General features: G+C 35.1%; 3 protein-coding genes across 3 annotated transcripts in view; 1 reads left to right on the top strand and 2 right to left on the bottom strand.

Annotated features, from left to right (window-relative positions):
- Window positions 1–14,682: 14,682 nt before the first annotated feature.
- Window positions 14,683–47,389, bottom strand: LOC121378199 (fas-binding factor 1 homolog). Its single transcript, XM_041506278.1, has 31 exons — window positions 47,261–47,389; window positions 44,578–44,608; window positions 43,465–43,512; window positions 40,688–40,725; window positions 40,030–40,064; window positions 38,410–38,515; window positions 37,091–37,382; window positions 35,373–35,471; window positions 34,683–34,814; window positions 33,821–33,970; window positions 33,100–33,333; window positions 31,487–31,574; window positions 30,696–31,145; window positions 29,880–29,990; window positions 29,384–29,448; window positions 28,472–28,584; window positions 27,509–27,793; window positions 27,207–27,314; window positions 25,445–25,545; window positions 24,978–25,025; window positions 23,242–23,400; window positions 22,351–22,458; window positions 21,646–21,785; window positions 21,068–21,186; window positions 20,380–20,502; window positions 19,459–19,602; window positions 18,836–19,054; window positions 17,558–17,695; window positions 17,130–17,247; window positions 16,151–16,311; window positions 14,683–14,848 (listed from the first exon to the last, which is right to left on the bottom strand). Exons 1-31 carry the CDS (start codon window positions 47,267–47,269, stop codon window positions 14,768–14,770), a joined length of 4,053 nt encoding a protein of 1,350 aa, XP_041362212.1. The 5' UTR covers window positions 47,270–47,389; the 3' UTR covers window positions 14,683–14,767.
- A 3,010-nt stretch (window positions 47,390–50,399) lies between these two features.
- LOC121379149 (nucleoside diphosphate kinase homolog 5-like) lies at window positions 50,400–61,516 on the top strand. Its single transcript, XM_041507638.1, has 5 exons — window positions 50,400–50,596; window positions 51,543–51,748; window positions 55,580–55,680; window positions 56,043–56,161; window positions 60,057–61,516. Exons 1-5 carry the CDS (start codon window positions 50,450–50,452, stop codon window positions 60,135–60,137), a joined length of 654 nt encoding a protein of 217 aa, XP_041363572.1. The 5' UTR covers window positions 50,400–50,449; the 3' UTR covers window positions 60,138–61,516.
- Window positions 61,517–70,694: 9,178 nt separating this feature from the next.
- The window catches only part of LOC121379145 (vesicle transport through interaction with t-SNAREs homolog 1A-like), a 16,207-nt gene continuing 14,812 nt past the window's right edge, over window positions 70,695–72,089 (bottom strand). The window contains exon 8 of the mRNA XM_041507630.1: window positions 70,695–71,360. Within this exon, the coding sequence (XP_041363564.1) occupies window positions 71,264–71,360 (97 nt within the window). The 3' untranslated portion in view covers window positions 70,695–71,263. The remainder of the gene's footprint in view (window positions 71,361–72,089) is intronic.

The raw sequence follows: 72,089 nt of genomic DNA, 5'->3' as shown, positions 1-72,089 counted from the left end.
TTCCTGATAAAGTGGATGAGGATTCTCATTGCAGTCAATATCTACTGCTGTTGTACTATTTTACATGTTCCCATATTTCTTTCCGTCGGTGTATTATTATGCATAGTATTATACTTGTTGTGCCTTTCTTCACTTGGGGGAAAAACCCCAAATCTAATATGTGTGTATATATTAAAATGTTGTCATTGTCAAGAAATTAGTTATTTATGTTCTTAATAAATTAAAATTGGAGATTACCTGAAAAACAAATGTCATTTATTTAAATTATTATTACTTTGTCATCCTTTTACTAACTATACAAAAGGTGTTGGTTTTTTTCCTTTTTTTTTATCTTACAAATGTATCAAAAGATAGTAATAAAATATGTATGAAAATCAAATTTACATTTCATTTATTGTGAGGACTGGCAAGTTGTCTTGGAGATACTGCTGTATATATAATGTATATACTGCTGTATATATAATGTATATACTGCTGTATATATAATGTATATACTGCTGTATATATAATGTATATACTGTATAATTCTTGCCCATTTGTTGGACCACTCATCCATCCATCCATACATCTGTCCATCCATTCCAGTTTGTTTTCTGTTAATTTAACAGAACAACAGTTTATTGAATTTCATTTTCATGTTTTGTTGTTGTGATTTATTTAAATAGAGTTTCAAATATTTTCTTATTTAATTATGTCTAGTTAAATCAAAGTATGTAACATTGTGTTGTTAAATGTATATATACATGTATAAATATGTTTGGTCTTTTAAATGTTGTATGTACATTATGTACATGTTGGTATGTACATGTACAGATATTTTATTTGTTAATTGCATATTCTCTTAATGAATACATCATCTGTGTATTCGAAACTGAATTCGTGAACGGCTAAGAACCTGTTCTTATCACATGCTAGGTAGTATGGGATTTGAGAACGGGGACAGATTCACGAACACGTTCTCGCCTCTCTAAATATTTAAAATCACGTTCCCTGCACCAGAATACATGTAGTTTCGAATACACGACATGTGGAAGTGGTAGTGGTATTCATATTTTCTTAAAAAATACAGTATTACTTGTCTGTACTTAAGTAGAACTCATTTTTATTCACTTCATAAGCTAACTACCGATAGTGCTCCACAGCTGGTATATGACAGGCTGTGGAATCATCTACTAAACTGACAGCAGTAGCATATTATTTTATTAATTTTTCTTGAAGAGTCTTCAGTCTTGATCATCCTATTGAGTTATTTCCCAATCCAACTAGTGCTCAACAGCTGATATATAACAGGCTGTGGAATCATGTTCTGGATGGAGCAGTTGGCAGGAGTCGACACCTGCACCCATGACATGCTTGCACTACCACAGCTTGTTCTGAATGTGCATGTTGAACCCCTGACCTGACCTGACCTGACCTGACCTCATTATCTGCTAAATTGAGACTCAGAGGAGTGGCATGTTATGTGATTGTAGCTAGTTTCATCTTTAACACTTGGGAGTAGAGATGCCAGATGTAGCTCAGTGGTAGAGTATTCATCCCTGGGGTGCAAAGGGTTGTAGGACCGTTGGCCCAGCCCATGTGTCAGGTTTTCCCTGTCCCATCCAGTGTCCCATGGCTGGTAAACAAACAAAAGTGGTTCACCAAACTCTGTGGTGTGTACTCTTCTGTGTATAGGAAAGTACATATAAAAGATCAGGGGCCTAATTCACAAAGGTCTCTTAGGCTCTGCTAGACAACAAAGCATCCTGTTAGCAAGTCTTTTAGCATTGCACTGCGAGATCGCAAAGTTGCGAGAGTTTAGTGAAATAGGCCACTGGGACCTAATTCACAAAGTCTCTTGGACTTTGCTAGACAACAAAGCATCATCTTTGCAAGTCTTTTAGCATTGCACTGCGAGATCGCAAAGTTGTGAGAGTTTAGTGAATTAGGCCCCAGCTCTTACTTTTTGTTAGGAATAGCCTGTGTTGTGAGAGTGGTTTTCCTCCTGCTATTGGGGGGTAGTCGGTAGATTGCTTGCCTAAGGTGTTTGGATCATAGGACAAAAAAAGAGAGTTTGTTTTGTTTAATGACACCACTAGAGCACATTGATTTATTAATCATCGGCTATGGTCAAACATATGGTCATAATGACACAGTCATAGAGAGGAAACCCGCTACATTTTTCCATTAGTAGCATGGGATCTTTTATATGCACCATCCCACAGACAGGATAGCACATACCATGGCCTTTGATATACCAGTTGTAGTGTCATAGGACCAAACCACCTCAGTGGACCTATTTTATGATTGTTTGTTTTTTCCCCCCTGCCCCAACTAGTGCTCCATGATTGGTATATTAAAGGTTATGGTATATGCTGTCCTGTCTATAGGAAGCATACCGGTATATAAAAGATGACGTTTTGCTAATGGAAAATTGTAGCAGGTTTCCTCTAAGACTGTCAGAATTATCAAATGTTTGATATCCAGTAAGTAGCCAGTCATTGGTAAATCAATGTGTTCTTCTGTTTTAATCGAACTAAACACACCTTAACTTTAAGTACCATTTAGACAAAGTTATCAATAACCATGTTAGACATGAAACAGTTGTAGTTTAAAATATTGTATGGTGTTGTTAACAGTGGCATGGCGTGGATTGCCAGCGCCCAGGGCAAGGCAAGTATTGCATCCCCTAACCTGTAGACCATTAGCACTCCCAGAGTCCCTTCCACCAGTCCAGAATTTTGCACCCAGGGCGACTGCTTCGGTGGCCTCACCCACGCAACGCCACTGGTTGTTAAAGCATATTGTATATTTTGGCCTCTTGCTCTGTGCCAATGTTTTGTATTGTAGGAGAAAACTGTATAAGAAGCAATTGCTAGCAGCTGATTAACTAATGTGCTGGGGTGTAATTGTACATAATTCTCCTTTCACCTGCCTTTAGTGAAATTAGCAGGCTTTTCTATTGTCTTTTCTGAGTTTTTTAATTATCTGTGTCAACCAACATTTATTCATAAAGACCACTCTTCTCTGTCAACAGTCCAGCCAGTGCACCACGCCTGGTACATCAAAGGCCATGGTATGTGCTATTCTGTCTATGGGATGGTGCATATAAAAGATCCCTTGCTGTTAATCGAAAAGAGTAGCCCATGAAGTGGCGACAGCGGGTTTCCTCCCTCGGTATCTGTGTGGTCCTTAATCATATGTCTGACGCCATATAACTGTAAATAAAATATGTTGAATTCGTCGTTAAATAAACCATTTCCTTCCTTCCTCTGTCAACAGGTGTCCTATATATGTACAAGTTGGAATATATTCTTGCACAGAAGGGACATACCATTAGTATTTCTTTACACAGGTGGTGGTTATATAATAATAAGATTTATGTTTGTAGTGTGCGTATTGTAGCAGTTGTTTGACATATATTTTAGTATTGGTACTGTCCGTTTTATGTGGTGGTAACATGTGGAAGATGTTGACATACAAACATATCTCTGTTTTAGGTGATTTGGGGTTGTATTTCAAACCTTGTGATATTCAAAGTACGTGCAACGAATTGGTATATAATTACATATAATATTACCTGTATTGTCCATGTTTATCGGTAAATACATCAATATTGAATGCAAGTTTTGTTTTAGGGTCTTGTTACCATTCATATGTTACTGAATTGGATGTTAATGGTTTCCATTGTCATTCTGTGTGTCTTGTTTTTTTTGGGTTTTTTTGTTTTTTTGTTTTTTCTTCATATACCTGAAGCACAAACCACCCTAATCACAAAAACTGTATACCTGTTGTAATTTTGTTCAGTCAAATTGTGTTTTAGATAACAGGTTTGTCTGTTAGTTGTAATAAGAGTCATGTACACCAGATTATTTTGTAAACATACAAATTTATTTTGATTATTTCAAAATTTGAAAATCTACATTTGAATATTATTTTTGGTTCTAAACTTGATTTTTGATCAAATGGGGTGATAGTTACAGAAACTGTTCCTTTTCTACTACATCACTTAGAGGGACATTCCTGAGTTTGTTGCACTTTTTAAGATGTTATCGACTAACAAAGACTTTAACGATTGTAATTTCATATCAAATATATTTTTCTGCATAAAATATTAGTGCCTGTATATTAAACGTGTTTCTGATTGTTCTAATATTTGTATTAGGTTAAATTTCTTCGGGTTTTTTCATACATACAAAATTATTTGAAGACAGAATCTTACAAATATTAAGATGACCAGAAACACATTGAATATACAGACACTGATATTCTACACAAGAAAATATATTTAATATGCAAGTTTAATCCTAGAAATATTTTATTAGTTGGAAACATCTTACAATGCAGCAACCTCAGGAATGTCCCTTTAAAACACAGAAAATATAGTTTGGTATTTGTTTTTCATTTTTTGTTAGTTTTATTATAGTCTTATATTTTTAATATCATGGATTTCAAAATGTCATGACATAAAAAAAAATAACTGTATGCACATTGCAGTCTTATTGTGAATAGACTGGTTGAAATACATGATTGTGTGCTATAATGTAAACACTCTTGCATTGTATTTTTATAGGGACTTTCCTCAGTTTGTAATGTTTGTCTTTACAGACCCATTTTTTTCCCCTGTACCAGCTAGTATCCCACTAGTGGTATATCCCTTTGTATTAATGGAAAATTTCCCTTTGAAACCCAGTGGTAAAGCACTCGTCTTGATGTGTGGTTAGTCTGGGATTGATTTCCATCAATGGGCTATTTGTCATTCTAGCCAGTGCACCATGACTGGTATATCAAAGGCCATGGTATGTACTGTCCTGTGTCTGTGAGATGGTGCACATAAAAGATCCCTTGCTACTAATGGACAAATATGGCAGGTTTCTTTCTCTAAGACTACCGGTATATGTCAGAATCACTAAATGTGTGACATCCAATAGCCGATGATTAATAAATCAATGTGCTCTAGTGGTGTCATTAAACAAAACAAACTAACTTTTCTTTGAAGCCTACCAGTATGCATCAAAATTACCAAATGTTTGACATCCAATAGTCTATAATTAGTTAATCAGTGTGCTCTAGTGATGTTGTTAAACAATACAACCTTTTTGTTTAATGGATTTTTTTCATAGACTTCAAATTAGTTTTTGTAACTAGAATGTTTTACATGAGTAGATTAATCCAATATCAGTTTTTTTTGGTTACAAACTCATGATAGTCCTGTATTTTTAAATTGTGCAACTTGCTCTTGTATTGTGCCCCATACCAAAACCAAACATGCATATATTGCCATTCAGTCTGATCTGAGAAAGATCTTACTGTCACTGTCTTAAGAGTCTCCATCGTTTGATCTGGCAAGTGCCAATGCTATTCCATGTCCACGTGAACTACCATTGCAGATAGTTGTGAATACAGTCACATGTTTAAAAAGCATTTAAATAATCAATCTTAATATAAATGCCAATAGTGGGATCAATGATTGATTGAATGAAATGTCATCTGGACATGAGCTGGCATTGCCTGTTGTTAAATCATCCACAACAGACTCCCAGGAGTGTGAATAGGATCTAGTGTAATTAATTAGATTCCAGAATAACCCTGTGCTAGACACCACATAGCTTTAGTTTAAAAAATGTGTCCATGTGTCATTAAACAGTTGTTTCTTTCCTTCGTTAGATGGACTGTTGTCATGTTTTGAATAGAGTGAACATAACCAGAAGTACTTGTCTGTATGGGTCTTACATGGAATAACGTGGTAACTACATAACGACAACCAAGTCCCACTCTGTAATATAATCAGACTTGCCTGTATGGGTCTTACATGGAATAACGTGGTAACTACATAACGACAACCAAGTCCCACTCTGTAATATAATCAGACTTGCCTGTTTGGGTCTTACATGGCATAACGTGGTAACTACATAACGACAACCAAGTCCCACTCTGTAATATAATCAGACTTGCCTGTATGGGTCTTACATGGAATAACGTGGTAACTACATAACGACAACCAAGTCCCACTCTGTAATATAATCAGACTTGTCTGTATGGGTCTTACATGGAATAACGTGGTAACTACATAACGACAACCAAGTCCCACTCTGTAATATAATCAGACTTGCCTGTATGGGTCTTACATGGAATAACGTGGTAACTACATAACGACAACCAAGTCCCACTCTGTAATATAATCAGACTTGCCTGTATGGGTCTTACATGGAATAACGTGGTAACTACATAACGACAACCAAGTCCCACTCTGTAATATAATCAGACTTGCCTGTATGGGTCTTACATGGAATAACGTGGTAACTACATAACGACAACCAAGTCCCACTCTGTAATATAATCAGACTTGCCTGTATGGGTCTTAATGGAATAACGTGGTAACTACATAACGACAACCAAGTCCCACTCTGTAATATAATCAGACTTGCCTGTATGGGTCTTACATGGAATAACGTGGTAACTACATAACGACAACCAAGTCCCACTCTGTAATATAATCAGACTTGCCTGTATGGGTCTTACATGGAATAACGTGGTAACTACATAACGACAACCAAGTCCCACTCTGTAATATAATCAGACTTGCCTGTATGGGTCTTACATGGAATAACGTGGTAACTACATAACGACAACCAAGTCCCACTCTGTAATATAATCAGACTTGCCTGTATGGGTCTTACATGGAATAACGTGGTAACTACATAACGACAACCAAGTCCCACTCTGTAATATAATCAGACTTGCCTGTATGGGTCTTACATGGAATAACGTGGTAACTACATAACGACAACCAAGTCCCACTCTGTAATATAATCAGACTTGCCTGTATGGGTCTTACATGGAATAACGTGGTAACTACATAACGACAACCAAGTCCCACTCTGTAATATAATCAGACTTGCCTGTATGGGTCTTACATGGAATAACGTGGTAACTACATAACGACAACCAAGTCCCACTCTGTAATATAATCAGACTTGCCTGTATGGGTCTTACATGGAATAACGTGGTAACTACATAACGACAACCAAGTCCCACTCTGTAATATAATCAGACTTGCCTGTATGGGTCTTACATGGAATAACGTGGTAACTACATAACGACAACCAAGTCCCACTCTGTAATATAATCAGACTTGCCTGTATGGGTCTTACATGGCATAACGTGGTAACTACATAACGACAACCAAGTCCCACTCTGTAATATAATCAGACTTGTCTGTATGGGTCTTACATGGCATAACGTGGTAACTACATAACGACAACCAAGTCCCACTCTGTAATATAATCAGACTTGCCTGTATGGGTCTTACATGGAATAACGTGGTAACTACATAACGACAACCAAGTCCCACTCTGTAATATAATCAGACTTGTCTGTATGGGTCTTACATGGAATAACGTGGTAACTACATAACGACAACCAAGTCCCACTCTGTAATATAATCAGACTTGCCTGTATGGGTCTTACATGGCATAACGTGGTAACTACATAACGACAACCAAGTCCCACTCTGTAATATAATCAGACTTGTCTGTATGGGTCTTACATGGCATAACGTGGTAACTACATAACGACAACCAAGTCCCACTCTGTAATATAATCAGACTTGCCTGTATGGGTCTTACATGGAATAATGTGGTAACTACATAACGACAACCAAGTCCCACTCTGTAATATAATCAGACTTGCCTGTATGGGTCTTACATGGCATAACGTGGTAACTACATAACGACAACCAAGTCCCACTCTGTAATATAATCAGACTTGCCTGTATGGGTCTTACATGGAATAACGTGGTAACTACATAACGACAACCAAGTCCCACTCTGTAATATAATCAGACTTGCCTGTATGGGTCTTACATGGAATAACGTGGTAACTACATAACGACAACCAAGTCCCACTCTGTAATATAATCAGACTTGTCTGTATGGGTCTTATAACCAGAATTGCTTTTATTGGTTTTATATGGAACAACGTGGTATTCACTTAGTCCCATGCCAAAAAGAATAACCAGGTATACTTGTACCTATATTGGTTTTATTACCAATAACATGGTAATTAATTAATCTCGGGTTGTAATACATGTATAACCAGAATTACATTGTGTGTGTGTGTGTGTGTGTGTGTGTGTGTGTGTGTGTGTGTGTGTGTGTGTGTGTGTGTGTGTGTGTGTGTGTGAGTCTTGATCATGCTCATATACCACGGAGGTTTCGAGCATGTCTGTCCCGGGTTCGGTCTCTGAATAGCCAGGAGCCCAACCGGGGACAGAAATGACTTGGTTACATGTTACAACCAGACTTTTCTGTACTGTGGTCTTATTTTGAATAGTGGAATTGCTTAATTCCATACCATAACATAACTAGACATATCAATACTAGAATCCTGTTTTTTAATAAACCGTGCACTGGTCAGTAGGGAATATAAGCCACAGCATTTTGTCATGGTCACAACACTGCCATCACCCATCTGCTTTTTGCTTTTAGCAGCTTAATGTAGTAGTGTGTCTAGATAAATGTTCTAGATTGAATGCAGTTTTGGTGTACACTCAAGGTTACCGTTTGGTGTTTATTTCAGAAGTGTGGCCATGACCGTACTCTGTATTAAACACCTAGAAATATCCACCGAACACACCCAAATGTGAAAACATTGACTGCCAAATCTGCGAATCCAGTTTTTTCTTAAAACAGGTGTTTTAGCATTGAATTCGCATATGCAAGACAAAAACAGGCTTCGTAAATTTAGCCCTGAATATTTTAGGTGCTGGTTTAAAGGCACGGTAGCTCAGAATGTTTCGTGTTCAACCCATATTGAAATTTTGTATGTTATTAAAGGCACATATTCTGATTATTAATCAGTGTGAAATATTTTCAGCTATATTGCAGCTTTATTACTGTTAAATTAGACGTTGCTTACAATTTTTTGCATAAAATATTTTTTTTTAGCAAATTGCTCACTGAAAAGTATGTATGTTGTACCATATTTTGAACAGCAAAACTACATGTACTTATTTTTATAATTAATGTTAAAGGCAGTTATTTGTGGCTTATAACCATTTAATTTTTTATTGGACATTTCATAAACTAGTTCAAAGGGGCAATAATCAATGACATTTTTAAAGCATTTATAATGTTTTTAAAAGTCTATTAAAAAAATGTGTGACACGGGTATGGCAAGTGCCAAAGAAATACTTCATATAGTTCCTACTTGACCTAGCAACAGTAGCAGATGTGCCAAAATAATTAAGATTTTTGTATTCAAACCTATGACCTCGAAGCAATTGCTAGTCAGCAATATAAAAATATTCCTACTTGAACCTGTGCAAATGGCCCCCTGTATTAAGAGACCACGGGCCTAATTCACAAAGGTCTTTTAGGCTCTGCTAGACAACAAAGCATCCTCTTTGCAAGTCTTTTAGCATTGCACTGCGAGATCGCAAAGTTGCGAGAGTTTAGTGAATTAGGCCCCAGGTTACTAATGTAATAATCTCAAATGGTTGATTTAATTTGACCTGTATTAAAAAGCTTCTTTTTTTATTACTTTTAAAGGAACTGTCCTGAGTTTGCTATCATTGACAATTTTATTTTCCCCCATCCCTGCTTAGGAAGACCAGAAATATGTTGTATACACACACACTCATATTCTGAGGGGTCAGGACGTAACCCAGTGGTAAAGCTCTTGCCTGATGCACGGTCGGTCTAGGATCAATCTCCGTTGATGGGCCCCCATTGGGCTTTTTCACGTTCCATCCAGTGCACCACGACTGGTATATCAAAGGTATGTGGGATGGTGCATATAAAAGATCCCTTGCTACTAAGACTATATGTTGAAATTACAAAATATTTGACATCCAATAAATCAATGTGTTCCAGTGGTGTCGTTAAAGACAACAAACTTTAACTTTTATTTTCTGAATGATAACATGTATTTGGTATATAGTTTTTGTCACACATCTTACAATCTCAGCAAACTCGGGACAGTCCCTTTAAATATTCTAATTAGATTGACCTCTATTAAGCAGCTAGCTCTCAAGTAACCCAGTCGTAAAGTGCACACTTGATGCACTCTTGATGCCTGATCAGTCTAGGATCGATCCTAGTCTGTGGGCCAATTGGGATATTTTTCGTTCTATCCCAGTGTTCCACAACTGGTGTACCAAAGGTTGTGGCATGTATTATCCCCTCTTTGGGATGGAATATATAAAAGATCCCTAGTTGCTGCTAATTGAAAAGAGTAAGCCATGGAGTCACAGCAGTGGGTTTCCCCTCACATTATCTGTGTAGTCCATAACCATAAGTCTGATATCAAATAACTTTAAAATGTTGCATTCATTGTTAAAATAAAAGTTTTTTTCTTCCTTCTTCAAAAAAACACTTTTATATAAATGTCTGTTTTTGCAGAAACTTTTGTTTTTTCTTTAGCTTATGGTGTATTAAAAGTTTACATTTTGTTAATAAAAAAATGTCATCTGTACATTCCAGCATTTATATACATCAGTGTCATAGATAAGAAGCACTTTTTTTAAAACCATGTGATAGATGATATATAATACACCGACATGCAAAAGAAACAAAATAGTTTTCAGTTGTAAATAAATTACTTGAATGATTGATGCTTCAAGGTACAAAAGTACACCTGACATTACCTAATTCAAAGGACCTTAATATTGAATAAATGTCAAGCCCTTCCTTTTTCACGTCTAAGAATATAGTTAAGAAAACCAGCTGATTTAAGATGTATTGGTTTCTGACAATGAACTTGAAATACAGAAGTGATCAATAAAACCATGCATAACCAATAGCAATGTGCTGAGATGTTTCTTTTTTATGGCCCAGTCTATTAACTATGCAGTCTAGTCTATCATATGGGTTTTTTGTGTGTGTTTTTTTTAAACTGCCACCAACATTTGGTGAAGTTAAGGCTTTAGTAAACCCACAATGCTGTTTTCTGTGATCTTTCAACAAATTATTTGTAAATTTATATTTCTTTACTATTTATTGCTTCTTTGATTAATTATAAAATGTCATACTGAAGAAATATGAATTAATAAATTGCACAAATCTAGTCATCTTGTTTTCATTTGTATTTTCATCATCAATTGGGACGGGACGTAGTCCAGTGGTAAAATGTCTGCTTGATGTGTGGTCGGTCTAGGATCGATCCCCGTCGGTGGACCCATTGGGCTATTTCTCGTTCCAGCCAGTGCTCCACAACTGGTGTAACAAAGGACATGGTATGTACTGTCCTGCCTGTGGGATGGTGCATATAAAAGATCCCTTGCTGCTAATCGAAAAAAAAAGAGTAGCCCATGAAGTGGCAACAGTGCATTTCCTCTCTCAATATCTGTGTGGTCATTAACCATGTCTGATGCCATATAACTGTAAATAAAATGTGCTGAGTGTGTCGTTAAATAAAACATTTCCTTTCTTCATCAATTCTTCTCCATGAACAATGTTTAGTTTTTTTCCTATTCCAACAGAGGAGTCGACACATGGGCCCATGACAGTCTTGTGCTACAACAGCTTGCTCTATGTGCATGTTAAGCCCTCTGACCTGACGGATCATACAGTACATACTTTTTTCCAGATGCTGGTTTATTCTTCAACTCTTTAAGATAAAGTACAAATGGGTGACAGGTTTCTTCTCTAAACCTACCAACCTGTATGATAATTATTTGAGACCTAATAGCCATTGTACATTGTTGAACAAATATTCCTTTTCATAAATCAAAATTGTTCACTTTTTCACAATCTGAAATCTTTGTATAATGGGGATAAATGAAGGTTGAAAAAACTCTGTTCTTTTCAACAAGCAGAATACATTCAAAAATAACAACTGGACACACATGTATTATAGATATGATTTAATAAATATCAAAATATCACAGTTATACACATATCACAGTTACGCTCTCAAATACAACATCAGAATTAAAGGCACAGTTGTATTTTTAGATAAGCTAAACAAAAAATGAAGTAAGAGAAAAAAAGAAAGGATTTCTCTCATCTAAGGCAATATCTTACCAGTATTTAACCATATTCAGCTATATTTGTTTGATTTTATTGTTTTATAACTAACAAGGCAATGCAATAGAAAAATGCATTAGCTTCAGATTGAACACTTCATTGCATGGGACTTTATAAACTTGGAGCTTTATGACATTGATTTTTGGACCAAGCTAAATGAAAATGTGCTCGGAAGACAAAATGTGCAAAACACTATGATTAAAACCCTGATGATGGACAGAAACAAAAAATATAAATATTAAAAAACACCACAAATAGTATTGTTAACTTAATTCCACTATACTTACATTTTCACAAATACAACAGTTACATAGATGCACAACATTATAATTCAAGTGAAATACCAATTCAAATCTTCAGCATGTTCAGGATAGCGGGTGCTTGTGAACAATCTGACTGGTACCATCATGTTCTATCATAGCACATTCATTTATTGTTACATTAAAAAAACAGTCTAATGAGAGATCATGAACATTCACCCTCCTGAACAAGCCTCTTGTTTAGCATGATGTCTTTCAACTATTATGACAAACCATATATCTTTCCTATCAGACCGGCCTCGGTGGCGTCGTGGCAGGCTGGTAGGTACTGGGTTCGGATCCCAGTCATGGCATGGGATTTTTAATCGAGATACCGACTCCAAACCCTGAGTGAGTGCTCCGCAAGGCTCAATGGGTAGGTGTAAACCACTTGCACCGACCAGTGGTCCATAACTGGTTCAACAAAGGCCATGTTTTGTGCTATCCTGCCTGTGGGAAGCGCAAATAAAAGATCCCTTGCTGCCTGTTGTAAAAAGAGTAGCCTATGTGGCGACAGCGGGTTTCCTCTAAAAACAGTGTCAGAATGACCATATGTTTGACGTCCAATAGCCGATGATAAGATAAAAAATCAATGTGCTCTAGCGGCATCGTTAAATAAAACAAACTTTACTTTTTTTACTTTCCTATCAGCTTAAGTCGAGTATATTCATGTCTTCAATCTCAACAACACAGTCCTCAAAATTCACATCATCTTGTGATAGCAATTTTAGTAAATATAATAACAAAGTAAATGTCAACACAGATCAGGATTTGACTATTACACAGATCTACTATTTGATACTATTTAAGATGGGGTGAGACGTAGCCCAGTGGTAAAGCGCTTGCTTGATGCGCGGTCGGTTTGGGATCGATCCCCGTCAGTGGGCCCATTCGGCTATTTCTCGTTCCAACCAGTGCACCATGACTGGCATATCAAAGGCCGTGGTATGTACTATCCTGTCTGTGGGATGGTGGATATAAAAGATTCCTTGCTGCTAATCGAAGAGAGTATCCCATGAAGTGGCGACAGCAGGTTTCCTCTCTCAATATCTGTGTGGTCCTTAACCATATGTCTGACGCCATTTGACCGTAAATAAAATGTGTTGAGTGCGTCGTTAAATAAAACATTTCCTTCCTTCCTTCGATTCAAGAACCCAGGTCCCATTTTGTCAAATGAATGGTTCATCCGGGGACTTTTCAAGGTCCAACTACTATATCAGTGGATCCATTCTAATTGGGTTTTATTATATCCCAACCAATAGCCCACAGCTGGTATGTCAAAGCCCATGGTATGTGCTGTCCTGTCTGTGCATCTCAATATTATTAGTTGAGGCAGGGCAGCATTATTTTTGGTTTTGATGGCACTGTCGTAGCTATGGGGATAAATTTGAAAAACATAAATGTTGACATGCAGAGTCAAAATCGACATGCACGCTAACCAGAGACCAGCAATATATTTTGTTAGGCCTAATATAACAAAAATACATTTTGTATACAATGAGCAGAATTTTGAATAATATTCAATTCAAAACCTATGTCTTACCATGCCAATCTCAGTGTCATATACTACAATAAAACTCTTTGGCATACAAGTCATGCACCAAACATAATTAAAGGCAAACAGGTGTCCGATTTTTAGCAGATGACAGAATATAGTGCTTAATTTCTAACTCTGATATTTTACCTGAGTAAACAGGGATTTTTCCAGACATTCTGTGAGTCAGAACATGGGGCCCCTTCCCAAACAAAAGTGGCACTAAAAATTCCCAATTTCTGTACTAAAAATGTCCAATATACTGGTATATATATATTTAACGATGTCTGTTCTACTAAATTATTCAACACGTGGGGTACTGTATCTTTCAGTGGACTGAAAACATGTATTTTCCCTACTGAACAGAACATTTGTTATTTACTCTCATACCTCCCATCTTGCGGTATGCCATCAGAGGAACATTGTGTATTTACCAAACAGCTTTACAAATTTGTCCAGATGATGCCAAAAACATATATACCATGATAAAATAGTGTATGATTTACACATACTATTTTCCCCAATACCATCAGGTATGGGATATTTTTGCTAAATCCCTTGACAAGCTTTTGGTAAATACACAAAAAGTTCCTCTGAGGCCATACTGCAAGATGGGGGCCATGAGAGTACAATGAAAATAGATCAGTTGTAGGGAAAATAGTACTGTTCTTGAAATGTTTTCAGGCCACTAAAAGATGCAGTATATGTGTTAAATTAATTTATAGAATATATATAATATATATATATATATATTGAGCATTTTTAGTCTATGGGAATTTTTAGTGCCACTTTTATTGGGAAGGGGCCCCATGTTTGACTCACAGAATGTTTTTTTACTCAGGTAGACTACACATTTTCTTCGGCAGTGTATGTCTGCTTTAACTTCCTTTACGCTGGTAACAGTAATATTGTCATGATGACTAGACTCAAGTCTTCGTTGGACTGTGGTAAGGCGAGTGACGAAGAGCTTCCAAAAACATGCTCTCTTCTTCCAAGTAATCTTTATCCTGTTGAAGACAAAACAAAGATTAGTCAGTTGTATGGAATACATGCCAAAAACAATGACATACGAGATGTAAAACAAAACTTAGTCTGTTATGGCTGTTACCATGTCAAAAAACAATACCTATCATGGGGTTTGAGCTGGACTCAAAAATTAACAGAAATTTGGCAAATTTCATCAGAAAATCTTAGCTACATTAAAGTAATATTTAGCAAAACAGAATTATATTTTAAAATAGCTATACACATACAAAAACAACACAGCTTTTGAAGTAGCTTTGGGTGAACTGGAAATGACATATATTTGCCATATTCAACTTTAAATCACATTTGGTGATTTGGCAAACAATAGTTTAAATGCTACTATCAGGCAAAAGCAAGATTTATAAAAACACCTATCTGTTACATAGCAATGGTCAGAAACATTCATTTTTACTCTGATTTATATACCTACTGTAACATCATAAAAACAGTAAAAGTTGTAAGGTCATAAACAGAGTACAAGTTGTAAGGTCATAAACAGAGTACAAGTTGTAAAGTCATAAACAGAGTACAAGTTGTAAGGTCATAAACCGAGTACAAGTTGTAGAGACATAAACGGAGTACAAGTTGTAAGGTCATAAACGGAGTACAAGTTGTAAGGTCATAAACGGAGTACAAGTTGTAAGGTCATAAACAGAGTACAAGTTGTAAGGTCATAAACAGAGTACAAGTTGTAAGGTCATAAACAGAGTACAAGTTGTAAGGTCATAAACCGAGTACAAGTTATAATGTCATAAACAGATTACAAGTTGTAACGTCATAAACAGAGTACAAGCAGTAAGGTCATAAACAGAGTACAAGCTGTAAGGTCATAAACAGAGTACAAGTTGTAAGGTCATAAACAGAGTACAACTTGTAAGGTCATAAACAGAGTACAAGCTGTAAGGTCATAAACAGAGTACAAGCTGTAAGGTGATAAACGGAGTACAAGCTGTAAGGTCATAAACAGAGTATAAGTTGTAAGGTCATAAACAGAATACAAGTTGTACGGTCATAAACAGAGTACAAGCAGTAAGGTCATAAACAGAGTACAAGTTGTAATGTCATAAACAGAGTACAAGTTACTTTCACTTATTTACAACACTATAAAAGATCCATTGCTGCTAATCAAAAAAGAGTAGCCCATGAAGTGGCAACAGTAGGTTTCCTCCCTCAATATCTGTGTAGTCCATAACCATATAACTGTAAATAAATTGTGTTGAGTACGTCATTAAATAAACCATTTCCTTCCTTCCTTCACAGTGCGCTATTGTTGTTGAATTTACCTTGAGAGCCTGTATTTTCCACATACGGATTGAGCGGTCCGACGCTATGGAGGACGTGATTGTCTCTATAGCATTTACCGAGAAATTCATACCAGCGTGGCCAGGAGTGACAGGCATCAGGTTGCTAGGTGACATCATTGACATGTTTACACCATTAGGCACTGAAAGAGAACAAAACTGTGACTGAACCAAATGATGTACCAGGAAACAAATACCAGAAGAAAAAAAGTCAAACAGAATAAATTCAATTGATTAGGATTTCAGTTGATATTAGTGGTGGATGTGGGGAATGTTGAATATTTTTTTGTTATGTTTTTGTTTTATTATGGGTTTCTCTTGCATATATTGTAATTTACAAATTGAAAAAAACACACGACTTATTCTTGGTAGAAAAAACTTTGAACTATGTTCAAACAGTTCAATTCATCATTGGGTCATATTAAAAAAACATTGGAGTACGAAGTAGGGATGGCAGTGATGACTTTCATTCCAGAGATGAAAACTACCAAACTACATGACATTGTACGAGTTAAAACAGATCCTATTGTAGGGCTAAATAAAGTTTCCAGTGAACTATTAAGCTGCAGTGTACTGACTTGTAATGGTGACACAAGACAACAACTTCAAAATGTCTGTCCATAATGAATTTTTTTTTAATAATAATGACAACAAATGTCGAATATGCATTGTTCATAACTAACAATTGGTGTAACAAAGGCCGTGGTATGTACTATCCTGTCTGTGGGGTGGTGCATATAAAAGATCCCTTGCTGCTAATCGAAAAGAGTAGCCCATGAAGTGACGACAGTGGGTTTCCCCTCTCAATACCTGTGTGGTCCTTAACCATATGTCTGATGCCATATAATCGTAAATAACATATGTTGAGTGCATCATTAAATAAAACATTTCCTTCCTTGTTCATAACTATTTACTGTGACTCTAAAATACTTCATCTTCAAGGAATTCATTGTTTACTTACTGTACACTGGAAGTGTCTGATTAAGGTCAGATCTCAGTGGGTTTCGACAGTTTACACATAATGAAGAATTTCGTAGATTCTCCAAAGACTTCTTCTCCTTTGATAGCTTCAACTTTTCCTAAAATACATACAAAAAAGGGAAAACAAACATTAAATTTTATCACTTTAAAATTTATATATTTTTTAAATTAATGTTCTTTTTATAGATTGCTGGTTTTGAAAAAAGGGTTTTAGTATAATGTAATAATTGAATGGTAGAACAAAAGTGGAAAAGGTTAAGAAAGGTGTGCACTTGTTGAGGACAGGCAATGTGGAAAAGAAATGAATCCACCTAAGGGAATCAGTATTATGACTCAAAACAAGAGGCCACACCCATTAGGGTAGATTGATGGTTTGTAGAATGTGGTGTAACCAGTCAAGAGATCAACCTGAGCTATGTGTTCCTCCATTATCTTGGAGTTCTGGATCTGTTTAGAGATTTCGTTCAGGCGGTGATTACGTTCAGCTTCAATCCGTTTAGCCTCCATGAGTGCTTGTTCACCCTCAGACCGGGACTTAGCCGACATCTGAAATAAAAGAGAAAAAAATATTATATTTCTTTTTAACACAACTAATCCCCATTGGGCTATTTCTTGTTCCAGCCAGTGCTCCAGTCAGTGTAACAAAGGTCATGGCTTGTACTATCCTGTCTGTGCGATGCTTCAAATAAAATATCTCTTGCTAGGAGTGGATCCAGGATTTTGTAAGGGTGAGGTAACAAAATTCTAAAAAGGGCAATTTAGTTTGTCAAAGGCAAATGAGCTGAGTTCCCAAAGGCAGCAAGATCTGTAGGAGAGTTTTCAGGGCAATTTAGTGTTGTATATTGTGGATGATGAATTTAAAACATGAAGTCATTAAGAAGGACACTTTCAAATGAATGGGACTGGGTCATGGGACCCCTGTGACTCCCTCTGGATCTGTCAATGCTTGCTGATAATCAAAATATAAAAAATGTCTTGCTGCTAATAAAAAAAGGTGGCAGAAGACTGTTTCCTCTTCCATTATTTGCATGTTTTTTTAAAAATATGTGCATTGTCATGTAACTGTAAATAAAAATGGGTTGAGTGGGTTGTTAAATAAAACATTCTTTCTTTCTTTTCATATATATTAAACCAACTGACCATAAAAAGGCGGATTTTTTTTTTTTTAATATTTGATATTTATTTAAATGTTACATTGAGAAAAGGAACAATAAATACCCCAATTATAAATTATGGCAGAAAACATCTGCTTTTACACAACTGGGATTTTTTGGTGCTTTTTTTAACTTGACCACACAACCTAAATGAAATTATATAAATACTTTGAAAACATAACCTCTACTTTTCACCCTTGCTCCCCCTCCCTTCCTCACATCCCAATTAATGTAATTACTAGAATAACTCTCACCTTAGCCAGAGATTCAATTTCTGTGGATCTCGGTTTGACTTACAGAAATTATATACAAATACTTCGAAAACACATCCTGTACTTTCCACACTATCTCTTCCCCAACATCCCAATCAATATATCTAGAATAACTCACCTTAGCTAGAGATTCTATTTCTGTGGATCTCTGTTTGACTTGCAGAAATTCTATACATATACTTTGAAAATACACCCTCTACTATTGACCATAGTTCTTCCCTCCAAATCTCAATCAATGTAATATCTAGAATAACTTTCACCTCTGCGAGAGATTCAATTTCTGTTGACCTCTGTTTGACTTGCAGAGCCAGGTTTGATATTTTCTCTTTCTCGTGTTCCAGGTTTGTTCTCTCACGCTCCAGTCGCGCTCGTTCTGCGATGATGCGATCCTCTTCTGATCGAAGCTCCTGCATCTTGGACGCCGATTTCGCTCGTTCTTCAGCTATAGACTTCATCAGAACCTCAAATTCTGCCTTAGCCTAAAATAGTCAAAACAGCAAAAAACTATTTTAATACATATGATATCATAACTCATCAAACAATGATTGTAAAACCACACTTTTTATATACATATACAAAACATATATACATACTTTTCAGAATTTATGAACGATAATCATTGCTCATTTATTTTAGATCTATATATAATGAAATATAATGTGTGCACATGGCTAAACATTTATGTTTATTATAAATTATTAAATATACAAAAATGGAAAAATCAATATGGAATTCAAACTTGATCTGTAACTCTATATGATAAAGTTACACACAAAATTTCATCTAAAAAATCTTGAGGCACTGTGGGGAAAAAAAAAGTCTTGAAACTATATGTGGGACATAGGGACAGTTCGACGGACAGATTAATCAAATATATCCGTACCTGTGCTGATTTAATTGCTTCCTGTTGCAACATCTCTCGACTCATCTTCTGGTCAACACTCAGTTTGGTTCTTTCTTCTGAGATCAGCCGACGTTCTTCATTCAGCTGTGACAGAGACGTCCGCTGTTCCTCCAGAAATGATGACTGAAAAGAGTACGATTTCAGTTAGAAATGAGTGGCATTAAGCCTTTGTTGCTCCAGAAATTACTAAAAACAAAGTGTGATTTCAATTAGAAATGAGTAGCATTAAGTCTTTGTTCCTCCAGAAATTACTGAAAATAAAGTATTATTTCAGTTAGTTAGGTAGCATCAAGACATTCTAAAAGTGAGAACCGAAAAGCCTGCAATTTAAGTTACAAACAAGCATTCTGAGAGAACTACTACGGCAATACATGTTCCCTACCGAGCCCAACAAATGATTGTATCTCCTAAAGGGCCATAACTCTTGTCAAAAATGGATCAATCCCACTAAATGTCTCACTTTGCCTGTAACTCTAAATGATAAAGTTATATACAAAATTTCAGCTCAATATCTGAAGACATTATGAAAATAAGTCCCGAAAACTCTATGTGGACAGATATGACAGATGAAGACAAAAACCTACCTCTTGTTGGACCGGTATGGCATTAAGATGTACCAAGACATGCTCTGTTTGTACTGCAGTCAAGTGAATAAAATATGTATTTATTAACAATAGGTATTTATATCGGGAAGTCGTCTTTTTATTTTTATTTGCTGTCAGACAAAGACAACAAATATATTGGCTGATAAATGTACCGTATAATCACTGCTGAGGTTAACAGTTAAAGACTAATAATTTGTGTCAAAGCTATAGAGATCAAAAGTATATATTATTAATTAAGTAAATTATCGGACATTATTAATGATTACAAATACTGAAATAACCAAGGGTGACTAACTCTGGTTTTCTCGAACATTTCTTTGTCTCTGGCCTGCTGCTCCAGCCAAATCCTGCGCTCTTCTTGTAGAGACCTCTGCAGAGCTTCGATACGATTCTGCTCCTGTTTCAACTTCCACCTTTCCTAACAACACAACAATTTAACGTTTGTAAATATTGCACATCTGCAGATAAAGTTATCGTCGGCTTCTTAGTATAATTGCCTAACTAATTTTTAAACCTTCTGAGGCAAATGGAATTTTTTTTATTATTATATAAACAGATAAAAATTCTTTATAAATTATTTGAACTAGAACAGATGGGTGGGTGGGTGGATGGATGGATGGATGGAAGGATGGAGGGATGGGATGGGATGGGATGGGATGGGATGGGATGGGATGGGATGGGATGGGATGGGATGGGATGGGATGGATGGACGGACGGACGGATGGATTCTAGACTGGCCACGCATCAGACAAAAGCTTAAAAGCTTTATCACTGTGTTACATCATGCCCACAGAATGAATGAATGAAATAATTAAATAATGAATGAATGAATCCATCCATCCATTCATCCATCCATCAATCAATCAAAATAACGAATTAATTAAAGTGAATACCACTAAACAAATAATGAAAGAGTCAGTGATTTAGTGACATTCAAGTGCTAATAAAGACTTCATCAGAAAAGAGTCTAAAACCAGACAAACCTCATCAAGAATCCTGGTTTGATCTCTCAGCTGAGTTTCCATCCGCGCTATCAGGTCTTCCAATCGTTTCCTCTCATTGTCATTGTCAGCTTCCTGTCGGTTCAAGCGTTCTTGAAGTACTAAACACACAAAATTATTTCAATTGTTTTAAGACATAAAAAACTATATCAAACTTTTGGAAAACAATAAACCATTTGTATATTTTTCATACTAAAATCCGAACTAGAGAAAATCTAACTAGTGAATTTCACTTGACACTGAATGCCCCTAACATTTTATGTTAACAGAGAATATCATAAAACATTAGTAATCTGTGACAGCAAAGATATTATCTAAGATATGATACTGCTGACTTTGACAGAATTAAATGCAATATTATTAATTAAAACACAAATTATATAAACATTTATCAAGCACACTCTTAAGTAATTAAACAACATAATAATATCACATAAATTATATCATTATCAATCATATTTTATTAACCAAAAAATATACACACACCTTTCAAGTAATTAAACAGCATACTGACACCGTAACTATTTAATTATTGATCTAATCACATCTCAAAAACTCACTTTTGAGTTGTTCGTCCTTGGATCTCAAGTTGATCTCCCGTTCGTCCAGCCCCATACGATTCCAGTTTTCTACCTTCTGGTGTAACTTCTCCAAGTCACGGGCATTTGACTCTATCTGACTGACTACAGCTGTTAAACTCCTATAATGTAAAATTGATAATAGCAAAATCCCTCCATAAAACATACCATACTAAAATTCAGCTATAAAATTGACCTCTCCCCCCACCAAAATATTTCCATAAAATGGACGATACCAAAACCCCTCTATAAAATGAAACGTACCAAACTTCCAAACAGTTAATCAGGCATACTTGTTTGGATGGATTTAACTGATTAAACTTAAATTCAGTAAAACCGGCCTCGGTGGTGTCGTGGCTAAGCCATCAGACATACGGCTAGTAGGTATTGGTTTCGCAGCTAGGTACCAGCTTTCACTCAGAGCAAGATTAATGACTCAGTTGGTAGGTGTAAGGCCACTACACCAACTTTTCTCTCACTAACCACTAACAACTAACCCATCGTTCTGGAACGACAGCTCAGATAGCTGAGGTTTGTGCCCAGGACAGTGTACTTGAACCTTAATTGGATATAAGCATGATTATTAGTATAAATGAAATGAATTGCAAACAACCAATCAGACATGTTGGTTTGGATATATTGAAGTGATTAAGCTTTCAATAAAAATTCAGTAAAACATGTATAAACCTGGACGTATCATTGGCATTGGCCACCGCATCAATCTCATGGTTTTTGGCTCGCTTCAGACGATCTATGGCTTCCTCATGCTCTCGCTTCAATTCCAAGATGGCCAGTCTGGAAAACAAAGTTGTACCGTCACCATACCATTCTGTAAATCATATTAGATAAATCAAATAAACCTGCATTAAGGAACAACTTGTCTCATCCGGAACACCTTTGATACTCATAACGATGGCTGCCCGACTCATACTTTACTGCAACAGAATATTTCAAGACATTCTCTGCCCCATAATGACTATTTTTAAGGTTTGTCTCAGTAGTCAGGAGTCAATTTAATGGTTGGCTGAACAGCCATAACCTTAAATTTGGCCAAGCAACCCGATTTCATTGTTGGAGTTGTCAATTAAATTACATTGGAATAACCTAATGATATTTAATTCCAGGTGGTATTAGAATGTCTCTCATTTGTTTTCCTATAAATAACATTTGCATTTTTCCCTCCTTTTTCTTGTTTGTTTTTTCTTTTTGCAAAAGAAATTGTGGCAACTCAGTGGCAACTTTTAAATAACCTCCAAATATCCTTAAAATGTGCCACTAAACCACAGAACTATCCAATACAATCTGAAAAGGAAAAGCAAGTAACATAACATTGGAAGTTTCACAAAAGGCATATATTATCATGCAGTTATTAAAAAAAAAAAGCTGATTAAAAATCAATCAAATTGCTCTAATTTTTAAAGGGGACTTCTCAAAGTGGCACAATAATACATTTTGTTAGCTATAAGATTGTAATCCACTGACATCTGTTGAAATGCAGCTTTTACAGGACAACAAAACCTCTCTGTTGACCACTTGGAAAATGTTTGTAATAAAATAATACGATACTGAGCATCGTACCGATGTTGTTCTTTGAGTTTCTCCATCTCCTGAGCCTTGCTGAGTTCGATCTCCTCCAGCTTCCGGTAGTGCTGCATGTTGAGGTCGGCTCGCTCCTGCTCCATCTGGCGCACACGAGACAGGTGCTCCTCCATCAGACGCTCAGTCTCCTCGAGCAGTCTGCACCAGAAACACATAGAAAAGAAATGTTTTATTTAACGACGCACTCAACACATTTTATTTATGGTTATATGGCGTCAGACATATGGTTAAGTACCACACAGATCTTGAAAGAGGAAACCTGCTGTCGCCACTTCCTGGGCTACTCTTTTCAATTAGCAGCAAGGGATCTTTTATATGCACCACTCCACAGACAGTATAGTACATCGTGGTGCACTGGCTGGAACGAGAAATAGCCAAATGGACCCACCGACAGAAATCGATCCCAGACCAACCGTGCATCGAGCGAGTGCTTTACAACTGGGCTACGTCCCGCCCCCCAGGGACAGACAGAAACGAAGGCTTGTTTAATGATAGCTCAGCATATTTCAAACTATTACTGTGTGGCGTCTACCATATGGTTATTCAACACTTGGTCTAGTAATGAACGAAAAAATTAAAGAATGAAAGAATGAATGAATGAATGAACGAAAAAAAAAAAAAAAGTTTATTTTGTTTAACGACACCACTAGAGCACGTTGATTTATTAAACATCGGCTATTGGATGTCAAACATTTGGTAATTTCAACATATAATGAATGAATGAATGAATGAATGAATGAATGAATGACACCCTAGCACACAAAATACCCAGTGTCAAACAAATGTAAAAGTTATGAAGAAAACCCGCTGCTACTGTATACCCCCACCACCACCAAAAAGGAAAGGAATGTTTGAATAATGACATCTCAGCACATTTTAAACCATTACTATTTGGTGTTTAACATGTGACAATTGGTTTAGTTATGGAGAAAACCCACTGCTATTGTTCACAAAAACAAAAAAAAAAAAAAAAAATAAAAAATAAAAAATAAATTAAAAATACATAAAAAAAGGAAAGGAATTCTGATTGACGACATCTCAGCACATTTTAAAACTGTGGGTATTTGGTTTTTAACACTTGCAGGGCTAGCTCTGGCACTCAACAAATTCGCCAATTGTGAATTTCAAAAACAACTGGCAAATTTTATTTTAATTTGGTGAAATAATTAAAACCCTGGTTTTCTGCAATTGTTGAAGTTTAATAGATAATTTGGTGAAATTTTCTGCCGACCCAGAGCTAGTCTTGACCTGGTCTACATGACAATATATACCATGACCTTTGAGATAGCAGTAGTGGGGTACTTTTGAGACAAAAAAATAAAATCAACAATTCTAAAAAGAGAAAATTGATCTTACAAATCCACTGCACTTCTTCAGCTGAACTCTACCATTAAGCTCCATCACACCGACAAAATTAAAAATGTTCATGTGTTTTATTCTCATGTATGAACAATGCAACTCGTTAAATGGCCCACCTGCATCCACCTCACAACTTCCCCTCAACTCAGATACAGTAACATCAAAGTCTGTTTGGTTTAATGACACCACTAGAGCACATTGATTTCTTAATCCTTGGCTTCTGGATGTCAAATATTTTATAATTCTGACATATAGTCTTAGAAGAAACATTTTTCCATTCGCACTTCCTCATAACCCCCACTTTTATATACTTAAAGTGACAAACAGAGACAATTTAGAGCCTATAGCCAACAAACCTGGATTCTTTTCTGTCATTAGATTCACTCAATATCTGCATCCTTTTTCTGAAATAAAAGGATAGACCTATCACAATAAAGACGTGATTTTTGTTTACATAAAACTACTAGAAATTACAAAATTATTTTACTACATCAGTTACTCACTTATTTATTAAAATTTAATGTAAAGTACAGTTAAACCTGCTCTAACAGCCACCTGTATTAAGTAGCCACTTGTGCTAAGAGACCATATTTTAATTATCCCAAATATCTAATATAGAGCAAACTGACCTGCATTAAGCAGCCACCTACCACCAGAGGCCACATTTTGATACTCCCTTTAGCAGATGCTTAACACAAATATGACTGTATTTCTGAAAGTTTTTAAAGACATATTTTAAGATAATACATAGCAAGAAATAAGACACACACTGAATGCATAGAATAATTATTAATTCTAAAATAAATGGACGGTGTGTACATACTTGTATGAGTTTTCAACAGCCAGAAGTTCTTCATCGTAACGCTTCTTGGTGCTTTCTAACAAGGACTCCGCATAACTCTTCTCTATCTCCAACTTACGAACCTAAGATAATCAACCGACAAAAATATATAAATTAAAAAAAACTATGGTGGTTAAACAAGGAAGGAAGAAAGGAAGGAAATGTTTTATTTAACGACGCACTCAACACATTTTATTTACGGTTATATGGCGTCAGACATATGGTTAAGGACCACACAGATATTAAGAGAGGAAACCTGCTGTCGCCACTTCATGGGCTATTCTTTTCAATTAGTAGCAAGGGATCTTTTATATGCACCATCCCACAGACAGGATAGCACATACCATAGTCTTTGAACGTACCAGTTGTGGTTCACTGGTTGGAGCAAGAAATACTGACGGAGGTCAATCCCAAACCGACCACGCATCAAGCGAGCACTTTACCACTGGGCTACATCTCACCCACGGTGGTTAAACATGACTTAAGCAAACACATATGGGTTTATTTGAAAACAAAGAAAAGAGAAAAGAAAAAAGGAAAAGAGGCCAATTTAAAAAGATAACTGTTTAATACAAAACAATTTGGAAACATTATAAGAGGACTCCTTTAACCAGGCAGCTAAGTAATAGAGGAAGAAAGGAAGGAAAGCAGGTTTTATTTAACAACGCTCACAAGATATTTTAATTACCGTTATATGGTGTCAGACAAACGGTTACGAACTACAGAGATAATTAGGGAAAACCTCTTGCCATCACGCAGTGGGATTTTCTTTCTGATGAGCAGCATGGGATCTTTTATATGCAGCATCCCACAGAAAAAAAATGGTACAAGAAATAGCCAACTGGCCTACCAACGGGGATCAATCAGAGACCCAACATGTATCAGGCAAGTATTTTACTACTGGGATACATCCCATCCTTCGCTAGGTAACAGCAGGGCTTCTAGATTATGGTAGCCCCACTCCCATGGCTAGTGATATTCAATGTTGGGCTAGTAAATAACTACTATTGCCATGCCCAACGGCTACTGAATTATTTTTGGTCAAATGTTGCAGTTAAGTCTATTTTGTAAATATGAATATCCTGCCCCCACCCCCCAATGTTAGTGTTTTTAAGCTCGATCTCCCTCTTTAGGTGACATATCTGATTATTACTATTATTTAGTAAAATTTTATTAACTTAAAGAGAAGTAGGGCTAGTGAATTTTTAATCGTGGCTAGTAAATGTTTTAAATCACTGATCCCATGGCTAGTGGATTTAAAAACAATTCTAGAAGCCCTGGGTAACAGAGGTGGCCATTTAAGAAGGTTTGTAATGTAATATACAGACATGTATGCCAGATGGTTTTGGATTGGCTTGTGTAGAATACATGGAAAAGTGGACCTCCTATAGCATTTTAAAAACACTTTTAAATCTGTGACAACTCTTGTTATAAGTGATAAAAAAAAAGTGTTATGGAAATGCATGTAAATGTGTGCCCCAATGAATTTTGCCCTATTTTTGACTAAATACTTTTTAAAAACTCTATATATATTAATATTTGAGACTGATCAACAGACCAAAGTCTATGTTAAGATCTTTCCTTACATTTTTACATGAAGTTCTTAATTCACTGTAAAAAGAAAAGAAAAGAAGAAAAAAAAATTCAAATACTGATAAAATTCATTTATTTGATTTGATTTTAGTAATTTTGAATTTGTATGCAAGCATCCAACACAAAAGCCAACTCTCATCAACAGACTTACCAAAGCATACGTTTCTGCTGTAGAACCAGGAACACCACCAGGAGGAATATTTTGATACGGAAGAGAGACCGGTGCTTGGTAACCACTGTCAAGTGCATCTTGGTTTGGCTAGGAAAAAAAAGAAAAGATTTTCAGTTATGACTAAAAACTATTTTGGTTCAAAAGGTGTGTGGAAAACATTAATTCACACACACACACACACACACACACACACAAAAGTTATAAACTTGTACCCTCTCAAAATGTTTTTCATTTAAACTGAATACAGTAGTCAGGTTAATATCACTGGTTTCTTCACTTACAGGGAAACCTGGTGCTTCAAGCTGCTGCTGCAGGCTACTCCGCATTCTGTCCACCTCAGCCTGCTGCTGATGCAGCTGTTGTTGCAGTGCATGCTGCTGCGCTAGCTGCTGCTGCATCTGAGGTATCTGCGGTGAGGTGGAGGGCTGTAGAGAGGTGGGTGGAGGGATCTCGGCTTGCAGCGAAGAGGTCATCTGGCCTGAGCGAGCCTTTAAACCAATCTGAGGCATCGGTTCTTGTAAGAAGCTTTCCAGAATTGAAGATTTTTGGGTAGTGGGTCCCAGAGCCTAGAAATATATGAAACAGAAACTTTATGTTACACTGTCAGTTTGACTATGGAATGAAAATATTGGATGTCATTGTTTTCATATCAATTGCTGTTAAATTTGGGTTACTTTTATTTATTTTTTTAGATGTCACAAGTATGTAATAAGGACAAAATTATTTTTTGTTTGAACATCACAAACATTTAAGGATGATGAGATGAATGATGAAGTTGCAGTATTTCCACTAGGCCTGAAAAAAACAATCGCAAAATGTATATGCCAGCTTTCTTTTTTTTTGTTTTTGTTTTGGGTTTTTTACAACATTCCACCCTATGGATCCAATACTATGAATTATTTTCACCTACATACTAAAAATGTTTTAAAAAACCCCACCATAAATTATGTTTAAAATTTTTTTTATTAAATTCTAGGTAGGACTGATTCTCGAGAAACACAATTTAATTGTTAGGCCCTACATGGGAGAACTGTGCTCCACAGTTGCTATCAGTTGAGTTATCTCTGTATCATCCAAAAGCATGGTACACGAAACCTCCAGTGCCCCTGCCAGGTAAATACCCCCATTTGAAGTCACAGACTCAGGAGACACACAGAGTAGGTAAAAGTGTATGATTTTAGAGGTGCACCACTGGAGTCTGTACTGGAATGAAACATTGCCCATTGCTTCACGCTTGATGTTACCTGTGTGTGCTGAAAATCTGTATCTGCTGATTTCACCATACCAGACTGAATGTTCTCACCACTCCCAAGAGACTGATCCAATTCCTGGGATAGCCTCCTCTGACTTCTGTGTGCTGTAAAATATCAAATACAGAATAATCAGATACTGTTTGCTGAATAAGTCAAATGAATCGTACAAAAGGGGAAGTCTTTATAGGTGCTATATTGCAGTACTAGATGGGCATCAGATAATGTATTTGATAATGACAAAAGTATATAAACATATATAACTAATCTAATTATTACTGTTTTGTAAACCTATAAAGATTATACAGAAAGAACTTGACTCCTGAAGATTTGTAAACCTATAAAGATTATACAGAAAGAACTTGAATCCTGAAGATTTGTAAACCTATAAAGATTATACAGAAAGAACTTGACTCCTGAAGATTTGTAAACCTATAAAGATTATACAGAAAGAACTTGACTCCTGAAGATTTGTAAACCTATAAAGATTATACAGAAAGAACTTGAATCCTGAAGATTTGTAAACCTATAAAGATATATACAGAAAGAACTTGACTCCTGAAGATTTGTAAACCTATAAAGATTATACAGAAAGAACTTGAATCCTGAAGATTTGTAAACCTATAAAGATATATATTTCATTACTGCCACATTTTTCAAGACTTCCATTATGCTGAGATTATGTATTCATAATGATTATTTATAATGTCGTCTTTATTGTTTCATATTTTACATTAATAGACAATTTCCAATAAGGCCCTATGCTTATAAAACTTTTTAAATTCTGGAATCATATTTTCATAATGCCATACAAACTGTATGTAGCAGTTCAGATTTGAGTAAAGTCTAGACTTAAAACATAGTAGAGTGTCTGTTTTTAGTAGCTATATATAAATTTAATTTTACCAGACTGAGAAAGACGGGCTTCTTGGATGGGTTTATTTCTACGTCGCTCAACCGGCTGTTGCATACTGTAAAACAGAAAGACGACAGATACATTTTGTTATGTAGAAGAACTCTAAGACAATACTGTCTGCAGTAAATTAGCCAACAGCTTTACACACACATTTTAGTTATATCTGTATTAAAAAGACACATTTTAATAACTGTTTACCAATATCTTAGCGTACATAAGAAATCAGCTACATCGTGTTTATTATCTTCGAAAGCACAAGGGCTCTTTGATAAAAGTAGGTGGCTATATTTACCGAGTGCAGTGCCATGTATGGTGGTAAGCATGAAAACTAAGTGACACAATTTCAGTTCAGTATGTCAGACATTGAAAGAAAAAAAAAGGTTCAGAAAAACTATATATGGCACAGACAAACATAAATTGTATAGTCTCCTTCGAATGGATCAGTAGCTGACTAATAACAATAAGAAAGTAACACTGTCGACTTACACTGCGGTGGAAACATGAGTCGGGGGAGATTGAAAGAGATCTCCACTTCCAGCAGTATTAGAGAACACAGACGGACTTTCACCTTTAAAGACTGGAGATTCAGGCTTTGTCCTATTCGTAGAATTAAAAAAAAATATAATAATCAAATTATGGACACAGACGTCCAACAGACAGGCAGATAGACTGACAGACCGACTATAAAACCAGTGATGAAAGTGGGTTACAAAAAGAAATCTGGAAATTCTAATATTGATGATCGGGTACTCAGATTCAAGCTTCAATTAGCCAAACAGCAAGAATGGCGATTGATTTATAAAAGTTACATGATTTTCAAATTACATTTTAGGAAAATTATTTAAGAATGAACTGTATCTGCATCTGGCAATCTGGCACATGACAGCTTAAACCCTGTATTAATATAAATAAAGTGTGTGTTTGTATGTGCAAGTAAATGTGTGTATATTACTTTTTATTTGTATTATCAGCCAATCACCTAAAGTATTTAAAAAACCTTAAAATACAAGACTCAAACTTAAAAATGGCACAGATAACAATTTCCATAGCTATAATATAATTTGCCATAGGTCAAGTGCTTCACCAATGGCAGTTTTTTGCCACTGGACAAACACTTTTGAAGTTTGTTGATGGTATAATTTTTGTTCATTTGCTGCAAAAGTTACTGGTTAAAATTGCCATATGCAGTTTCAATATTACCGTAGATAAGCATTTTGCCTATGGCAAAAATATTACAAAATTGCCTTAAGTAACAAATTTTAAAGATTAGGCCATGAAAATATAAAAAATTAAAAATCCTACGTCAGAATGTCATCCATGTCAATCTCCTTTCCCAGCTGAAGGTAATCATCCTCCTTCTGTGGAGTTGGTCGTGCCAAAGATGGAGATGACGGTACGTTCTTCTTGTTAGTCCTCGGCGAATACATTCCGGACTCGGTCTTCAGTGCTGGTGACAGCTTATTCATCTCTGTTGGATCTGGTGATGGGCCGACCGGTTTCTTTGGTTGGAAAACCTCCTCATCTTCGGACTCCTTTAACCCGAGCCAATCAGCAGCGCTGGATTTTGGTTTGGTTTCAACGGGTTTCTCCTTGGCTGGTGCAGTATCGACCTTGTTGGCGGTCGGTTTTGGCAGTGCGGCTTGTTCCAGCCATCCCATGTCATCTGTCACAGGCTGTGGTTTACTGGGCGACTGGCTTCTGCCTCTTGATGAAGACTTGTCCAAACCAAATATGTCGTCATCATCTTGAAAACTGATGTAATGAAATGGAACAATGAATAAATAATGACAACCTATTATTATAAGATTAAGGAATATAATACTGAAAAATACTTTTACCCATTGAGTTGTTAAAACTCGCTTTGGGTGGGAACTGATACCAGGCTACGAACCCTGTACCTACCAGCCTTTTTTCCGATGGCTTAACCACGACGCCACCAAGGCTTGTCGTCTACAACAAATACAGCCATTCTTGATTATTAGTCCATGTAATGTTGGTTCACACCTGACACTTTTATTTGTGCCGAGATGACATTAACCCATTTGTTTTCACATAAAATGTAGAAATTTTACGAACATATAATTATTACTTACCGAACAGATCTTCTGGAAGTCGGTCGAGAGCCTGATGCCATAGAAGGTTGATATGAACCAAATAAAAAATCTTCTTCTTCTTTGTCATCTGAAAACATTTTTATTATTTATATTTTATAGTTGATTTCACACAACTGTATATGGCTATCATAAAATGTGTTTCAATTTTATTTCATATTTACTTAACAAAACTTCAAAATAAATATTTTGTCAACCATGATTTCACTAGGTCTACCTGCAACATATCTGCTCTTGCAAATAGATCTATAGTCCTTCGAAGCCACCACAGTGTTCGAAATAAGCACCGTTGTCTTGGCAAGTGAAAATCTGCTCGGACAAGCAAAATGTACCTCAATGGTTGTCCAGTGGACAAGTACAAATGTTCAATACAATTTGATTTTGAGAAACCAAAAATACAGTCCTTGTACTTTAATAAAACAAAACCTTTGGACAAGTGAAAACATTGCTGGACAAGTAGATTTCTCAATGTACTTGTCTGGTGGACTAATGAAAAATTCTGCTTATTTCTATCTCTGCTCCATGAACATTGTATATTGCACTTACCGTATTTGACCGGAAATAAGCCCAGGGGGCCAAGACAACTCATTGTGAGCTTAGCATGGGGTGGGCTTATTCCTAGACAAGGGGCCAGTTTTGTTGATTTTTTTTTAAATAATAATAATTAAAATAAATAACAACACTTAAATAAACTAGGAAGAAAACAAAAAACGTTCTGTAGCTCATCTATTAATTAGTGTTCCATTTGTTATTAATAAATAATAATTGTTTATTAATTAAATTGTTTGTTTTTTTACTAGTATCTAATTATCAGAAACACACCTTCTATGTTACAATTACTTACCAGTGCTGTTTATTTACATTCAAAATTTAATGCTGAGAAGACTTAAAACAACAGCAATTAACAACAAACTCAATAACGTATACGCACGTTTCTGACACAGGCAGCCAGCTTACACTACAAAGAATTATCAATCTAAGGTCATTGTTCTTAGCCAATCAGAATAAGGTATTTGCTTAATTAGCATTAACTGCAGACCCAGTGTGGTGGTAAAAATAGACATTGGTTTTTAGTTCATACTTGAGCTTGGATACTTCAGAGAAATACTGCAGGCATGAAATTGAAAACAATGTTACACACTGTTATTGTTAGACTGCTAAATCTCACTGGTGGTAAAATATTGTGTTACATTTGTGTTTAATTATCTGCAGGAGGTATGACCTTTTAAATGAACTTTGAGCAAATTTGCAGTTTCATGTCATTTATAAGGTGACGAAGTTGGGGGTGGGCTTATTTACAAATGAGGGCCTAATTTCTTAAATGCTATCAAAACGGAGGGGGGCTTATTCAAAGACATGGGCTTATTTCCTGTCAAATACGGTAATTTCATTTGAATTGATGTTAGAAGAAAAGTAAACATGTTTTGAAAATTACAAAAAACCCACTATTTTTATGTGCAATTTAGAAAACAATTGGCTCAGAAATAAATAACTTGTAGTATATACCACAGTAAGAAAATAACGTTCTCTGATGGAAAGGACTATAGTTAATTTTCAGTCGAGGATTTTATAAACAGATCAAAGATAAATAATACCTTTTGCTTGTGTGTATTTCTTATCAAGAACGAAATCTTTTTTCTCCTTTGGCTCAAACAGCTTGCTTCCGACACCTTTGCCCAGGAAGCTATCCATAATAGACTTGGCCGGTTTGTCGCCACCGTCTTTTGTCATCGGCTTCGACTTGAGTTCCGGTTTCTCCTTCTTTTCCTCCAAACCAAACAGCATGTCATCATCCTCACTGAAAATTACTTCATCCTTTTTCCTCATTTCTGCAATTAAAATATATTACATTCATTGTCTTTAACATACGGTTGAAATAAAAAATCAAAAGGGCCATTTTATCAAATACAGCACTAAATGTATTCAATGTTTCTTTTTTTTTTTTTTTTTTTATAAAAAGGGATGAAGACTTCAATATACTGTCTAAGCAAAATACCATTTAATCAGATATACAGGTAAACCAGGTAATGTTTGTTTCAATTAACAATACATTTTGTATTTTGATGTATATCGGACTCTCTCATATTTGTATTTTGATGTATATCGGACTCTCGTATTTGTATAAAAATAGTTTTTGTGGGGAAAAGTAAAGTATTATTTTTTAATTTCCCACTTACAGATACACATAAAACGTCAAGATGGTAAAGGTATAGCTAAGAAACCCTCTTAATTTTCTTTTTAATTATATACATTCAAAATATCTTTTCTTTATTTTGTTGTGAACTACACTGTAGTATCAAATACAGCCATAACAACCTGGTTTGGCTTTCTGCACAGGTTCTGCCACTTTCGGAGGTGGTTCTGCTGGTTTTGGAGGAGATTCTGTAACTACGTCCTCATCAGGCTTTCCACTACTACCACTTCGAGTTGGGGGTCTGTCAAAAACATTTTTCTTCCTTGCGGGTTCTAGACATTTAAAAAAAAAAAAAAAAAAAAAAAAAAAAAAAATTAGTTGTGAAAGGCTTTATGTATATACTTTCATGCAGGTAGAATAGCACATACCATAGTTTTTAATATACCGGTCGTGGACATAGTAGTTGGCATGTGAAAAATCTATGTCTGCTCAATCCTACAACCCTACACTCTGCAGGCACAAAAAAGGTGCATGCTATGATGGTTATACAGTGAAACCCCTCTAAAGCGGACACACTCAGGACCAAGTAAAATGTCCCATTTTAAAGGGTATCTGGTTTATTGAGGTTATGTGCTGTACTGTCATTTAAAAAGGGACAGTAAACAATGTCTGGTTTTGAGGCAATTCTGGTTTACAGAGGGTCCAGTTTTGAGAAGTTTCACTGTATACATGTATATCATATACAAAATAACAGAAATGACCATTTTTAATAAATATTAATATTATCTATTATAAATATTTCTTTGTACGTTACCACTCTCTTGGGTATCCAATTCGTTCATTAGGCAAAAATTACTTGTTAAAATATTTAATATAACATTTATTCATATTTTTTCCATGGTCTTTTGGTGATCTGAATGATTCATAATTATTATACAGTTAAATAGAACATGTTGCTCCTTATGTTTACCATTGTCTTTTGAGAGCTCGACTTCTTTATTAAGATTTTCTATTTAAATATAGCATGTTTGTCAGCATAGTTACCACTGTCCTTTGATTTGATTGGCTCATCAAGAGACTTCTGCTGTTTAAAAACAGTTTTCTGAGCTATCTGACTGGATAATTCTAAATCGGAGTCCGATAAAATACCAGCTAAAGGATCATCTTCATCAAATTCTGTAAATAAACAAAACCCCACAAATCATGTATTTTTTCAATGTCTCTTAACTTACAGATAAAACAGCTTACAAATAAATAAAAAAAAATTCTTCATGATAATGGAGATGGAGTTCGGGAGTGGAAAAAACACAACAGCTAATAGATAATTTTGACTGAATTCTAGAAACAACAAATGATATATTATGAATGTCTGTAAATAAAGAGAAAATACTTTGGGCCCCGATTAAAATTTATTTATCCTTGTTAATGAAAATTTCTAAACTGTTGCAATTATGCAATTTTAATACACAAACACACACCCCATTACATTTTTACTATCCAAAATACAATGTCTTACAAAAAAGGTGCTAAGGAGATGTGGTGACAAGAAGCTCTAAAAAAATATTTCTTCACAGAATAGTTATAAAAATATGAAGAAAAAAAAAAGGAGTAAAATATTAATTTTTACAATACTTTGAACAACTACAAAAACTGTTAATCAATAAAACATGAACAAATATCAAAACTGATAAGACTACGTGATGTTCATCTCTGTACAGTAAGTAAATGTTTTACCTCCAAAGTCGAACCTGGCCTTAGCCTTGGGTACTGTGCGTGGTCGTTCATCAGCCTTTGTCTGCCCAGGCTTCAAGTTCTCGCTAGCTTCAGATAGGTCTAAAAACAAATGTAGGTGAAGATGTAATGTGAGAATAACAGTTCCTTCACTGATCTAGCAAGGCCCTGATATTGAACACCATGTCCCCAATTCAAAACTATGGCCTTAAAAGTTTTGCTGTAACTTTTGAAATAAAATATGGACAATTCGAATGCAGAAGTTCCAGATATTTGTTAACATAAAATAAAGAATGTTAAGCTCATTCCAAACTTTGGGAGTTAAAATTAAAAGCCCATTTTAAACTTTAGGAGTTAAAATTAAAATCTTATATGTCAAAGGATGCCAAATTTCCCATGGGTATATTGAAACAATTAAAGGTTATATTCCTTACATCTAATTATAAGAAAACTGTATGCTACAAACAACATATCGTACATGCTGTAAAGTGATAAATGCAGATCAGGAGAACCAAGATTACTGACCCCACTGAACAAACTCATGTTCAGGTTTGACAACAAACCTTCCTGTCCTACAACCTGCCATGCCAGCACATTGCTAGCATGAAGAATGGCACAACTGGCAAGACAAAAATGATGTGGTGAGGCAACAATGAAACCACTGATGGTCCACCAATGGCCCAGCAGCAATATGCGATTTAGGATATAGTCTTGTATCATCTTTGCAAGCCAAGGAAAGAAAGAAAGAAAGAAAGAAATGTTTTATTTAATGATGCACTCAACACGTTTTATTTACGGTTGTATGGCATCAGACATACGGTTAAGGACCACAAAGATATTGAGAGAGGAAACCCGCTATCGCCTCTTCATGGGCTACTCTTTTCGATTAGCACCAAGGGATCTTTTATATGCACCATCCCACAGACAGGAAAGTACCACGGCCTTTGATATACCAGTCGTGGTGCACTGGCTGGAATGAGAAATAGCCCAATGGGCCCACTGACGGGGATCGATCCCAGACCGACCGCGCATTGAGCGAGCACTTTACCACTGGGCTACGTCCTGCCCTGCAAGCCAAAGTACCATTCCATACAGAATACTGGTTTTTGTACCTTGACATAGTTACCTGTATAAATTTACCCAGACTTCCAGTGAATTATATAGTCAAAGTTTGTTTTATTTAACAACACCATTGGAGCACATCGATTAATTAATCATCGGCTATTGGATGTCAAACATTTGGTAATTATGACTCGTAGTCATCAGAGGAAACCCACATTTTTTCTAATGCAGCAAGGGATCTTTTATATGCACTTTCCCACAGACAGGAAAATACATACCAAGGCCTTTGTCCAGTTGTGGTGCACTGGTTGGAAAGAGAAAAACATATGACTTCTCCCATCTACAATAATATATGCCGATGTACTAAATGTAACCCAATACCTCTGATAACTGTAAATGCAGAGAATGTCTAGATTAAGATGGATCTTCGTGGCAAACACAGCATGTTACCATGGAAATGGCTATGTTTGTTCATAACAGCAAAGAAATGTGTAACAACTACATGATAATCCTACATTTTTCCACAGAGAACCATTGAAATCTGGCAATTTCCAGATCAGTTTATGCAGGTAAAACTATGCCAAAGTATGAAATACAGTCTACTCTACAAAATGGTACTTCGGCTTGCAAAGTTGGTCTTCCATTCACAATGTACAAACCTGAAAATTTCCCAGGCGCTGACCCTGGTTTTTGCATCATCTGACCAACCGTTGGAGATTTCGATTTCGGTGTCCGCCGCTTCAGACTTGACCTGGCACTTTCTGGCGGACTTGTAGGGCTGTCACTACGAGTAGGGGATGCAACTCTTTGACCTCCAGCCATAGAGCGGGGAGTACCGCTGCGTGATCGGGGTGTTCTGCGAGGTGTCGTCTTGTTACTTCTCTCTTTAAGGCTTCCTTTCTTCTTTGGCAAAGTTCCACCAAAGAGATCAGCATCCATGTCATCCAAACCCTACAACAATCACAGCCAAACATTAAAGGATAAAAATGAAAGGAATGTTGGTTGTGGACACCCCAGCACATTTTAAAATATGGCTATTAGGTGTTAGCGGTCATTGTAACACATTGTCTTCTTCTTTGGCACAGTGAGCAAAGTTAAAGTTTGCTTTGTTTAATGACACAACTAGAGCACATTGATTTATTAATTATAGGCTATTGGATATCAGATATTTGATAATTCTAACACAGTCTTCGGAGAAAACCTGCTTCGTTTTCCCAATAGCAGCAAGGGATCTTTTCTAAAAGCAAAATAAACTGCTTTTAAATATGTACATTATACATAAAACAAACAAAAACATTCACTGAGATTTTCAATTACCCGACACATGGCCTCAACAAAAGGAAACACAACATTTTGATGTCAAACTTAACATAATTTTTAACAATTTTCAAATGTGAAACTCACCGGCCTTGGTTAAGCCACTGGACTTAAGACTGGCAGGTACTGAGTTAACATCCTGGTACCGGTTCCCAGCCAGAGCAAGTTTAACGGCTTCAAGGATAGGTGTTACGCCACTACAGCGACTTCTCTCTCACTAAACACTAACAGCTAACCACTTTTATTTCATTTCAACTTATTTTCATGTTTATATCCAATTAAGGTTCAAGCACGCTATCCTGGACACACACCTCAGCTATCTGGGCTGTCTGTCCAGGACAGTGAGTTAGTTGTTTGCTGGTTGTTTGTTGGTTAGTGATTAGTGAGAGAGAACAAGGTGTAGTGGCCTTACACCTACCCATTGAGCTCTTAAGAACTCGCTCTTGGTTGAAGCCAGTACCAAGCTGCGAACCCTGTACCTACCAACATGTAGTCCGATGGCTTAACCACTACGCCACCGAGGTGCTAACCACTAATCCTTTGTCCTGGACAAACAGCCCAGATAGCTGAGTGAGGTGTATCCAGGACAGCATGCTTGTTTCTTAATTGGATAGAAGTGCGAAAATAAGTTTTTAAAAACATGGAAAAAAGTGAAACTCACAGCAAGTGCTCTGGCCACCTCGCTGACATCGGCATCAGAGATCTCTTCATCGGCATCGTTCCCTGCCTGCGCCGCCAGACTGCTGTACATTTCATTGGACAGAGCACTGAAACATTATATAATGAATTTTTGTTTTTTTTGTAAATAAAGGTACTTGCAAAAGTGAAAACATTTTCAAGACAAAGGGTATAATCCTTCACTGTACTTCAGGTACCCACATCCCCTCAATACCTGTGTGGTCCTTAACCATGTGTCCGACGCCATATAACCGTAAATGAAATGTGTTGAGTGCGTCAATAAATAAAACATTTCTTTCTTTTTTTCGTCTTTCACCTGACTTTTGTGTTTTACATTTTGTGCCGATTTTATCTCTGCCACCTTACACTTACGTATTTTACACAAAGGACTTAATTAACAGGGATAAAAATGGTACTTGACAAAAAAGGCTAAAATATTTTTCAGTTCAGGGTATGTGCCTTGTTTTTTTTGTTTTTTTTTAGGGGGGTGCACCAAAAAGGCAGAATTCTGCCAAAAGGCGGCCAACTTTCATCTCTGATTAACCACCACCTATTTTTACTACCATAACTGTCTTACAAATGTTCTTACTCGTGTCCAGTCTAAAACATGATGAAAAACAATTAATGATAATTGTAAACTGATGGTGAGTGTGTTCTGTATTGTGACTGGTTAATTACATTATTTTTCCGGAATCAAATAAAAATAACAGCCGGAAAGCTAATGACGTCATTAGAAAGTGACATCATTAGCAATTGGAACAGGCCAAGTTGACGGTTCAAGGGTCTACAGTTAGACTGTAGCCAGGGTTTTTTTTTTTTTAAATGCCAAATATACAGTTAGTTCTGTAGAAAATTGATTCAGTTTACAATGGACATAACCATATTGAGTTTTCAGATTTGTGGGTGTTATTGTCTATTTGATGCTTGCAAATGTTTCATTTTTCAAAAATTACATTTGTGGGATCAAAGAGACAATAACCACCTCAAATCTAAAAACTCCATATGGTTATCTCCTAACTGAAAGATGAGTCTATTGACTAACAAAAATACAACTAATGATAGCAATGTCCCATATTTTAATTATGTCAACAACACAGTTGAAAGATGAGTCTACTGACTAACAAAAATACAACTAATGATAGCAATGTCCCATATTTTAATTATGTCAACAACACAGTTGAAAGATGTCTACTGACTAACAAAAATACAACTAATGATAGCAATGTCCCATATTTTAATTATGTCAACAACACAGTTTTGACAGTATTGTGATTGAGGCAAAACAGGAGGCACAATAACTATTGATCTGGAAAGTTCTACGATCAAGTGTAATAGAGCATTTCTGTCAGAAAACATTCATTGTAATCTTGTAACAACAACCCCAGTCCAAAATATTAGTAGCAAGTAAAATCGTCATGTGCCTGAATGACAGCCTCTATTATCAGAGATTTGAGTCTAGACTCTAAAGATGTCTAAGAATAGACTCAGGTCCACTATACCTCTTGTGGTATAGTCGACTGGCAGAATTCTGTAACCTGCAGAATTCTAAATGAATCAAGTTTTCCAGTTTTAATTACAGAGAAGACCGAAACTATGAGCATACCTTTTTCCAGCTTTCTTTCCAGGTGTCTGTGCAACCTATAAAGATAATTAATTATCAGAGTGGGAAATTTTATCATTCAAATTCATAATTAATATTCTGAATTTAATTTCTATCCCCATAGTTTTATCACTAAACACTGTGTAAATCATAAAAGTTTGAAAGTTACATTAATTTCCAATATTTGCTTTGACTTTACCAAAAATGGATTGTGTGTGGTTGCTTAAATTATAGGTTGATACCTCCAGAGTAAATAATAAAATTCACTATTCTTGTGTAGGATTGACACTATGCCTCTTGCAAATCAAGTATGAGAAGGGTTTCTAAGGTGTGATTCTATCTCTCTCGCAAATCTTGTGATCCTAGGTCTCTCGCAAATCTTGTGATTCTATCTCTCTCGCAAATCTTGTAATTCTAGGTCTCTCGCAAATCTTGTGATTCTATCTCTCTCGTAAATCTTGTGATTCTAGGTCTCTCGCAAATCTTGTGATTCTAGGTCTCTCGCAAATCACATATGAGAAGGGTTTCTAAGGCAAGATTCACATGCAAGAGGAAAGTTAAGTAGGTTGATTACTCAGTAGAAAATCAAGCACTCTGTACTTGCAAGTTGTATTTTATGATAAGTCTTCATGATTTTCTGTTGTTCATATGGTGTTCTTACCGTCTGAGGTTGTCCTGGCTTCTTTTTTAACATAACATCTGCAAGAAATATTAACAAGTCTCAGGTTCATTTGGTTAATATTCATTAAATATATTGTCATATTGAAAGAAATGTTCGTGTTCTTAAAGGAAACATGTCACGTGACCTATATTTGGCACTAACCATGTACAATTAATTATAAATTGAATAACCTAAAAAAAAAAAAAAATAAAAATTAATTACTTAAAATAACTCTGTAAAAAAAAAAAAAAATACGAGCTCTTAGCGAAAATTGCCGATCTTTAATGAGCAGGGCAATCACGAGGTCCGTGACGTCAGAGATGCGTCGCTTGATCTGAAGCCTTACACTTAAAAGCATTAGTCCGTACCACTCATAAAGAATCTAAGACTTGCACAGCTTACCAAAACAATGAGTGTCCGTTCACAAAATGTTTTGCCGTATCAATTTGAGCTGTTAGTAAATGAAGAAAGACACACATTTACTTACAACAGTGATACTGAAGAGAAAACGGATAGCGAGTCGGAGGGTGGAGAAACCGATGGTGCCAGACCAGACCGGTCGACCAATTTACAGCCCGGAGCCCGAAAGTAACCCGGAGACAAAACCAAAACCCGGATGCTAATGCCGAGGTGTATACTGTTCATATTTAGCATAAAGATACACCTCGGTATGATGTATTTAAATATGTAAAAAATATAAATGTAGGACAAACATTTTTTTATTTTTTTAGAAAATATCTAATTTTTCATGTTCGGGCTGTACATAATGAAATCTGTATGCACAGTGTAAACAGACGCTCTAATTTACGACAAGGGGCTTCACTTTCATTAACCTGACTTGTAAAACAACATAAATGACTTGAGAGTATAATCAACTTTTTAACTAAATATATTTCAATTTGCATCAATAGAACGAAATGGGGTTATAGTATTTTTCTCTCTTTAAAAAAAAAGCAGCATATTATTAGGCCTATTGGTAGGGTGCGTTAGAGTAAAAACGACCATTCACGATACCCAAGTGATAATTTTCTTTTCTTTGGTACTACGTAATTGGTCAGTTTTGTAATTTTAGATGGAGAAAGTCTACTTAATCAAGGGTTTTACAGCATTATTTACAGTAATAAAGCAGGGCGGCTGATAATGTCCATTAACATTGTACTATAGTCGCGACAGGTTACGCCACAATAACCTGTGATCTTAAAAAACTGGCAAGTATTTTGTACGTATGTCTAAACAGTGGTAATCACTTACCTGGTAAATACCCTGCAATATACACCTGCCAATCAGGAATCACATGTGCAGGCCACGGAAAGAAAGGACCAATTAACTAAAACAACACTCCGATTCTCAAGTCAGCCCGTGGATGAAACATAATAGTTATTTCGACACCGACAGTAGTGGTTTATTTTGTATTGAACTTCGTGTTACTTTGGGGCTTCGGGCGATGAGGAACGTTTTTGTGACGTACTCAGCCTGAAGATTAAAAACATTATTTTTGTTTTCTACACGTTTTTTTAAAATATATTTAAATACATCGTACTGAGATGTATCCTCATGCCAAATCCCATGTTTGTATATGCCATATTTAATTACTTATTGACGTTTCCTTCTTTGGACGGTGAATACAGATTTTGTTATGTAGGCCTACAGCCCTAACATGAAAAATCTTCTTTTTTCCCCCGAAAAAACAAACAAACATGTTTTAACATATATAAATACATCATGCTGAGGTGTATCTTTGTGCCAAATATGTACAATGTACACCTCGGCATTTGCAACCGAGTACTGTTTTTGTCTCCGGGCTCCGGGCTGTAAATAGGCTGACACCAAAGTACTATGTGGTGTTGGTGTCCAATCTTTTGTTTTGCGATAAAATACACGCGTCTTTCTTCGGATACAATCCTTTGGAAAGCTGTAAAAAGACAATCCCGATCGTTTAAACTGTTTATTTTTACACCCAAAGGCTGCGCAGTATGGCACTGTTGGACTGAAAAGATCGTAAGCCCCTTACTCCATATATAAACAATTAACAAACAATGGAAGAGTACAGAGGCTCTGACGTCACTTCCCTTTTTTTCCGAATGCTCACGAATAAATATGCATAAATCGTACTTTGATACTGATTAGCGCAATTTCTTCATTTTAAGTTAACTACATGTATTTTATTGTTATAAACTTATTTGTATATTATTTTTATATCATTTTTCTTTTAAAATGAGCTATAATATGGTCTCGTGACATGTTTCCTTTAAGAGTAACTGCTCAAGCAAACATCTCTATTAAATATCTGCCTTAAAATGCCACAAGTTTTAATATTCTTCTAAATCATCTAATATACACGTAGTATGATCATGTAGTAAAAATATATATTACATGTATTATTTTGCAACTGTCAATTGTCTCAAAAGGTCATGTTTTTTTTCTCTCTGGCTGCATAAAACAGGTTTGATTTGTAAACAATTGGACAGGAGACAGTGTTGATGTCTATTCCATTATATTCTTCAGTTCTAAACTCAGTGCTGATACTGGTGGGATATCATATACTAAAGAGAGATATGCTTTATTTAACAATGCACTCGACACATTTTTAATTTACAGTTATATTGCATTTAACATTATGGTTAAGAACCACACAAATAATGGTAAATGAAACAAGCTGATGTCACTCCATGAGCTACTCTTTTTGATTAGCAGCAAGGGATTTTTTATATGCACTATCCTACAGACAAATGTCATGTTAAATTTTTTTTAATAAAATATAAATGTTTAAAATTTACCATCAGGTGCAAGAAGATCTCCAAGAATATCATCATAATCTTTATTTTCTAAAAGAAAAAATCACAACTTTAAAAAAAGAAACGTAAACAAAATTAAAATTATCATAACAACAACAAACCAATTTTCTTATTTGTTCAGGGCTTCTAGAATTTTATAAAAATCCACTAGCCATGGGATCAGTGATTTTAAAAATGTACTAGCCATGATTAAAAATTCACTAGCCCTACTTTAAATAAATACAATTTTACTACTAGTAATAATCAGATGTCACCCAAAAAGGGATATAGAGCTTAAAAATCCTTAGATTGGGGTGGAAAGAGGGGGCAGAATATTCATATTTACAAAATATGTAACTGTAGCATTTGACAAGGGTTTTTTTTCCATTAGCCGTTGGGCTAGTTGTAGTAGGTATTTACTAAATACTAAATATCACTAGCCATGGGAGTGGGGCTACCATAATCTAGAAGCCCTGTATTTGTTATAAGCTATTTAGTGGTTTAAGACTAGAAAAATAAATAAAATTTAAGGAATGAAAGAAGAGTAAACATGTATTACTGTAATAAAACTATGTGATTACATTAAACAAGGTTTAACAAGAATGTGATCTAGAAATGAACATGAGAATATGTATTTACTATATTATTTATTTATTACACTTTGTTCTCGAAATGTTATCTTTTTCACTTTGTAAATATTATATTACTATATTACCTCATGTACCATGTATATGGTCTAAGTGAATAAAGAATTGAAGTTATACAGTGAAACTTGTCTAAACCGGATCACATCGGGGGCCTAATATTGATCCGATTTAGACAGGATCCAGTGTTTTGAGGCTCGCGTTGTAGAATTTAGAAAATTCAGGACCATGAAACTTTACCAAGATTCTGGTTTGTTCAGGTTTCACTGTAATAATATTAATTAGTACTTCAGTACATTTCAAACTATGGCTACCAGGCACATAAATTCACATAACATTTACTAAATGTTTTTGAGCAAATATATTTTTTTAAATTACAAAATTACTGAAATATTTCACATGTCGTGCTTCCTGAATAAAAATTAGTTTGTATAGACATGATTAATAAATGGACATTAAAAAAAACCCTCACTTTGTGGTCTCTTTCCAACTCCAGGACGAATCTGAAAAAAAGAAAAACAAAGTTACTTATGTATGTACATCCAGGGAACAAATTAACTGAAAAACATAAATCTTACCTTCTATAGATAATCCTAGTCCACGTAAAGGGTAAGGGTAAAAGCATTATCCTGATGGCCAACAGCTGGAGCTTATGCTTACCCAGAATATTGTTACTTCATCTTTAAATAATTTACGGGGCATTTCCTGCTATTTATATCCATATTTACGATTAGCTAAGGTGTTCCACACTGATTGACTGAGAGTTCTTTCCGTGACACAGCTGAATAACCCACCTGTGACAAGAAAAGCACCAACTGTTGATATCCACTACACCAGTTATTATGTGTAATAAATGTATCCTGAATAAATCATGAATATCAGGTATTGTGATATTAAACATTAATAATATTTTTGAAGTTAATAAATGTTATTCATGTTCAATTGTTATAAAAACAAACAAATTTTACACATAAAAAGTGTACAAAATTAACCTCCATCATTTAAAGACACTTTTACAGCTGCAGAAACATTCCATATACACACCCAGAAACCAAAATTATGTGCACAGACGGATCCTATCCTCGTCTCAGGACAGTCTGTAAGAACTGTATAAGAATCATTTTAAGATACTGTTTACCCTCAGACAGGAATTTGTTGTACATTTAATTCATGTGCTAATTTAAAAAAAAAATGTAAATCAGTAACTACATGGACCCCAGCTGTAATGAAACGGGGAGGGGATGATTATATTTTGACATCCAGAGTTTTATTGCTGAACGTATCTATCTTTAATTTAACAATTATATGACCGATTTATTTTTCAATTCAGATATATCTGAATATGGAAAATCTGAGATATATAAAGTGCTAATGTACAACTTTTTGTCGTGTATATAGCCAATCCTCGATTGCAGCCCCCCCACCCACCCCATTGCAAAAAATCTTGGATCCGAGCCTGAAACCATACATCTGTCATTATCAAATGCAATCCAAACATATTGGCCTGGTGAGATTTTATTCATAGCTATCCAACTGTAACGACTTATCCAATATGGTGTACGAAATTACCCGCCTGGTGTACATTACCTGCTTCGAATATCAGATGGTAAACCGTTCGTAAACAATTTTGAAACAGAGCATACTCAAAATATTCTACATTTTACACTTCACAAATGGGAGATCACTCAATATTAGTACTGTTCTGGCATACCATAGTAGAGAGTACTGTACACAATCCAAACCTTTACGGAATTACCCAACTCAACTTCATAGATCCGTATTTTATGTGTACCATGCCAAAATGTGTCGTCAACGTCCCTAACTGCATTATGCTTGCAACTCTGTTCAGTTTGTTTTCTCATGAATGGTTGACGCAATCAATATCCGATTTGTTGTCATCTGCTAGTCGTTCATTTGTGAGGTTTTTCTTTACAGTTCAGAAACATTTTCATTGCCAATAAAGTGCAGACAAATAAGTATCTACATACAAAACTTTACAAAGCCCTAAAATCATTAATTTTACTAAGTCGTTTTTGTTTATTCCTTAAAATGATCCATATCGGGTCCACATGACTCGTAGAAACTGACTTAAAATGGGAGTTGGATGAATTAACATTCGGTGCGTGTCACATGACTCCACACATGCCAGATCAAGAAGGCCAAATCATTTAATTTTTATGATTTTTAAGCCCCATGTTGTTAGAATTTGTTTTCAATTATTATATTTGATCTGCAAAATGTATGCTACATTTTTGTGCCTCTACTGTAGTGAACAGTATTCATAATCTATTTATAGCAATTGTAAATAATTTTGAGTGTATAAATTGTGTTAATTAACAATCAATTCATTATAAAAAAAAATATATTTTACAAACTATTCACTGGTATGAACGTAATGCCTATCAGTATTGACATCAAGAGTTAGCGATCTGTGTTGGTAAAACGCGGACTGGACCAGAACGCTTGACAAACTGAATATTTTCTTTTAATCAATATATTTTATTATATTTGTATTTAAAAAAATATTTAACAATGTGTTCGTCAACTGTGCATATTTAAGAAACATATATTTTTCATGTAATGGCCTTAAAAATGGAAAATGACGAACCGCACATGCGCGGTATGATACTTTTTGCAAACACATGTGTCTGAATGCAGTTAGAAATGTGGCACTCGTTCATGTTTACTAGAGGGTGATTCACTTTTGTTTACTAGAATGTATTTATTTTACATCCACATTGTTGATTGTTCATGTTAAATGATTGCAATTTGTTTCACATATCGTAGATGAAAAATTAAAAATAGTATTTCTGTAAATATCATATACGTGTTTTTGTCGTTAGGTGAACGCAGTTTGGGACATTGATGGGGTATGAAGAGTGACTGTTGACCTTAGATCCTACATAAAATAAAAAGTAAATAAAGGCCGTTTATTTATTATAATCTGTACAAGTGAAGAAAATACGAAAAATCCATAATATCTATCTTGTATTCTCTAACGCACTACTTTCTGATCGCAAGCGCTTGTGTCATCAACATCAAAAGAGGCGAGCGTTCGCTCTCTTGAACACACATAAGACTTTCAACGCAACGTTTCGAAAGAGCAACATTAAATTTAAGCGCGATGTTACAATTATAATTTGTCTTAAACTTACGTTTTCCATATCGTAGCTTTTGAATAGCACTATGTTTGTTAAAGAATCAATGGGACCTTTTTGTTCAAAATGAATTCCGTGACGGTGTCAAAATAAAATTGTGTCCAGGGACGCAAAGAGGAACGCCATATTGTAAAGGCGAGTTCGATTGCAGTTACATGCGTACTCGGTGTACTCCACACAACGAGTTTTCTAAATCGCTTGAGAGTAACTTGGTTATCATTCATTTGGTTATATCATAATTAGCATTTGTCTAAAGTCTATATATTTGTTAATGTGACATTGTCTAATAATGTCATCTTTGCATTTGAATTTAATTTGATTTTCTTCTTCAACTCCAATACAATTAATTTGTTCCATGTATCGTGACAGTCAACGTTTGTTTTGGGGTTTTTGTTATTTCTTTGTTGTTCTTTTTCTTTTTTTCAGGGGTGGGGTGGGGGATGTTGTTTGTTTTGGTTGGGTTTGTGTGTGTGTGTGCGTGGGGGGTATTTAAATACACACACACACACACACACACACACGTATACACGCATGTACATGCATGCATGCATGCATACATACATACATACATACATACATACATACATATCTATATGAACGACAAATGGGCGGGATTTAGCTTAATCGGTTGAGCGCTCGCTTGAGGTGCTTGCGTCGTGGGATCGAACCACCTCAGTGGAAGCGTTCAACTGACTGGGTTTTTACTCGTTCCATCAAGCGCACCACAACTGGTCAAAGGTTATGGTATGTGCTTTTCTGTCTGTAGGAAAGTGCATATAAAAGATCCCTTGCTGCATTAAGAAAATGGAATGGGTTTCCTCTATTGACTACGAGTCAGAATTATCAAATGTTTGACATCCAATAGTTGATTATTAATATATGCTCTAGTGGTGTCGTTAAACAAAACAAACAAATTGAATGACAAAACCGTATTCCGATATAAAAATCGTATCTTTGCATACGGTAGAGCCAAAAGGAAGTTATGCAAAGTCGTGGTTGCTTCCAAGATCCACTATTAGGTGCTCATCCTGAGGACTGCCACTCCGCTTAGGAGATCCGTAACAGGATGTGCATCATTCCCGCACATGCCGCATGATAACTGCCACTCCAAAGACTGGCTTAGAAAATCCAAAGTTTCACAAGATAGAGCTCAATGAAATATATACAGCCGTAATGGCATGCACTCGTGAATTACTGTAAAAACGGTCATGATTCCAGGTGTTCGCGAAAGTTGAGCATATCCTACCCCACCGGTAGCACCAGATATTAGCATAGAATACAGACATCAAGTTCAAAGTTGAAATGTACAGGATTTTCACCAAAAAGATGAAAAGGTCAAAAGAGAGTATTGCATCAGACATCATTTTAGTCATTATAACCTTACATCAAACATTTTCTCCACCAGAATAACGATATGTCGGTCATCAAAATCAGCTCATATGATGAGCATGCCCCAAGGTATCTCAGAAGTTGCAAAATTACTAGACTATTTGAAAGATGTTCAGTCACCCCTTTTATCATACAACTTTGAGTGAAGGTCAACGACGTTCTGAATAGCTATGTATAGATCAATGTATGAAACACATTTGAAACTTTCTTTAGTTTCTAACTCTGGTGGGTAAATCAGTGACAAGTAATCTAGCTGTGATCTTATTATTTTTATTGAATGATTTCAGATCATCAGTATATTGAATGGTGCAATTATGTTTAACAACACCTTGACACATCCTTACACAGTGCATAGTTTGAAAGTAAAATGTCTGCCCGTCCTCGCCAACAATATGTACACCATTCAATCTATCCGTCTGAATATTCAATATTATTTGAAGACATTTTGTTCCATGCACATTCGTATACAGTTCCCATTTAATAATCGGCCATATTTCTGTATCATTTCAATGATTTAATGAGAAATGAAGCTGGAGGTCCCGACAGAGATATTTCAGCTTTAAATTCATACCAATGACAATCTTCACCAGGAAAGGCGGGTGATCATCCCCGCTCACCTCCACACTCGTCTCGAAAGTTTTAGGAGAGTGGCAAATTGATCGCCTTGCACTTAAATTTTAGTTTTCTCCTGACGTAGCCCAGTGGTAAAACGCTCGCTTGATGCGCGGTTGATTTGGGATCGATCCCCGTCAGTTGGCCCATTGCGCTATTTCTCGCTCCACGACTGGTACATCAAAGGCCGTGGTATGTGCTATCCTGTCTATGGGATGGTGCATATAAAAGACCCATTGCCGCTAATCGAAAAGAGTAGCCCATGAAGTGGCGACAGCGCGTTTCCTCCCTCAATATATGTGTGGTCCTTAACCAAATAACCGTAAATAAAATGTGTTGAGTGCGTCGTTAAATAAAACATTTCCTTCCATCCTTCCTTTAAATACGGAATGATACCTACGGACCGGCCTCGGTGGCGTCGTGATTAGGCCATCGGTCTACAGGCTGGCAGGTACTGGGTTCGGATCCCAGTCGAGGCATGTGATTTTTAATCCAGATACCGACTCCAAACCCTGAATGAGTTCTCCGCAAGGCTCAATGGGTAGGTGTAAACCACTTGCACCGACCAGTGATCCATAACTGGTTCAACAAAGGCCATGTTTTGTGCTATCCTGCCTGTGGGAAGCGCAAATACAAAATCCCTTGCTGCTAATCGGAAAGAGTAGCCCATGTAGTGGCGACAGCGGGTTTCCTCTCAAAATCTGTGTGGTCCTTAACCATATGTTTGACACCATATAACCATAAATAAAATGTGTTGAGTGCGTCGTTAAATAAAAATTTCTTTCTTTCTTTCTTTCTTTCTTTCTTTGGTACCTACGGTAACTGGCTTGCGAAGATATTGAGATGAGGCATATCAAGGATATTCCTTGTTGCCAATCGAAAAGGATAGCCCATTGAGTGGCAACAGTGGGTTTCCTCTCTAATTATATATGTGGTCTTTAAACATATGTCAGACACCATATAACCGTAATTAAAATGTGTTAGGTTTAGGTACGTCATTAAATAAAATAATTTTTTTTTTTTTTTTTTATGGATATTCGCTATTTGACCCATATTTAATCCGAAACCGGTTTTAACTTTAGAACGAGATTTCCGGGTGTCGTGAGATTATGCGAGACTAACATGTTGTTGCTGAGCAACCAGCATAATAATTTTTGTTCGTCGTGAAAATTGAAATATAACAAAATGACAGGTGAAAACACAGACATTATAACCATGGAGCCTCCTCACATCTATGTGGAAAGAACATTAGCGCTTATTAAACCTGACGTTATTAACAAGTCCGAAGAAATAGAGGATATTATACTCAGATCTGGATTTGCAATTTTACAGGTAATCAATATATATTTTCGATAGTGATGTATAATCGTTTAACAGGTCAATACGACTCATGTGCTGTTGGTGGAATCGCACTGGAAATTACATGTTTTTTTTTTTTTCTTCACATATAGGTGCATTAGTCATTTTGTAAGAAAAACATTTCAATAGCATATTTGTATTGGAATTTTCCCAGCTTTCTAAAAAGTGAAATGTCATACACCCCCAATTTATTGTTACAGCCGTGTCCAGTAAAAACGGGTCTACTTATCTTAACCTCCTGTCAAAATATTCTTGACTTCTATGATGCGCAGACAATGCCGTTTTCAGGTCTGTATGTTTTTAGTTTTCATAATTTTAAACAAAATATTAATTTTGAGTTTTGAAAGATGAAAGAAATAAAAAGTACCATTCACCAAATATTAAACAAAAGTTACCTTTGTATAAATACTGTAGGTTATATTTATATTGTATACAAAGCTAAAACAAGCCAAGGGTGTGAAGTGTGACTGTAGTCCACCATACCAATTTTGTAAGGACTTATATGATACTTTCAACAGTGCTGTGTGTGTTTATGATTAAAACCTCAACAATTCATCTTTCAAGTCCACTGCACTAGCCACTTAGTCATAGAGACATTGTCTGTTTTTATTCCATTGTGTAAAACAAATTTAGTCTATAAAAACTATCAAGATGATGTTGCCAACATGCAGTTGACTAGGTAGGTGCTGGGACCTTTCTGGTCAGAATGCTTTACAAATGTTGCCTTTTTCAACCTTTGTCATCCTAATAAATCACAAGATCACTTTTAAATTAAATAATATTCATAGTTTTTTGTGCGTTTAGTTTTTTTATGTTTTTTTGTTGTTGTTGTGAACTTAGAGCATAAGCAGTTTCATCTACTATGCCAATGCTGAAAGAAAAAATCATTTAAACAAAACTTTTTGTGTTTGGTTTTTAGAAAAGAAGAGTTCACTTAACTCCAGAGCAGGCAAGTGACTTCTATGCTGAACATTATGGGAAAATGTTTTTCCCCAGCTTGGTTGCCTATATGAGTAGTGGTCCAATCATGGCTCTGGTGTTGGCTAGAGACCAAGCAATCAGCTACTGGACAGAACTGGTAGGGCCAACGAATACATTCAAAGCAAGAGAAACACATCCTGACTGGTATGTAATGAATAATGATGTTGCGAAGATCAGTAATAATTGAAAAAGTTAATTGGTTTGGTTATAGTAGTATATTAATCAGTTACGAAATTCATAAATGAAGTCATGGAAAATGTTAACTTTAATTATTCTTATAGTTCATCAGTCATCATGGTGAAAAGGTATCAGGGACAGACCTGTCAACCCTCCCGGATTCCGCGGGAGTCTCCCGGTATTTGATCAAATCTCCTTTCACCTGTGCGGGAGACAGTTTCTCCTGTTAAATGACATTTTTGTAAGCATAAAAAAAAATTGATCCTCTTTTGTCAAAATAACAGAAGGGAAGTAACTCTGCCTTTTTTTTCTCATTCGGAAAATGTCGACTACATTCGGTTTCCGAGAATGTAACAGGCCGAATTGTCCCAACTGTTTAACCTTTGCCGAAGTGAGAATTGTGGGATAGCCTATTTATATTGTTAAAAAAGCACATGGAGTTTATAAAATGACGTGTTATTATAATGTTTGTTGTCATCGTAATGGCTACGAAGCGTGTTGCCGCTAATTCAAAAGGCTGTGTATTGACATTCAGTGTTGCCATATAAAAAAACTAAACTATCCAATTTAGTTCTAACACCTCTGAATTGTAAAATGTCTTCCCACTGGATTACATAATGCAACTATGACGAATCTGAACTGCCAGACTCCCGAGTTGACAGCGATACACACGATGCATGTTAAAATCACATGTCACAGCAAGACAACGAAAAGACCAATTAGCTGTATAAACATACTTGTGTCAATTAATGTTGTATGTTTGTGCGGTAAAATGTTGGTTATAAGGGTACACTTCAAGAAATTATTTTTGTACAATTAAAAAATGTGTTTGACATTGACATAAAGTTACTCACGGAAATGGGTATAATTCCGGTATATTTCACACGATGTCCGTAATGAGGTTTTACTTTTGATTAATGAAAATACAATGTTTATTGCATCATTATAATGATTTTAAATAAGTACCACGCCACCGTTCCTCATTATAGTAAAAACTGAATATTAATTTATAAGATTTATATAAATTTGTTTTTGGTACTTAGGTACACTAACCACAAATGATAATGTAACGCAACCTGTAAGGCTGTAAGTGTAATACCGTAAATGTACTAATTAAATTATTATTTTCTTGTTCATGTTCTTAACATTTTTGGATAAATTTTTTTTTTTTTTTTAAATATGTTTTAAATTATAATATTTAAAAAACCAAAAAAAAACCGAACATATTTTAATTTTAATTTTTTTTAATGCCAAGATCTAAGGTTAAGAAGTATATATGACATTATAAAGTATTCATATAACTTATTGTAATAATGTTTTTTTTAAATCTTGCGATTTTGGGTTAAATTGTGTGAATTTAAAAAATCTCCTGCTTTTTGACAAAATCTCCTGCTTTTTCAACACACACCTCCTGCTTTCTCTTGACTAAAGGTTGACAGGTCTGATCAGGGATCATTTTGTTACATGTCCAGTGGTGATTTCAAATCAAATCAAATCAGTTTATTCATAAATACATGAACAGTATAAACTTTTATATGCTATGCAAGTATTGGTGATTGGTTAACAATGTTAAAAATGTTAAACAGTTGCTAATAAATTTTTTAAAAAGAAAATGTTTGCTGCTTATATGTGAAATCGTAAGTTTGTTTTCATGTGTATGTATAATGGAAACTGGATAATGAATAGGCATTAACATAAAGGTACAATTTGTGAAATATGTAGTCTTATCTCGGTGAGCATGATATTAGGTACAGTCTCAACAATTGGAAAATTTCCAACTTAAGTTCACACATTTAAACCGATTGTGTAAGTAATTGAAAGTTAAATGTTGATTCATCAGTTATAACCAAGTATCAATGAGGCAATGCCAACCAATCCCCAACACTAGTATTTAGTATCACATAAATTTGTTAATTTGTGCTTCAGATAGCTGTACCTATCAGACTATTTGTAGACAAATAATTTTTTTTTAATGCTGTTTAAAAATATTTTATAACTGTACCATCTATTTTAGTTGTTTTTAATCTGGTGTTAGTTTGTTTTTAGTTTCATTGCACATTGTTATCTTATTCCTCTGAGGAAGTTACATTTTAAAAATTAAAACGGGATTTTAAGATAGTTTTTAAAGTTACATTCTCTGGTTACCATATTATAACATCACGTACAAATATGAAATAAAAGGTCAAATGCACTTTTAAAAAACTTTGTGTGTTCGCTATGAACGGAGATCGTCAACAGTATACGCTTGATTCGTTGCCTGTGCCGCCATAGCTTGGCAAAGCACAAACAACAGCCTGTTGTCTGTTTCAGTTAACGATTTCAAATTGTAGGGTTCGTCTCAAAAAATTAAAAGAGAAATCTTTCGCTGTACGAAGAACGTTCGGTTGAGGATACGGTACTAGAGTTTTTCGTTAAAAACGGTTTGATCTTGACAACGTATTATCGACAATCGTACCTTCCTATTTCAGAATTAATATTTTATAAAGTGTTAGTAGAACTTTCAAAGTTTAGTTTGTATACTAGTAACACATTAATCATGTATATATTTTAAAAATAAAATATACTAAAGTAGACAATGAATGTTTTCACTTCTTAATTTTACGTGTTAAAATCGACAAATTCAAATAAATATTCTTTCATTTGGAAAGGGTAATGTTAGGGGTGGGGGGTTGTTTAACGACATCAAAGTTAGAACATATTGATTTAATAATCATCCGACACCATACAATCGTAAATAAAATGTGTTTAGTGCGTCGTTAAATAAAACATATCCTATCCTTCCTTCCATCAGATGTTGGATGTCTAACATTTGGTATTTTTGACATATAATCTTAGAGAGGAATCGGGTTCATGTGCAGGGGGAGAGTATTTGAGGTCGAAACCATTACTTGCCCAAGCTTAAAACAAATTGAAATGTATTTTTGGGGGGAGCATGGCCCCATATAAACTTCGCTCAACACAGTCTATAACCCCAATCCCGCTGAAATCCCTGCACACGCGCCTTGGAAACCCGCTACATTTTTTTTTAGCAAGGGATCATTTATATGTACCATCCCACAGACAGGATATCACATACCATGGTCTTTTATATACCCGCCAATGGGGATCGATCCTAGACTGACCGCGCATTTCCCAAAAAACACCTTTTTAGGTCTAAGTAATGAATAAAAATAACATATAGTCTTGAAAAATGTTACGTAAATCGAACACAGTACTCTCTTCCTCTACCCCTAGAGCTTTACGTAATTAGTAACACCCCCTTACATGTACCGTGTATGCCAACAACTGGCCACTGTAAAAATTTCAAGGCAAATCCCCCACCCGCCGACCCCTGGAAAGGTGTTGTACCATACCTCTATGGATATAAATATGTTTTGGAGATATGAGACGACCCCTCAATCAGGACAGTTAAATTTGTCAAAAAATTGCGAAATCTCATGTGATCTCTTTTTGGGGAATTCCACACTTGTGATAAGTCAATGAAAACCGATATCGGTAGGTGCCCGTCAAAAGTGTTCCACTTTCAAAATACTGGCTTTGTTTTTGACCTGGATAAGCCAAAGTAATGAAACCAGTGCGGAGTGCGGCATCATATATGCACCAAATGTAATTGGATTTTCTGTTCTATATGCCTAAATAATAAAAATATTCCGGATACTGCCGCTTTAATACAATTTTAATATATTTTATACCAATTATTTTAGGAAGATGTCAACAGTTAGACGACTTATAAATTTATCTTTAAAAAAACCTAAGTAAAATGAAGATTTTGACATGCTTTTATTCAAATATTTTCAGTTTGCGTGCAATTTATGGAACAGATGACCAAAGAAATGCTCTGCATGGAAGTGACTGTTTCTCAACAGCACAGAGAGAAATCAGATTCTTCTTCCCAAACAGTATGTTTAGCATGGTTTAATTTAACTAATAAAAATAAAAAACCCTTTAAAACTCCCAGCTAGGCCCACTATTTTAATGTTCTTGAAAACAGGAGAAAAAAGGAGGAATTTTTACAGAAAAATGTACAATAGTAATTTTATGAGCTGGTCACATTTGAACCATTATTTTTAATAAAACCCCAAACTTTGATCTAGTGTTCTGCTCATGATGGTCTGCTCAGACCTGGACTTGGAAAAGATGTAATGTGCTTGTTTAGTGTTCAAGCTGTTGTAGCACATGTATGTCTTGGGCACAGGTTACAACATGGTTTTGGTTTTGTTTTTTAGGCAGAACCATGATAACGATTACTGTTTTGTTGTAGGTGTGATAGAACCTGTTGCTACTGGCGTGGCTGCAGTAGACTACCTGTCAAAGACGGTCAACCCAACTTTATTGAAGGGTCTCACGAATCTCTGCAAACAGAAGCCAGAGGATCCAGTGGTAAGAATCTCCATGTTTTAATATCTTTGTACAGTACCATTTTATTAACAAAAAACAAAAAAGCAAAAACAAACCCCTCCATGTTTTAATATCTTTGTACAGTACCATTTTATCAACAAAAAACAAAAAAGCAAAAACAAACACCTCCATTTTTTAATATCTTTGTACAGTACCATTTTATCAACGAAAAACAAAAACAAACCCCTCCATGTTTTAATATCTTTGTACAGTACCATTTTATCAACAAAAAACAAAAAAGCAAAAACAAACACCTCCATTTTTTAATATCTTTGTACAGTACCATTTTATCAACGAAAAACAAAAACAAACACCTCCATGTTTTATTATCTTTGTACAGTACCATTTTATCAACAAAAACAAACACATAAAAGAAAAAACCCAGGAAAAAAAAGTTTGTTTTGTTTAATGTCACCACTAGAGCACATTGATTTATATAAATCAACGGCTATTGGATGTCAAATATTTGGTAATTTTTACATGTAGTCTTAGAGAGGAAACCCGCTACATTGTTCCATTAGTAGCAAGGAATCTTTTATATGCACCATCCCACAGATAGGATAGCACATACCATGGCAGACCTGTCAACCTTTAGTCAAGAGAAAACAGGAGGTGTGTGTTGAAAAAGCAGGAGGTTTTTTAAATTAACAGTTTAACCCAAAATCGCAAGATTAAAAAAATATATATATATTACAATAAGTTATATGAACACTACATAATGTCAGATATACTTGTTAACCTTAGATCTTGGCATTTAAAAAAAATAAAAAAATATTATTAAATTTTTTTAAAGTTTAAATATTATTATGATTTAATACATATTTAAAAAAAATAAAAACTCTTATCCAAAAAACCGGCCTCGGTGGCATCGTGGTAGGCCATCGGTCTACAGGCTGGTAGGTACAGGGTTCGGATCCCAGTCGAGGCATGGGATTTTTAATCCAAATACCAACTCCAAACCCTGAGTGAGTGCTCCGCAAGGCTCAATGGGTAGGTGTAAACCACTTGCACCGACCAGTGATCCATAACTGGTTCAACAAAGGCCATGGTTTGTGCTATCCTGCCTGTGGGAAGCGCAAATAAAAGATCCCTTGCTGCTAATCGGAAAGAGTAGCCCATGTAGTGGCGACAGCGGGTTTCCTCTCAAAATCTGTGTGGTCCTTAACCATATGTCTGATGCCAATATAACCGTAAATAAAATGTGTTGAGTGCGTCGTTAAATAAAACATTTCTTTCTTTCTTTTATCCAAAAATGTTAAGAACACGAACAAGAAATAAAAAAATGTATTAGTACATTTACGGTATTACACTTACAGCCTTACAGGTTACGTTACATCATCATTTGTGGTTAGTGTAGCTAAGTACCCAAGACAAATTTAACTAAATCTTATAAATTAATATTCAGTTTTTACTATTGTGAGGAACAGTGGCATGGTACTTATTTAAAATTATTATAATGATGCAATAAATATTTTATTTCCATTAATCATAAGTAAAACCTCATTACGGACATCGTGTGAAATTTACCGGAATTATACCCATTTCCGTGAGTAACTTTATGTCAAACACAACATTTATTAATTGTACAAAAATAATCTCGAAGTGTACGCTTGTTGTCAACATTTTACTGCACAAACATACAAAATTAACTGACACAGTTTATAGAGATAATTGGTCATTTCATTGTCTTGCTGTGACATGTGATTTTGACATGCATCGTGTGTATAGCTGTCAACTCTGGCACTTCAGATTTGTCATAGTTGCATTATGTAATCTAGTGGGAAGACATTTTACAATTCAGAGGCATTATTAGAACTAAATTGGATAGTTTTATATATGGCAACACTGGATGTCAATACACAGCCTGTTGAATTAGCGGCAACACGCTTCGTAGTCATTACGATGACAACAAACATTATAATAACACGTCATTTTATAAACTCCATGGGCTTTTTTAACAATATAAATATCCCACAAGTCTTATTTCGGCAAAGGTTAAACAGTCGGGACAATTCGGCCTGTTACATTCTCGGAAACCGAAAGTAGTTGACATTTTTCGAATGAGAACGAGTTACTTCCCTTATGTTATTTTGGCAAAATGGGGTAGATTTTTTTTTATGCTTACAAAAAAATGTCATTTAACAGGAGAAATTGTCTCCCGTGCAGGGTGTGGGAGATTTGATCAAATACCAGGAGACTCCCGCGGAATCCGGGAGGGTTGACAGGTCTGGGCCGTTGATATACCAGTTGTGGAGCACTGGATGGAACGAGAAATAGCAAAATATGGGTCCACCAATAGGGATTGATCCCAGACCAACCATGAATCAAGCGAGCATTTTACCACTGGAATAGATCCTACCCCACACTTAAAAAGAGAGAAAATAATTAGCTTATTAGAGTTATTGACTAATTTGAAATCAACATAAAACTATACAAATTACAGGCCCTCAGAACCAAATGTTTTTTGTTTCTCATGATTATTATATTGAGTATGACTATTCAACAAAAATAATATCTATATATATAATTATTTTGTTTAAATTGTTACCAATGGGTTCGCATGATCACAAGGCACGGAACTGAAAAAGTGTTTCTCATGAAATTTGAAATCCTATGGCCTGAAATTATACATCCAGTATTGACTGGGATGTAGCTCAATGGCTAGAGCACCAATTATTATGTGTTTTGAGTCTGAGAATCAGTTCCATTAAGTTAACCCATCAAGCTGTTCTCATTCAATCCTTTGCTCTACAACCATGATACATCATGTATCTTGCAGGTGACAATATTTAAAGAATCTATGGTAACCAAATTTGGTTCATATGATTTTTACCTAAGTAACCAATTGTTTGGTTTTACGTGATTTATATTTATGTAACCTATTCAGGGCAAGCTCTGGGTGAGCAAAAACAAAATCCACCAAGTTGTCTATTAAACTTCAAAAATTAGTAGAAATCAATTTTTTTATTTTTTTTTGAAAAGTCAATTATTTTTTAGAAATTATTTTGCCAAATTAAAATTAAATTTCGCCAACTGCTTTAAAAATTTAAAATTGGCAAATTTGGCGAGTGCCAGAGCTAGCCTTGCTGTTTAATTACCTCAAACTTGCAATAAAGTTATATTTTTATGATAGCATTTTCACCTAACACTGCAAATTTAAGCAAAATAATATATAAAATAAAAATATTTTATTGCAAATCTTTAAAGAGTAGTTTCTTTGATACTTGGTGTACCGGTTTATCAAGGATTCACATTAATTTAAATCTGCATAACCAATATACGAACAGAATGATGATTTAGTAGGAGCAAGTTCCCTCTCACTGCTAGACAAATTGTAGCACCAACATTCTTACAAACTCATTGGTGAGAACATGATGCATTATTTATAATATCACAAATGTGATATTAATTTAAAGTCTTACAGTTGGCAGCTATTAGATCATGACCATGTTACCATCCAATGAAATAAGCACTATCTAAATTGATTGCTCTGTGACAAAGGTTAACTGTTCTATGATACATAAGTCAATTGCAAGCATAAGCGTCTTAAATAAGTTTTAGTTGGAAGACATTTAAATTTATTTTAAACTTTTTTTTAGGATATGTAAAAAAAATAAGACTACATTGGTGTTCATTAGATTTATCTTATAACTCGTTTAAAAATGTATTACATCTTTCGACCTCATTAGATACGTTTTGAAACAATTTTATATAAGATAAATAGTATCTATCAGTCACTTAATATGTTGTATTATCCCTGTTATAATGACGGCAGGTTTTCTCATTATCTTGACAGTAGCATTGTTAGACAAATAGCCAGAGTTTAAAATGTGCTGAGGTGTTGTTAAAAATGTACAGTATTTTCCTTTCTTTACAGATATGGTTAGCTGACTGGCTGATAGAAAACAACCCCAATAAGCCACGTGTTGCACAGATGATTGTGGAGGAACCAAAGTAGAGACAGTGTATTAATGTTTAAAACTGTTCATTGTATACATACTGTGATGGGGAAATGGTTATTGTATTTGGGTTTACAGACCTTTATACGGCAAATGAAGACATACAATATGAAAGACTACTAGTACATATTTAAGAAAAATACATTAACAATTTTGTTTTAACTTCTACATTTTGGAATTTCTGAATTTTAAAAGTTATGTTTCTTGCAAAAATGCTTCCAATAAGTTAGTTCTCAAAATGTCTAATTCTGTTGTTTACTTAACAAAATTTATATATCTGTTTTGTTCAAGAATTAAGTTGAAAATCTAAACTGTTTTTGTTTGTGATATTGTTTTCATTTTCATGTACCGGGTATATCAAATTAATTCCAGTGTAGAAATCTGACAGAGACAATTTTAACCACTTGGGATTTTTTTTTAATCATGCGTCCATTAGTGTTGGGAATCGATTGGAATTTCAGAATACATTATTGGGTATGATCAGTTTGAACCAAACACAATCAGTTAGAATTATATGAACATAAGGATTTGAATTGAAGTACCAAATTTGCAAGTTAGTTGTGCAAAAATTGATCTACAACAGCATTTTTATCATTATCAGGTATTTACTATGTTCTTATTTGTACTACATGTGTATTGCTGTTTCCAGATGGTCTGAATTCCGAGGGCTGTCCCATGGAATGATCTTTCCAACTGAGGAAGCTTAATTCAGGCATCCACAAATTCAATATTTACATCACCTGAAAAAGGGGTTATACCCCACCAAAAATTTACATATCTTATTTTGGTTTGCATAACCTTTTATTTATTTTTTAAATAAAAAATAAATAAAAAAGAAAGATACATTGCCAAAACTGTTCATTGAAGAAATTATACATGTACAGGTCTGTTATGCTAAAAAGAAGTGCATAGCCGATGAACATAGAACATTTGTTGCTCGTGATGTGACTGGAATTGGATCCTGAAATGTAATATATTTTACCATAGTTGTATTGTGAGAAATTATTTCAGTCGGACTGTCGAAAAAGATAAACCCATGTCTTACATAACGTACTTTTCAGTTTGTTGGTTAATATTAAATCTCAATTCATCACCGTCACCAAAAACTTAATTTAATTTCAAAATGTTTTGACAGTCATATTCAATTGTACTTTTTTTCATGTTTCTGACAATGTTTTTATATAATAGATTATGGAATATAAAATCTGCAGTTATTAAAATTTGAAAACTAAAAAAAATAACTATTAAATGTAAAAGAATAAAAATTAACTGTAGGTATTTATTATTGAAATATCAAATGTAATTATTGTTATCACCAATTGTTAATATTTGAACTTGTAATTAAAAAATATAATAAATGTATATTTGTAATACCTGCCTCTCGAGTTTGTTTCATTTACACCACATTTATTGACTGATATTAATCCTAGTAAGACCTTTCTACATTTAAATTTTTTATAATTTTTGTAATTTCAGATGTGTTTCATCTGTTTTAATACCTGTCTTTATCATTAACGCACTCCTGTGTTAGAAAAGAAATCACCATAAACCAAGTTTGATAGGATCAAACAAGGATTTTTACAATCAAGTTCAGTCTTCAAACCAGAGAGATTGCTCTCCTCACCCAGGGTTCAAAAGGGTCGTATCCACCAAGCTTTTCTCACATTCATAGGTGTGATTAATGCACCAAATGGGACGCTGTAGATACCATGGATGTTGGGTTCAGATGATACTAAGAAGGGTGTCAAACTCTACCCGGACCAGAGTACCCGACACTTAATATAGATGATAACGAGACAAAGGAATAAATTAAATAGCATTATGTATCTTAATTTCAGCACTGAACATGGATGCCAAATCATGCCATTGTATTGAATTTCACACATTCTCATAGCCCTATAATGTAACCAGCGGCAAGCATATGGCAAAATGATGTAAAAATATAATTAAATGAGAGTGCACAGGTACATGTAGTTAAGTCCTGTGAACGGACTCGAGTCTTGCTAGACTCTACCCATGCCAGAGTACTTGTGGAGACCCTAATACTTTAGAAAATGGCTCGACTGTCGGTAATCAAGGAGCATGACCCTGTTAACGAGTCCTAAACTGAGAAAAAAAACCTAAATTATGCAGCTTCACCAATCATCTCGGTATTCATATACACATATTTGTGTTATTTAAACAAAACCATGAGATTCATTTTTTTGGGTGTTTATTGGGATGGTGTTTTTGTTTGTGGGTTGTTTTTTTTAATTTTGTTTTTGTAAGTTTTATACTAGAATCAGCTTTTGTAACTTTTGTAATATCACTGCAAATCTTCATTTCTCTGGTGTCCAATTTTTCAGAGCCAATATTACATATGGGTATATTCATGAGAAAAAGTTTATTATGAAAAAAATGAGGTGAAAACAAGCAACACTTTTCAATAATTTAATGTCAATTGTGCTTGATCAACATAACCTGTACAACATTTCAACAACAAACATACACTTATCATACAATGCATAAGAAAAATATATTTTAAAATTTCATACATAAATTACATCTAATAACAAAATAATATGCAGATCAGTGATAATTTTGATACTGTTGTTAAGTATTATTTAAAATAAAAGCCACATTAATTTTGTACGGGTTGCTTGCTAAGTGGTTAAAAGCTTGCTGAAAATGTAAATAAAACTGTTAGTAGTGCAGTGAAAATGTTCAATGTTCAAGGATCTCGATTATGGTAGCCCTACTCCTATGGCTAGTGATATTCAATGTTGGGCTAGTAAATAACTACTATTGCCATACCCGACGGCTAGTGAATTGTTTTTTTGGTCAAATGTTGCAGTTAAATCTATTTAGTAAACATGAATATCCTGTCCCCACCCCAACCCCCCAAAGTCGTGTTTTTAAGCTCTTTCTCCCTCTTTAGGTGACACATCTGATTATTACTATTATATAGTAAAATTGTACTAACATAAAAGTAAAGTAGGGTAGTGAATTTTTATATCGTGGTTGGTACACTTTTAAAATCACCGATTCCATGGCTAGTGGATTTTTATACAAATTCTAGATACCTGATGTTTTAAAATTAGAGACCCTGTGTACAAGGGGGGCGCGTGTGTCTTCATGAGATACAGGCTGTGGTGGTGTAGTGGTTAAGTCATCGAACATAAGGCTGATAGGTACTGGGTTCACCTTCCAGTACTGGCTCCCTCCCATAGCAAGTTTAACGACTCATTAGGTAGGTGTAAGGCCACTACATAGACTTACCTCTCACACTAACCACTTAACCCACTGTCCTGAACAGACAGCCTGGAAAGCCATGGTGGGTGTGCTCAAGGCAGCATACTTGAACCTAATTGGACATAAGTACAAAAATAAATATAAACAGCTGTCTACGTTTGACTTTTTCCATCTAGGAGCTAGATGTCGCCTATTCGTATTTTTATATAGATAGTATGAAATGCTTTAGTTGCCAAATGAAAAATATGATCGCATATCCGACCAAATGTTAGGAATTAGTGTAAAATTTAGCTATAGCCTGTAAACATGAGCACTGCATATTCATAGAGATTTTTGCTGGGGCAGACTGCACAACCTCCCCATGGCTCATAATGTAGGCTACATATAACTGTGTAAATATATGACATTGTATGTAATATTAAGCCATGGTCAAAAGGTTTAGTAATGAGCAAAGCCAAACTAAGATTTTAGTTACCTATGCAATTCGTTGACAATATTAAGAATCGTGGAGGAGTGGGGATCTCTTCGAATGTCTATACTTAAAAATTAATATTTCTTAATTTCATTATTAGAATTTTGGCAAGCACTGTATAACATTTGAATGTACTGTCCTAAAATGCAATATAAATACAAGGAATGCAACATGCATCATTTCATTCATCTTTGGTGAAGCATGTTAATACTATATTATCATCCATTAAAGGCTTTTGTAGGAGATATCGCTGGCACTATAATTTGCGATATCTCCTGTGACATTCTCCTAGGAGATATCGCTTCTTTTGTTACTTCACTGTGTATGTTTCAGAACTAAACCTATCATTAGTGATGTCACGCCACTATCGTTCTGCTAGTTAACGAGTCTACTGCTGCCAAATATAGTGACATTCAACCCACAATACTGACATTGTTTACAATTGTCGCAAATGAAAATAATGATAATGGATGATAAAAAGAATATCCCCTCGTGTCTTGTGATTTCATAATTTATCAGCACTTGTTGATAAAAGTATAAAAATCAACTCGTGCTAATAAATTATGATATCATGAGACACTCCTCTATTTATAATTAATACATAAAGTATGGACAAAATCTGAATGTTTTTCTTTGAAGAAAGAATACTTACCTCAGACTACTGTCTACAGGAAGCTTGATCCATCAGTACCATCAGTAGTCATGGAGATGGCCTTCTAAATTGTATAACCTATGCTAATCCATTTGTTGTGGGGGTTTTAAAGCAATAAAATGTTTCAATCAATCAGTACCATTAGGATTACAAATAAACTTGATCCATCATATTGGTATGTTGCATTACAAATTCAACAAAAACACAGACAACACAATGTTGCTGTAGTTTTTTGTTTTGTCACCAAAGCATACATGTTACAATGTACATCAAACAACAGTGCTACTTTGTCTACAGTTGTCATGTGAATTACTTCATGTCAACAATACACATCTACTCCATGTACAAATACATAGTAACAAACATAATGACAGCAACAACATCCAGTACTTCTACTGTAAATAATATATTTAAAGCAGTTTGTTTTTTTGCGTGGGTGGCTGGTGGAAATACCTACACAGTCAAACTTGCTAGAAGATGCACCTCTTTAACAATATATATAATATTAAATGGCAGTTCACATGTTCCATACACCAAATGAATGTATTTACCTTTCTATGAAAAAAAAATCACCTCTTCATAAATGCCACCTTATTAGACCCTAGGGTGTTTTTTTTTTATACACTTAAGTTGGCTACAAGTATGTACATGTATATATAAACCTGTCTACAAAGGCCACCCAAAACGGTTGTTAAATGTGACATTTTGGGCTGGTGGTAAAATACATACATTTAATGGACAATTCAGATGAGTCCTTTAGAAAAAGGTGGTTGTCAGAAAAAGGTGCTCTCAGTCTATCAGCAACAATAACAAATTTGTCCCATTAATGTATGTGTAAGAAAGCTGTATTTTTAAACCATGCATAAGTGTAAGAATTCTAATTTTTAAGGGGTGGGATCTAGCTCAGTCGGTTGAGTGCTCACTTGAGGTGCTTGCATCGCAGGATCAAACCACCTCAGTGGATTCATTCACCTTATTGTTTGTTTTCTCATTCCAACCAGTGCACCACAACTGGTCAAAATCTGTGGTATGTGCTTTCCTGTCTGTGGGAAAGTGCATAAAAAAGATCCTTTTCTGCGTTAGAAAAAAATGTAGCGAGTTTCCTCTAATGACTACGAGTCAGAATTACCATATAGCCGATGGTGTTGTTAAAACAAAACAAACTCTAATTTTTAAGTTTATCACTCTTCTGTAATTTAAAAAATGAGCTATATGTATAAATGCCCTGTTTCAATATGCACCAAATATAGTTTACATGGACATCCCCCATAGTTCATGATGATTTTATAGCATAACTTTACATTTCTGCGAAGGCAAAAAAGTGAATAAAAAAAATAAAAAAATCCAGTTAGGGTTCATTTACACCTCTTAGCCCCACCACACTGCGACATCCCTGGTAATTTGTCTTGTTCCTCATTTACCCAAATCATCAATCAATGTCCTATTCTATAAATCACGAAAAGGATTTTTCCAGGAATTTCAGGACGTGTGAACCCTGCAGATAAAACTAGTTATTATACACTAGTACATCTCGGAAATGTCACGGTCATAAATCTCTCTCATTTTGATGTCATACGTTAAACTTACCACATAAACTTAACTCTAGTATGCATGGTTATTTGTACACTTTCTCTTGATGTTTTAGCAATTGATTCAATGATTGACAGCGGATAGTCTCAAGTACAACCACATGTGGGTCTATCTGCTGTCAATCAAAACAATCGAAAATGTGCAAATAACCATGCATACCACAAGTAAGTTTACACAGAAACTGACTAGTACAATCCTCCTAAGTAACACTGCATGATATGATAAGAAAGTTTGGCTCAGTGAAAGGTGGGGTTTTAAAAAAAGGTTCGGTTTTACAGATTTATTGCATACTTTTGTCAAAGTAAGAGTGGTGTAAGTATACCTGAAATGTGATAACATTCTAAAATAACACAGTCTATAAAACATAACAAACAACATGACTAACACTTCATTCTGACGTATTGCACATACACCAAAAATAAACACTCGTAAGTTTACTGGGGTTTCATGGGCCATTTATTAGGATTTAATGTAAGGTTCTCCTTTTTGTCCTGTCATAAACACTCTGTTTATTACAAATAATTAAACATGTGACAAACCAAAAGCTGTATGCATACAGCACTGGGTATATGAATAATTACTTAATTACACAAGTTTGAATCAATGTTTTAGTTTTTAAAATTATTTGCAATAAAACAGTTTCGGACAGGACAAAAAGGGGCACCTTATATGAAATGACCCTTTTAAAGTTGATAATGAAGAACAGAAATTGATCTAATTATATATGCCAAACAATTAAAGGTGTTATCTCAAAGCTGCATAATGGTGGCTTCCTGACACAAACAAATATAAACATTTGCTTTGAAATGTAAACATTGTACTTTGAACTATGAGTCTATAATAATTAAAACCAAATAATGAAATTTACTGGTAGGAAGAAAAAAGAAATATTGCAGAATGTTTAGAACTAGATGTGTACATAATGTTATGCCACACTGATGTTGTCGACAAGTTTGCTGTCTTTGTGCAACTCATCTGTCTCCGACAGCCTAATTTAGCTACTGACATATTAAACTGCCAGATTTTTTGTATTTGCCCAATTTCATACAAAATGACAAGACAGGAAATTAATCATACTGATCAAAACTCAAGCACATTACAATTATTATAATCTCAAGTTATTTATCCAAAGATTGTGTGTGGGATCAATTGATTTGTAGTTATTTATTATAAATAAATGTCAAAGTGAAGTATTATATTGGTTCAACTGTGATTTAGCACTTTTAACTTAATAAATAATAACACTGAATTTTGCTCCACATTATCAAACCAAATTCTCCAGAATAGCTATATTTTCTGGTAAGCTGAAACTGATAATGAACTATAAGATACTTCAGTGTATCAAATGAATTAATATTTTTAAAGTTTTCAAACAGATCCTTTAGTTAACCTGTAAATGTTAGTGAGATGTGCTTAAAGCTCAAATTTCCTAATATAGACAAGTATAAAATGTTTCAAATAAAGTCTTGTTTATATGGATGTGTTAAGTGACAGAATCACAAAATTAACAAATAAACGGTGAATGACAAAAGATGAACTCTCATTTTAAGCAGAGGTGAGGTATGCTGGTCATGATCATACTCATAAAGGGAAAGATAAAAATACTTTGTCATCTAACTCCATTCTTAAACTGCCAATAGCATTTGACTGTCACAACTGATTGGCCATTGAAATTTACTAGCATCTACTGGCATAGCTAAGGTTTGGTCATGGGAGCTACGACCCCTTTTTCCCACTACCACCTGTTATATTTGCCTGTCATCCTACGACAGTGTGGATACCCCATCCAATATAAAATCCTGACTATGACAATGTTTCAATCCATTATACTGTAAAGAATTATGAAATTATGAAATTACAAATACTTAAGTTTAAAATATGTATACTTGCATAGTCTTTGACAAACAAGAGCTTTTGTATAAAGCCATGATCAAGTTTTTTGGAATTGTTTTTACAAACCCGTGATTTTCGAATACATTGTGTATTTTTTTCATATTTGATCAAGGATGTGGTATAAACATTACAATATGATGTTGAATGGCTTGAATTTATGTCCGTAATAAGAAATGTTATATATATTTAGGCACATATTATTTTGTTGAACTTAATGGCATTACTAGACTAACACATGCACATCCTTGTCCTTTTAAAAAATGATACATCTGTCTATAACAGCTGTTATTAAAACCTGACAAAATATTTTTTGACATATTGGGCCACATTTACAAAGCCTGTTTTTCTTAAACGTAGGTGTTTGAACATTAAAAATGTATGTAGTTACACGCGTATAAGACTGGCTTTGCAAATTATGCCCATCATGTTTGGATGTCAGTGCATTCATTGCAATTAATGTGTGATAATTTCATAGTCATGAATAAAACAAAATTGTGTATCCCTTTGATTCTTCATTTACGATGTTGGTGCAGGACCGACACTAAAACAAAATTTTATCTAATGTAATATATTACTTTACAGGGCACAAATATTAATAGTCTGTTAGTACGCACATTACAATATTTCTCAAAAACAAATCTGTCAGCAAGTGCACCATCAGCTCAACTGCTTACACAAGAATAATTCACTTAAAGGAAACATGACACGAGACCATATTATAGCTCATTTTAAAAGAAAAATGATATAAAAATAATATACAAATAACTTTATAACAATAAAATACGTGTAGTTAACTTAAAATGAAGAAATTACGCTAATCAGTATCAAAGTACGATTTATGCATATTTCTTCGTGAGCGTTCGGAAAAAAAGGGAAGTGACGTCAGAGCCGCTGTACTCTTCCATTGTTGTTAACTGTTTATATATGGAGTAAGGGGCTTACGATCTTTCCAGTCCAACAGTGCCGTACTGCGCGGCCTTTGGGTGTAAAAATAAACACTTTAAACGATCGGGATTGTCTTTTTATGGTTTTCCAAAGGATTGTATCCGAAGAAAGACGCGTGTATTTTATCGCAAAAGAAAAGATTGGACACCAACACCGCATAGTACTTTGGTGTCAGCCTATTTACAGCCCGGAGCCCGAACGTTACCCGGAGACAAATACAGTACTCGGTTGCGAATGCCGAAGTGTACATTGTACATATTTGGCACAAAGATACACCTCAGCATGATGTATTTATATATGTTAAAACAAAAATGTAGAATTTTTTATTTATTTATTTTTTTGGAAAAAAAAAGATTTTTCATGTTAGGGCTGTAGGCCTACATAACAAAATCTGTATTCACTGTGCGAAGAAGGAAACGTCAATAAGTAATTAAATATGGCATATACAAAAATGGGATTTAGCATGAGGATACATTGAGGTTAAAAAACGTGTAGAAAACAATAATAATTTTAAATAATGTTTTTAATCTTCGGGCGGAATACGTCACAAAAACGTTCCTCATCGCCCGAAGCCCCAAAGCAACACGAAGTTCAATACAAAATAAACCACTACTGTCGGTGTCGAAATAACTATTATGTTTCATCCACGGGCTGACTTGAGAATCGGAGTGTTGTTTTAGTTAATTGGTCCTTTCTTTCCGTGGCCTGCACATGTGATTCCTGATTGGCAGGTGTATATTGCAGGGTATCGACCAGGTAAGTGATTACCACGGTCTAGACATACGTACAAAATACGTGCCAGTTTTTTTTAAGATCACAGGGTATTGTGGCGTAACCTGTCGCGACTATAGTACAATGTTAATGGACATTATCAGCCGCCCTGCTTCATTACTGTAAATAATGCTGTAAAACCCTTGATTAAGTAGACTTTCCCATCTAAAATTACAAAATTGACCAATTACGTAGTACCAAAGAAAAGAAAATTATCACTTGGGTATCGTGAGTGGTCGTTTTTACTCTAACGCACCCAACCAATAGGCCTAATAATATGCTACTTTTTTTTATGAGAGAAAAATACTATAACCCCATTTCGTTTTATTGATGCAAATAGAAATATATTTAGTTTAAAAGTTGATTATACTCTCAAGTCATTTATGTTGTTTTACAAGCCAGGTTAATTAAAGTGAAGCGCCTTGTCGTAAATTAGAGCGTTTGTTTACACTGTGCATACAGATTTCATTATGTACAGCCCGAACATAAAAAATGCGATATTTTCTAAAAAAACCCACCCAAAAATGTTTGTCCTACATTTATATTTTTTACATATTTAAATACATCATATCGAGGTGTATCTTTATGCTAAATATGAACAGTATACACCTCGGCATTAGCATCCGAGTTTTGGTTTTGTCTCCGGGTTACTTTCGGGCTCCGGGCTGTAAATTGGTCGACCGGTCTGGTCTGGCACCATCAGTTTCTCCACTCTCCGACTCGCTATCCGTTTTTTCTTCAGTATCACTGTTGTAAGTAAATGTGTGTCTTTCTTCATTTACTAACAGCTCATATTGATACGGCAAAACGTTTTGCGAACGAACACTCATTGTTTTGGTAAGCTGTGCAAGTCTTAGATTCTTTATGCGTGGTACGGACTAATGCTTTTAAGTGTAAGGCGTCAGATCAAGCGACGCGTCTCTGACGTCACGGACCTCGTGATTGCCCTGCTCATTAAAGATCGGCAATTTCCGCTAAGAGCTCGTATCTGGGGTTCTTTTATGGAGATATTTTAAGTAATTAATTTTTTATAATTTTTTTTTTTAGGTGATTCAATTTATAATTAATTGTACATGGTTGGTGCCAAATATGGTTTACGTGACATGTTTCCTTTAACTAAGTGATCACATAGGCAGATTTCTGTGGGTTCATGGCATTTGCACCCATCCACCCTCCTTTTGTTTATCCCAAGTATATTAACATTTCACACACACACACACACACACACACACACACACACACACACACACACACATTTTAAAATATGTCCAACATTTTGCACTCACCCACTCTTCTTTTTTTAAATTTCTGAACCTGCCCCTAGATCAATTAGAGTCATATAAAACCAGAATCCCTGTTCCACAAGATGTATAATTTGTCTGACCTGTATTACATTTAGGATATGTAAAAAGACAAGTCTATGAATGAGTTTCCAGAATCACACTGAAATTGCCGTTAACTGCTGTCGTGGCAGGAATGATTCTAAAGACACTGTGATTTCCGTCATGGATAACAACACTAACGTCGTGGATGAGAAGTGGTCAGAAGAACATATCTGTTACAGGTTAGTGTCAAGAATGCTTCTTCACGGTGAAATATATTGCAAGTGATATCACAATGAGTAAGATCAGGACGATTCCCAACATTAGAACTCGGTTCTGGATTATTCTGAAATGAAGGAAGGAAATGTTTGATTTAACGACGCACTCAACACATTTTATTTACTGTTATATGGCGTCGGACATATGGCATTCAATAAAGAAGGAAGGAAATGTTTGATTTAACGACGCACTCAACACATTGTATTTACTGTTATATGGCGTCAGACATATGGCATTCAATAAAGAAGGAAGGAAATGTTTGATTTAACGACGCACTCAACACATTTTATTTACTGTTATATGGCGTCGGACATATGGCATTCAATAAAGAAGGAAGGAAATGGTTTATTTAATGACGCACTCAACACATTTTATTTACTGTTATATGGCGTCGGACATATAGCATTCAATAAAGAAGGAAGGAAATGTTTGATTTAACGACGCACTCAACACATTTTATTTACTGTTATATGGCGTCGGACATATGGCATTCAATAAAGAAGGAAGGAAATGGTTTATTTAATGACGCACTCAACACATTTTATTTACTGTTATATGGCGTCGGACATATAGCATTCAATAAAGAAGGAAGGAAATGTTTGATTTAACGACGCACTCAACACATTTTATTTACTGTTATATGGCGTCGGACATATGGCATTCAATAAAGAAGGAAGGAAATGGTTTATTTAATGACGCACTCAACACATTTTATTTACTGTTATATGGCGTCGGACATATGGCATTCAATAAAGAAGGAAGGAAATGGTTTATTTAATGACGCACTCAACACATT

The sequence above is a fragment of the Gigantopelta aegis genome, chromosome 8 (assembly GCF_016097555.1).
Source record: "Gigantopelta aegis isolate Gae_Host chromosome 8, Gae_host_genome, whole genome shotgun sequence".
NCBI lineage: Eukaryota > Metazoa > Mollusca > Gastropoda > Neomphalida > Peltospiridae > Gigantopelta > Gigantopelta aegis.
The sequence above is the reverse complement of the archived record's forward strand: the minus strand, read 5'-3'. Positions and strand labels throughout refer to the sequence as shown.

Excerpts from the sequence above, each read along its gene's own strand:
- LOC121378199 (XM_041506278.1), bottom strand. Across the intron at positions 37,383-38,409 it reads AGGTGGCCAGAGCACTTGCT|GGTTTGGATGACATGGATGC; the intron begins GTGAGTTTCACT and ends TGATTGTTGTAG. Across the intron at positions 23,401-24,977 it reads AATGACAGAAAAGAATCCAG|ACTGCTCGAGGAGACTGAGC; the intron begins GTTTGTTGGCTA and ends TTTCTGGTGCAG.
- LOC121379149 (XM_041507638.1), top strand. The coding sequence starts at position 50,450 with ATGACAGGTGAAAACACAGACATTATAACCATGGAGCCTCCTCACATC. Across the intron at positions 50,597-51,542 it reads CTGGATTTGCAATTTTACAG|AAAAGAAGAGTTCACTTAAC; the intron begins GTAATCAATATA and ends TTTGGTTTTTAG. Across the intron at positions 55,681-56,042 it reads CAGATTCTTCTTCCCAAACA|GTGTGATAGAACCTGTTGCT; the intron begins GTATGTTTAGCA and ends GTTTTGTTGTAG.